This window comes from Nelumbo nucifera, chromosome 3 (genome assembly GCF_055504915.1).
Source record: "Nelumbo nucifera cultivar China Antique chromosome 3, China Antique-T2T, whole genome shotgun sequence".
NCBI lineage: Eukaryota > Viridiplantae > Streptophyta > Magnoliopsida > Proteales > Nelumbonaceae > Nelumbo > Nelumbo nucifera.
In genome coordinates this window covers 86,789,093-86,861,181 of record NC_142651.1, presented here as the reverse complement: position 1 = coordinate 86,861,181, position 72,089 = coordinate 86,789,093, and the positions used below count along the sequence as shown (strand labels likewise).

At 42.5% G+C, this 72,089-nt stretch overlaps 2 protein-coding genes and 1 pseudogene across 2 annotated transcripts; 2 read left to right on the top strand and 1 right to left on the bottom strand.

The window, feature by feature from the left end:
• The first annotated feature begins 18,810 nt into the window (after positions 1-18,810).
• On the top strand, positions 18,811-20,223 carry LOC104613498 (uncharacterized). Its single transcript, XM_010281332.2, has 2 exons — positions 18,811-19,189; positions 19,839-20,223. The coding sequence occupies exons 1-2, from the start codon at positions 18,866-18,868 to the stop codon at positions 20,016-20,018; spliced, it is 504 nt and encodes a 167-aa protein (XP_010279634.1). The 5' UTR covers positions 18,811-18,865; the 3' UTR covers positions 20,019-20,223.
• Positions 20,224-40,954: 20,731 nt separating this feature from the next.
• LOC104591121 (T-complex protein 1 subunit beta-like) lies at positions 40,955-60,662 on the bottom strand (annotated as a pseudogene).
• A 1,958-nt stretch (positions 60,663-62,620) lies between these two features.
• Positions 62,621-63,082, top strand: LOC104613500 (uncharacterized). The gene has a single exon (XM_010281333.3). The coding sequence runs from the start codon at positions 62,621-62,623 to the stop codon at positions 63,080-63,082; it is 462 nt and encodes a 153-aa protein (XP_010279635.1).
• The last annotated feature ends 9,007 nt before the right edge of the window (positions 63,083-72,089 follow it).

Genomic DNA, 72,089 nt, shown 5'->3' with positions numbered 1-72,089 from the left:
CCCAAGAACCAAACCCCTGACCAATTTACTGTCTAGTTCAGTTTTAAAAACCTTGATAGTGACCAATGACCTCATAGGGACACGTGTTAGGAAATGGATACCTTGAATACCACGACTCCCTTGAGTACACATGGTGGATACCCCACTCCACATAATTGGCAGTAAATCTCCTCAGCATACATAAGAGGTAGTGAATCTACAAGGATTAATATCCTTCTAAAGATAGGAGATGCCATATCCACTGCAATGCATCTACAAGGATAAATATCTAACCATGAAAAACGAGACATATCTACCTAACCAAAAGAGTGAGAGTGCCATTCCTCTGTCCTTCAGACTTAATTTACTCAATGCCATAACCCTCCCACCTACATTACCACATTTCTTTCTGTAGGCTTTGCAACGAAAGTTACCTCATATGTTGCTATTGTAGTCCACGGGGAATTATGTAGTTAAGATGGACCACCTCCAACTTTTGTAATTTGATTTTATGTTTCCGACATTAAGGATTCTTGTGGGTAAATTACAAAGACTCCCCTCTAATATGGGGTCAGTGACAAAGACCCCAAGGACCTCTAAACTTTAGCCGCTAGACAATTAAAGATCCCTCTTCATTAGTGTTCTGTCAGTTAATTTCGAAAAAGATTCTCATCTGATTATTTAAAGTTTTCTATGGTTACGTTAAAGACAATGATTTTGGAACATTAAGGGTTAGTTTGGATGCGATGTAAATACAAAATTACACCGATGTATTTGAAAAATGGCCCATCACGTAAATGCAAAAGATGAACCAGTCATGTAAAAAGTTTTACACTGATTTTTGTTTGGAAGATCAGTGTAAATTATGAGCCAATCAAATAATTCTCCAATTACTGAAGCTAACAAATCGTTGGATATAACGTCCAAAGGCTGTTTGCTTAGGCCCTTCGCCACCATGGCTTCGAGGTGCGCTGCCCAATTCACGCACGCCAGCTTCACTCGTTGCCCATCTTCATCAACGATCCACTACGAATTGGTGTAGAGAGGCAGAGCAACCATCGGAGAAATGATCAGAAAAGCAAGAACAACAAACGATCATAAGAGCAGACACAAAGTCCTGAGGATGGCGGAGCCCTTCTTTAGTAAATCCTCTCTCCTCCACCGTCAGATGATGGATGACACCCCAAACATTGGTGTCTCCTGGTTCTCAACAGACGGTTGGAATTTCCAATGATGGAAGGATTTGGAAGCGGTCCGGCTAATAATCTGGGCTCGAGCTCCGGAGGAGGTTTCGAAAGCGGTGCCGGTGGAGATCCAGGGAGAGGTGTTTATGGTAAGTGATGGTGCGCAATCTGGCCGGTCTTAGCTGTCAACGATCTTGCCTTTGAACTGAATCGTAGGGAACCTGAAACGGAGAAGATGAGGAAGCTCCGGGGGAACCCGGTGTAAGGGCTCCGAAGCTCAAGTTAGAATCCTTCAAAGGCAAGATAAAACCAGATAGCGCAATGTTTGCATACCATGTGCTTGGGAGGTAGAGAGCCTTTTATAACCACCTCGCGCACTCACTCCTAGGCTTCTGTCAGGTCGGCTATGATTACTTCCGTGCTTTTGCCAGTTCGGGTGTCATCACCTCTGCTGGGGCAGAACCGCCACTGCTCTTTTTGTCGGAGCCGTCTCTGTAACTGGAGATGGCGGTGGCAGGTGACGGTGGCAGATGGCCATTGAAGTGCGGCTGTCAAGCATCAGATCCCAAGTCAGTCAGGCGCGCCGCCCCTGGTTACGGACTCCTTCGGTGTCAGGTACGGTGTGGTTTGTCTAGTTCGTCATTCTGGAGGCGAAGTGCTGGAGCGGTGTGCGAGGCGAAGTCTTGAGTTCTGATAGGGGAGTGTCCCGAACTGCCATGAGGCGGGCCAGTTCGGGTTACTGCTTTGTGTGGCTCGGGGCCTAAGGGAGAGTTCGGGCTCCTCGTAGGGAGTTCGAGCTCTTAGTAGGGAGTTCGAGCTCTTAATAGGGAGGTCGGGCTCCTTGTAGGGAGTTCGGGCTCCTCGAAGGGAGTTCGGTCTCCTCGAGGGGAGTTCGGACTGCTGGTTTCTTCCCTTTGGTGTTTGCACCCTGGGTACGCTGCTTTAGCGCCGAGCTATTTATTTTTTGCCATGTGGCGTGATTGCGAGGTTGGGCCAAATCTTCCTTCATCAATTTCCCCCCACTCCTTGTGCTAAGGGTCTTGCCCTGGCGCGGGGAGTTCGCAAGGTGTCAGGTAGATTTGCCCTGTACTTTGAATCTTGGTTCTGATGGCACGAGGTGCGTTGTTAGGGTTCCTTGGGTTTCTTCGAGCGTCCAAAAGGTGGGAAGCGTGCCGGCCTGCCTAAACGCTGATAGATGTGACGGCGCACGCTTTTATTTCAAAATTTCAAAAAAGCGTGCCACTTGGGAGGCGCGATAGCAAGCGTCTTTTCAAATTTGAAAAAACGTGCCGCTGCCGCTTTTATTGAGGAGACGTGCGCTGGCGTTCTGTCAGTTTCGAAAAGACGTGCGCCAGCGCTCTGTCAGCTTCAGAAAGACGTGCGCCAATCACGTCTCGGTCTCAGGGGACGTGCGATCAGTGCGGCTGTGGCTGTCAGATTGGCTTTGATCTAAGCCGTCGCTTTTCGATCACTGTGAGTATAAATAGCGGGAGGGGGGACCCCAGTCGCTGTCACTTCTGTATTTCTCCCGAGCTCGCGTCCGAGTTTCAGCTCGCATCCAGTTCGCGTCCAGGTTTTTTCAGTTCACGTTCAAGGTCTTCTGTTCGTCCGAGCTCCTGTGGTCTACAGCCTTTTTCTGGGTGAGTACTTTCCTGGATCCCATCTCACTCCCCGATGTCTAGCTTGGATAGCTCAGATAGTCCTTCCAACGGGTCTGATGCAGGTTCTACGAACTGAGTTGCATCCCCTGATAGCCCTAGCGAGCCAGAGGTAGAGCTCGAGAAAGAGTTCGAACTCGTAGGCCGAGGCGCTTCGGGTAATTTGGCATCCACCTCTCATCGGGGTCGGATGTTAGACAAGTTTGGTCCTTCGACCATGATGCCCGAGGGGCTCCAATCCCTCATTACCTACTATAACATGCCCGGGGAGTACGCTTATTTCATACCTTCGGGTAGCTTTCCTTGGGAACACGGTCCCAATGAGATCGTGATATTTCGGGAGTAGCTCGCCGTAGGGCTGCGATTGCCTTTCCATCCCCTCCTTGTCGACGTCTTGAACCACTTCGGCGTGACAGTCGGCCAGCTTCACCCGAACTCCATTCGAAATTTGGTGGGGACAATCTCCTTATTTTGCGAAGAGAGCTTTCCTTTGGACTATGAGATTTTTTCTTCAATCTTGATGCTTAAGATGCAAGCGGGTCCCCTCCCCAGGCGTAGGCGGGCATACTACCTGTCTCCTCGCCCGGGCTTTAAGCTTTTACATGAACTCCCCAACAAGGTCCCAACATGGAAGCGGGACTATTTCGGGGTGCAAAGTGTGCTGGGGTGGCCGTTTCAGACCGGGTGGGGGATGGCCGCTCCTGACTCCGGGGTCACGCTTGACAAAGAGACGGCGAAGGGCCTCCGGCAATGGGCGCGGCATGGGCTGAAGTGTCAACAGTATCTGACGGAGGCCAAGCTCATTGCGGCCGGCCTGAGCTCGGGTAGGTTCTTCACTTAGAGATTCTGTCTTGTTGTCTTTCTTGCTTTTTACTGATGGCGAACTTCTTTTCGCAGGTGTGATGGACTCTCGAGGGACCCACGGTGGGCACTTGTTCCAAGGCATGAAGAGGAGAAAGCGGGTTGCCAAGCGAACTCGCGCCGAGATGCCCCGGGATGCGGAGCCCGAGGTGCCAGACTATCCGTCAGAAGATCTGCCCAGGGTGTCCGAGATGGTTCCTCCAATGCAGGAGCCGGCAGGGGTCCCTTATGCTGAGACTACTTACACAGGGGCTCCTACATACTCCGGTGCTCCTACTTACTCTGGGTCTGCTCATACGCGAGCTGGGCCCTCAGGCTCGGGGGCCCCGGGGGATTTCAGGAGTGTGCTGTCGCCGACCCATGCTCTTCAAAAGAGTAAGGAGGCCATTTTCCCCAAGGAGGTCACGGCATGGACTGATCTCCCTCTGCATCAAGTGGTCTGTCGTGCCGTTACCCATGCCATGGTGGTAAGTATTCTCCCTTTTTTAGAGCTCTTTGGCTTTCGTGTTGTTGGTTCTTTTGATCACTCGGTTCTTTTTGGTAGGTGAATTCTTCTATTCATGCCTTGGTGGCTCAGGTGGAGAGGAGCTCGAGGCAGGCGCGAGCTGCCAAAGAGGCTCGTCGTGCTGCCAAGGAGGCTGCTCGTTTCTCACGGATCAGGCAGGCGAGGTCTCAGAGAGATGCCGAGGCCATGGGAGTGGTGGTGAAGCACATGGTGGACTTGAGGCTGGATCTGCAACATCAGGTTGAGTACCTTCAGGAGGACATCAGGGAGATGACACAGATCTTTTCTCAAGTTATCGAAGATGCCAAGAAGAAGGCTGTCGATGAGTACATTGCTTCGCCGGGCTTTGATGATCTGATGGTGGATTCATACAAGAGGGGTTTTAAACTAAGCCGGTGGATGATCCGGAATACGGACCCCGAGCTCGATATTAGCGCCATATCCACTTCGTGCATAACTCAGGAGATGGCCAATGCTGCTGACGGTGAGCCAGACTCCGAGGGCGAGGCGGGGCCTTCGGGTATTGTTGAAGTGCCTTCTGATAATGAAGAAATAGCTCCGGGATTGTAAAATTTTTTTTTTTTAAAATGTACTACCTTACTTTTGAAATGGAATGACTCTTTTGGTTAAGTGTTGGTTGTTCTTTCTCCCGAACTGAGCATATTTTCCGAACTAATCATACGTCTGATCTGTTTCCTGTCCGGGCTGCCACACTCGCACGACCTGTTTTGGTGGTGATTTTATCCACTTGGCTTGGCGGTCTATAGGTAGTATCGCCTTAGGTTGACGATGTTCCATGCTCGGGGTACTTGCTTACCCTCTAAGGTTTCGAGCTCGTATGCCCCCCCGAGTGCTTTCTTTACTCTATAGGGTCCTTCCCAATTTGGTCCGAGTTTGCCCATGCCGGGTTCGGGTACTATGATCTTACGGAGAACCAGGTCGCCGACGCGGAAGCTCCTCTTCTTTACTCTGGCGTTATAGTACCGAGCTACCTTTAGATGGTAGGCCGCAGTTCGGATGTGCGCGAGGAATCTTACCTCATCCAGTAGGTTGAGGTTGGTGCGTAACTCATCTCTGTTTGTCTGCTCGTCATATGCTTCTAGTCGCAATGTTGGTACTTCGATTTCCACCGGGATTACCACTTCGGTGCCGTAGGTGAGGTTAAAGGGGGTCTCTCCCGTAGCAGTTTTTTCCGTGGTTCGGTGAGCCCACAGGACACTTGGTAGCTCATCCGCCCACAACCCTTTAGCTCGATCTAGTTGTGCTTTCAGTCCGCGGAAGATGGCTCTGTTCATTACTTCTGTCTGACCGTTTGCCAGCGGGTGTGCGACCGACGTGAAGTTCTGACGAATTCCCATATTTTGGCACCATTCTTAGAACTTGATATCCTCGAACTGTTTTCCGTTGTCGGAGATCAGTACCTGAGGTAGCCCGAAGCGACATACTATGTTCTTCCAAAAGAAGTTCTGTATGTTTCGGGCTGTAACTATTGCCAGAGGTTCAGCTTCTATCCACTTTGTGAAGTAATCTACTTCCACCACTAGGAACTTTCTCCCACCTGTTGCTGGCGGGAATGGCCCCAGAAGGTCGATGCCCCATTGTGCAAAGGGCCATGGACTGGTGAGGTACTTGAGGTCGGCAGCAGGCTGATGGTGGATATTGGCATGCTTCTGACACTTGTCACATTTTCTGACGCGCTCGACGGCTTCTGCCTTCATCGTTGGCCAATAGTATCCTTGTCGAAGTGCCTTTTGAGCGAGGGCTCTGCCCCCCAGGTGTCCGCTGCACAGACCTTCATGAGTATCACGGAGTATGAGCTCGGCTTCGGCAGGTTGCAAGCAACGCAGGTAGGGGAGCGTGTAGGATCGTTGGTACAACCGTTCGTCTATTATGACGTATTTGGCTACCTGGCGCTGCACCCTCTTGGCTGCATTGCGGTCCGCAGGGAGGGTTCCATCTAGCAGGAAGCTCGCGAGTGGGTCGATCCAGCTTGGCTCTGCTTCAAGGACAGGAGCGACCTCTTCTGCCCCATCGAGAATGTTGTGTCGAGGTAAGTCCTCTATGTACACAGTTCTCATGGCGTTGTGACTCGTGCTGGCTAACCGTGACAGGGCGTCGGCCTCAGTGTTCTCTGACCTTGGGATTTGCCTAATGAAGTGTGACTGGAAGTTGAGGAGAGCCTCCTTTACTTTTGCCAAGTATGCAATCATCATGAGCTCGCGTGCTTCGTACTCGCCTATAACTTGGTTGACCCCAAGCTGGGAATCACTGCAGATAACTATGTGCTTTGCTCCGACCTTGTGCGCTAGGTTCAGCCCGACTATCAGTGCCTCGTACTCCACCTCGTTGTTGGATGCCGCGAACTCAAAGCGTAGTGCATATTCCAATTTTGTTCCGCCCGGGCCGCGTAGCACTATTCCAGCCTCGCTGCCCTACTGGTTCGAGGAGCCATCTACGTGAAGGATCCAGGGCTCCTCATCCCAGTTCGCATTTGGCTTAACCAGGAGAGATGCTACACTGGCTGCTACTTCACAGGGTTCAGACTCTATTGGCTTGGGAGCTCTGAGCTCACCCGAACTGGGGATCTCGGGCTCGACTAGCTCAGGGGCTTCGAGGCTAAATGTGCACTCGGCGATAAAATCTGCCAAGGCTTGGGCCTTAATAGCAGTTCTTGGCTTGTACTGGAGGTCATACTCGCTGAGTTTGATGGCCCATTTCGTCAATCGACCGAAAACCTCGGGTTTGAGTAAAACTTGCCTAAGAGGTTTGTCAGTCAGGATGATGACGGTGTGAGTCTGGAAGTACGGGCGGAGTTTCCAAGCTGCTATCACCAGTGCATATGCTAGCTTTTCTATCTGCGGGTACCTTGTCTCTCCTCCCTGCAAAATTTTATTAACATAATAGATGGGTCGCTGGACCCGGTCTGCTTCTTTTATTAGTACCGAACTGACCACCTTGTCGCTTGCCAAGAGGTACAGTTCTAAGACCTCGCCCTCCTCGGGCCGGGCTAAGGTTGGCACACTAGCGAGGTAACTTTTTAGCTCGTCAAACGTGAGCTGGCAGTCTTGGGTCCATTCGAACCCTTTGCCTATGATTGTTTTGAAGAAAGGTAGGCAGCGATCTGCTGATTTGGACATGAAGTGGCTTAGAGCGGCTATGCGGCCGTTTAGCCTCTGAACTTCTTTTACTTTCCGGGGTGGTCTCATATCTAGAATGGCTTTTATCTTGTCCGGGTTGGCCTCAATACCGCGTCGGTTGACAATGTACCCTAGGAACTTACCCGAGGTGACACCGAAGACACATTTGTTAGGGTTCAGCTTCATGCTAAATTGACGCAGGATTTGGAAGACAGAATCTAAGTCTTGTATTAATTCCTGTGAAAACTGTGTCTTGACGACCATATCGTCTACATAACATTCTATCTTCCTGCCAATCAAGGGCCGAAACAGCCTATTTACAAGTCTTTGGAAGGTTGCCCCGGCATTTTTTAATCCGAAGGGCATGACCTTGTAGCAGTACAGGCCGAACTCAGTTATGAAGCTGGTTTTTTCCTCATCGGACTGGTCCATCCTGATTTGGTTGTATCCCGAGTAGGCGTCCAGGAAGCTTAGCAACTCATGTCCCGAGGTCGCGTCCACTAGGTGGTCAATTCTGGGGAGGGGGAAGCAATCTTTCGGGCAAGCTCGGTTCTGGTCGGTGTAGTCGACGCACATGCGCCACTTGCTGTTTGCCTTTTTCACCAGCACTGGGTTGGCCACCCAGCTCGGGTAATGGACTTCCCTTATGAAGTCTGCTACGAGGAGCTTCTCGACCTCCTCGTCGACCGCCCTCCAGCGCTCTGGGGCTATGTTGCATTTCCTCTGTCTAACAGGTCTGACTACAGGGTCAGTATTAAGTTTGTGAGTTATCAGGCCGGGGCTAATACTGGGCATGTCGGCTGCAGACCAGGCAAAAACATCTAAATTTTGAAGAAAAAAACTTACCAGTTCGGTTCGTAGGGGATCCTCGACGGAAGCACCGATCTGTAATGTGCGAGCTGGGTCTGTAGCCGAAGTTGGGACTACGACCGTTTCCTCTGTGGGCGAAGCTCGTTCCTCGCCTTGCTCTGCAGGCCGTTCCTGTTCAAAGTCGTCGGCCACCTTGGTTTTTCCCTTCAGGGTGGCAACATAACACTTGCGGGACTCGAGCTGGTCGCCCCGCGCTACCCCCACACCGAAGTCTGTAGGGAACTTCATAGCCAAATAGTAGGTGGAGACCACTGCCCGCAGGATATGCGTGATTGGCTGCCCTATTATGGCATTGTATGGGGAGGGGGTCGCAACCACCAGGAAATCATGGTTGAGTCTGACCGCACAAGGCCATGTGCCAACTTCCACAGGTACTGTTATTTTTCCCAGGGGCCTGACTTCCTCTCCGCTAAAACCCACTAGAGGAGTGTTCGCGGGCTTCAGCTCACTCCTCTGTAACTGTAGCTGGTCAAATGCTGATTTGAAGAGGATGTCCGCTGAGCTACCCGAATCTACGAGTACGCGTCTGACCTCGAAGTCGCTGATCCTTAGTTTAATGACAAGCGCATCATCGTGGGGGTAGTGGACCCCTCACGCGTCGTCTTCCGTGAAGAAGATTGGTTCTTCGGTCTTCGGTCTTTTTGGGGGGTTCCATTCCTCAAGGGTCGCTTCGCGAACTGAAGTTCGAGCTGCTGCCGAGGTACACCTTGCTACCACCGAACCTCCCACAATTACATGGATGGTTCCCCGAACTGACCTCTCTTCCGGAGGCTGTCGCTGCAACGGTTTGGCTAGTCTGCTGCTAGATTCGGGGGCATCCTTTTCGTGCTCCCCTTGCCGACTTGCCTTATTGTTATTATTGTTATGCTGTACAAAATTTCTTAAGTATCCGCGACGGATGAGTCCCTCTATCTCATCCCGGAGATTATTACACTGTTCGGTACTATGACCGTGGTCTCTATGGAAACTACAATACAAATTCTTATTTCTCTCGTTCGGATTTCCCTTCAGGCGAGGTGGCCACTTTACGTATGGGGCATCCTTGATCGTCATTAAGATCTCGGTCCGCCTCGTGTTTAACGGCGTGTAATCCGTCCGAACTGCTAGGGGAGCTCAGAATGATTGGTTCGGCTTCGGCTCTCGGGCCGGGTTTTTTCTGTCGGCTGGGTTGGAGGGCTCGCCTTCCCTCTTTCTTCTCTCATTCCCGCTTTTGGTCCGTTGGTTGATTTCTTCCTCTGTTCTCATGAACTTATCCGCGAGCTTGAGGAATTCGGCCACGGTTGCGGGCTGGTTAGCTACCATGTGCCATTTAAACTCTTTGTGCGTTACTCCTCTCTTGGCCGCTGTGAGCTGCACCGCGGGGTCTAACCGTGGTATCTGTAAGCATGCTTCATTGAACCGCTTGATGTAGCCCCGGATGGATTCTCCTTCCCTCTAGACTACTTCGAAGATGCTTTCCTCTGTTCTGGGGCACCGCTTGCTGGTGACAAAGTGTGCGGTGAAGACCTGCACGAACTAGGCCCAGCATTTTGTCGACCCGGGGGCCAGGTTCCTGTACCAAGTGCGGGCTACCCCCCTGAAGGTGGTGGTGAAGGCCATGCACATGCACGATTCACTGGCCCTGGCAAGGTACATTTGGGACTAAAAAGCGTCAATGTGGTCGTTGGGGTCGAAGGACCCATCATACTTGTCCAAAGGTGGGAGCTTGAAATCTCTGAGCAAGGGGACCGCCAGGAGTTCGGATGCGAGGGGGGAAGGAACTGAGAGAATCGGGGCAGCTCCTACCTCGTCTAAGCTCGTCTCTTCCTTGCCTCTGAGCTCTGATAGGACACGGGTGACAGTTCAGCGACTTCGCCGGCACCTTCGTTGTTGAGTGGGCCTAGTACTAGCGCTGCTGGCCTCTGTGTTGCCGAGCTCGATGGGCCCGGAATGCTGATAGTCTGCTACCAAGATGCCGAATTGGTTTTCTGTGAGCGGGAACTCGGGCTTGGAGCGCCGAGGTGCCGACCTTGCAGGCGAAGTTCCTGACCCGCCTGCGAGCTGTGAGGCGGGGATGATTTTTCTCTCTCTTCGGCCTGGGGACGAGGCCTGGCTGTTAGGGGGGTTCTAAGGCTGGGAGGCCTTTCCTTGGTGGGGGCGTCCATCCTGTGGGGAGGCCTTAATCGGCCTCGGAGCAGGGTGCCGAGGTGGAAGTAGTGGTTGGTTCAGTGGCAGTTGGGGGAACTGCTGTTGATAGTGATACTGGGAGATGTTGTGCAGTATTTGGTGCTGCTGGAACTGTTGCATTTGGGCTTGCATTGCCCGCATGCACTGCATCAGGTCGTCCAACCGGTTTTGGCTGGCTGCCAGGGGGACGGCAGTTGGTTCAGTATAGGTTGTCTCCATAGGGGGAGGAAAGGGGATGCTCATGGCAGGAAGGTTTACGGGCGCCACTACTTGTGGCGCATTCAAGCTGGGGATTCCATCCACCGAAAGGGGGATGGTGAACTATCCAACGCACACCACGGGGACTTGAAGTTGTTCCCCGGTGGTGTTTGTCTCCGTGCCACGTCCGGCGTTGCTGGAAGAAGCCATTAGTGTTGGGTTTTTTTTTTGAAGAAAAGAGGTTATGAGAATTTGGAGGGAGGCTTTTTGAAGCGTTCTCACAAACGGCGCCAATTGATAGTGCGCAATCCGGCCGGTCTTAGCTGTCAACGACCTTGCCTCTGAACTGAATCGCAGGGAACCTGAAACGGAGAAGATGAGGAAGCTCCGGGGGAACCCAGTGTAAGGGCTCTGAAGCTCAAGTTAGAATCCTTCAAAGGCAAGATAAAACCCGATAGCGCAATGTTTGCATACCATGTGCTTGGGAGGTAGAGAGCCTTTTATAACCACCTCGCGCACTCACTCCTAGGCTTCTGTCAGGTCGGCTATGATTACTTCCGTGCTTTTGCCAGTTTGGGTGTCATCACCTCTGCTGGGGCAGAACCGCCACTGCTCTTTTTGTCGGAGCCGTCTCTGTAACTGGAGATGGCGGTGGCAGGTGACGGTGGCAGATGGCCATTGAAGTGCGGCTGTCAAGCATCAGATCCCAAGTCAGTCAGGCGCGCCGCCCCTGGTTACGGACTCCTTCGGTGTCAGGTACGGTGTGGTTTGTCTAGTTCGTCATTCTGGAGGCGAAGTGCTGGAGCGGTGTGCGAGGTGAAGTCTTGAGTTCTGATAGGGGAGTGTCCCGAACTGCCATGAGGCGGGCCAGTTCGGGTTACCGCTTTGTGTGGCTCGGGGCCTAAGGGAGAGTTTGGGCTCCTCGTAGGGAGTTCGAGCTCTTAGTAGGGAGTTCGAGCTCTTAATAGGGAGGTCGGGCTCCTTGTAGGGAGTTCGGGCTCCTCGAAGGGAGTTCGGTCTCCTCGAGGGGAGTTTGGACTGCTGGTTTCTTCCCTTTGGTGTTTGCGCCCTGGATACGCTGCTTTAAGCGCCGAGCTATTTGTTTTTTGCCACGTGGCGTGATTGCGACATCGGGCCAAATCTTCCTTCATCAGTAAGAACAACGGTAGAGGGTCCGGAGAAAAGGACTTTAGTCGTACAAATTGGTGGCCATGGATCCGAAATGGTTGGATTCAGAGAAGGTAACGAGAACAGTAATGGAGGAAGATGACAGGGAAATAGAGAATCAGGGTGAAGATGTGGGAGGCTTGAAAAAAGGGGGCTTTAGGTTTTTACTGTCCCGACGACGGGTGGTGAAAAGGGGGCTTCAGGTTTTTACTGCATCCAAACGCAGTCTAAGTAGAAAAATACCTAAGACTGCATTTGGCAATGATGCACATGGAGTGTAAATCCCGGTTCAAGGTAAATTTGTATTCTGTTTCACTTTTGCTTATATTTTGCAATATTAATTTATGTATTGACAAATGGCAACAAACACATTTTTCAATGTATATTTACATTGATAATAAGATATAAAAGTACATCAATAAAAAAGAAGTAAATTTGCATTCAAGTGGGCTTGTGATAAAAAAGGTTTATGTTTTATTGGAATTCGTATTTGCATCCATTACATCTAAAGGTCTGTTTCGTAAGAAGATAAATTTGGCAGTGCAAAACTAACCCAACTTCACAATTTATATGAACCATTTTACACTCTACATATTTACATTCACACTTATTTGCATCGTTTCCAAACGCAACCTAAGGTGCAAAACATAGAAGAAGAGAGCAGTTTCCTGATGAGAAGCAATGAATGTATTTTTGGGTTAATTAGGTTTTAAGAGAAAAAGGACAAAAAAAATGAAAATAGAAAAAGTTTAGTGGGATATTTTAATAATTGAACGTCCTCTGTCATCTGACTCAACAATTGAAAGGGTGTTTGTCACAACGTAAAAATTCAGGGGGGGTTCTTTGTCGCAAGTATAGGAAGGTTTTGTCAACGACCTCATAGTACAGGGGTCTTTATAATTTACCATTTTTTTAGTTTTATAAAATTCATTTATCAATGACTTGATCAGCCAACTAGAATATCTAACATCTTATTCTTTTCCCTTTCTTGATAAGCAATTGGAACAAACCATTTTTTTAGTTTTATAAAATTCATTTATCAATGACTTGATCAGCCAACTAGAATATCTAACATCTTATTCTTTTCCCTTTCTTGATAAGCAATTGGAACAATTGTTAGCAAAGGTTTACTAGGTAGAAGTAGAACATCCCAGTTGAGCTAGACGGCTACTGTTCCAGTGAAATTGTGTATATTCTTCTTGCTAATTATCTCAATTTTCTTTCTTGTTTTCCACACTTCAACCGGACCGGTTCTATAGGATAGAGACCACAAGAGCGGTTGAAGAAGTATATAAAGGAGTAATAGTGTGGAGGTGGAGGTTCATTTGCTATAATTGTTTGTAATGATGAAGTAATTGTGAGTTGTCACAACATGGTTTTGAAGCACACATACCCAACTGCACATGTTCAATTGTAATTATTATCACGCAACTTGTAAACCTTAATATAAACTTCATTATATAAAAACATTGATCATTAAATTTGATGATAAGAAATATCTTTGTTTAGATCTGATTTAGGCGCATATGGCAAGGCCAGGATGGTGCCACATGGCATCGGCAAGATGAATCCTGGCCATCCGCTGGTAACAACCTCAACAACCTCCCAGGGGAGCTCAAGTATAAATAGGTGTGCCAATCCCTATGTAATCTATCTTGTTTTTTCTATTCTCAAGCTCTCTAGCACTCGGGTGACCTCGTCTAAGCTTTTCCTCGTCTCTGCCATTGGGATAACACCCAGGGCCTTTGATGTGCTTTTTGATCGTCAGGCCGGACACTGAAGCCCTCAGATTCATTAGCCCTCGGCTAAGCAAGTGAAATTATCTTAATGCCCTTGGCCCATCCTTGGAAGCAACAATTGGCGCCGTCTGTGTGAAATGTTTCTAAGACTTTCTCTTAAGTAAACACTTGCATAAAAAATCTACTAAGCTTCCGAACAATGGCTAATGATCAAGACAACATCCCAAATGTTCAAAACTTGATCATCATGGACCAATTTAGGATGGTCCTTAACAGGCTCAACAACATCACACAAAGACTGGACGAGGTGGGGTGCCCGATAGGAGGCCGCCCATAGGGTAGTTGCCCCACTGAGAGCTAGGGGCATTACAGTGGATGCCTCTACCCATGCTCCACTGGTCCAGCACCCCTTCGGACCTAAGAAAACTGACCCCTCAGTGTCCAATAGCAACAATCGACGTGCCAGCAAGCCGTCAAAGACCTCCTACCTCCCCAGCTAACGGGGGGTGATCCAATTGGGTCCCATGACAACCGCTGGGACCATGAACACTACTATCGAGTAAAGAACCCTTGGGACGAAGGTGAGGACTAGAGGTTGACACCACACCTCTCCCTCACATGTGTCAGGCCTCCGCGACCTCCTAAATGACTAATGGGCCCGAAGGAACTAGGACGTGCCCATGTTAGAGGACTCTGGGAACAAGTCCGATCCGTTTTGCATCTGAGAGGACTAGGATGAGGCCCAGGCTCCTATCGGCAGAAGGATTGAAGACCTATAGGCATAGATTGGTGCCATACAAGATGAACTTCAATAAGTGAAGGAGGGCCGAGGTGATGCCTATCCCACCTCACTTTAAGGCTCCCAAATTGGAGATGTACAATGGAAGAAGTAACCTGGACGACCACCTGGAAAGCTTCCGAGCACTCATGCTCCTATATGGGTACTTCGATGCCTTGATGTGCCAAGAATTTTAGGCGACATTCAAGGGGGCAAGCTGACTGAGTGAGATGTTGTAGCACCTCAACAACTCAGAGATGAGGGGAGGAAGGGGGAACCTAAGGCCAAAATGGAGGTAGTGCTTGTGCACACACACCTCGCCCTCATCTGGATGCCACAGCCAATCACCGGTGTCGGCCTATCGGGGACTCCAAGCCTATATCCCCTTAGAATATGGTACATCTTAAAAAGAACCCTTACATGCTCTATGCTAAGTATGCTATCCGTGTCGGAGCATGGATAGCATGTTATTTCTACACCCTGGGCCGCGGCCTCGGCTACAAACTCAGTGCTTGGCTCCTTGCCTTCACCGCCCTCCACCATCTTGGGCAAAGCCAAGGCATCGACTGCGATGTCACCCCTTGGCCTCATAGACCCAACACTTTCACTAGGAGAGTCATCGCCCCACCGACTACACTCGGCACCTCCAAGAGTAGTCCTCTCCCTTAGTACTCGGATCTCGCACCTTTGAGGCGAGCCCTTGGACTCATCATAGTAGCTCTCCTACTGATGGAAGTGGTGGGACGAGGTGAGCTTGCACCCAACTAGTTAAGGAGATCATAGCATTCAGGACCGAAATCCGAGTAAGACATGGCTAAGGTTGCAGTCTTTACCTAGTGGATGAGGTACCTGAGGGTTAAAGGATTGGCTAAGATGATGGTTGACGTCTCTGAAAGAGCAAGATGAAGAAGGAAAATGGTGACAACTGCCTTGACCAGTGCCCTATTTAAAGAAAAATGGATGGTTCAAATTGACTCTAATCTAGTGGTCGTGGATGAGGGGATGAGGGATCCATTGTATGGACGCCCAAATCTTGCAAAATAATGGGGCGAATTTCAAAAATTTTTCTCTCCCTTCAACTGGGAATCGCATTCCCTATTTAGAAAATCACATTTCCAATGATCAATCTTGAACCATAAACTGAACCAGATCTGAACCAAAAGGAGTAGGAGAGGATTATACCTGATACGGAGAAATAATATCTCCCAACGAAGGTGTTCACGCCCAAGGAAGGATCCAAAGACTACTCCCACTGAATATGGCACAGTGTAGGATGGAGCAGAATCAGTAGTGTTCTTCTCCAAGAACTCTGTCCTTCGCAAGAAACAACTGGATGGCACGTGAGCACAACTTCCAATCAATTCTTTCACAAAGAACTGATGTCAAGATCGAATCTTGACTTCTCCCACAGAGTTGGAGATCGAACTAGATGTCTGGCGACTGCAGGAAGGAGGCGGCAAGAAAGATTTTCACAGGGATTGCAGAAATCTTTCTTCTGGGATTTCAGCTCTGAAGAGAATGTGAGTATCTGTCTCTAAAGGCTGTCGCCCCCTCCTTCTTTTGTAATCCTAAAAGATCAGCTCCTAATCTAATTAGGAGCTGCTAATCCAAATCATATTTGGATCAGACATCCTTTTAGATGATAAGGATAAACCCTTATCTTATCTGTAGATTAGATCAGCCCTCTCCTAATCTCATTAGGAGATTTCTAGATCTGAATCATATTCAGATCTGGACTCTCTGAGTGGATAGGGTTAAGACCCTATCCTATCTGCTGATCCATCTCAGAATTCGCCCATATTTAACTTATTAAATAAGTCCAGTTCGAAATGGGCTTTAGGCCCATTAAGCTTATGTGCTTATTTAACCTTCCTAACTGCTGTCCAATTGGGCTTCCTTGTATGGCGTGGGACCCAAGCATTGATCTACACATCAGCCACATGGGTTCGGCCCAGCCTTTGTTACAAGGCCTGGCCGAATACACTGTTATGGACAGTGCACCCCCTGAAACCCGTCAAATGGGCTCTATGGGCCCAACACTTACCCTAAGTGGTCCCTGGGCCAAGCCACTTTGTAACACCCAGGGACTGTGGGCAGATGCAAGATTAGTCCATCAGGTATTATCTTCAATGGTCTTACACTTAACATCTCAGCCCTTAATGATCAAACACTGCCCGACAAGAGAGGACCTCTCCCTCGGCTGCAAGGAATAGTGTTGCACTCTCTACTTATATGGATCCCGGGAATTAAATCCTTTTTGCAAACTTTTTAGAAACCATAATATATATACTTTTATATCTCATATAAAATATACTTTGCAAAACAATCTCAACGATTCAAATCGGCTGCCGGCAGTCTTGGTTTCCATCAGTGAGAGTGCATCCCCGATCATTACCTTTGTCCCACAAAGGGGCTGATCCTGTCACTATGATCACCACTCAGATGAATTCTCAGATTGTCCCAACATACCCAGGTTTTGACCCCCGCTAAGGATCTCACTGATTGGTACATCAAAGACAACCCAATCCGACACCTAGTGCAGTATCATAATCGAGTCTAGGGGTCGGGTGTAACTTTCCAGTTTTGCCCATTAATCTCCAAGGTCCAGGGCAATACTGGAAATCTGGTCCAGTTCAAAGATTCAATTAATCCTACACTATATGTGCCTAGGGTCTCACCCTGGCAGTTGAAACAGGCCACCCCAACCGACTTGGTGGCACAACAGTGTCAGCCTTATCAGGATAGGTCTCCCCAAACCGACCCACTGGCTGTGAACATTTTAAACTGACACGAGTCTCATTAAGTGTCCAGTTTAAGGGTATTACACAGAAACATACCAAGGGAACATGAATCAAATATGCACTTTTATTCATTTACAATAAACTCATAAAGTACATCATTCTGATTGAAGCTAAGGGCATACAAAACTGTCCAACAGTGGAGCAGCCAAGTATAAATAGGTGCATCACTCCCTATGTAACCTAGCCGTCTGGTGGTAAAAACCTCAACCACCTCCCTGGTGAGCTCAAGTATAAATAGGTGCATCACTCCCTATGTAACCTATCTTGGCTTTTCCTACTCTCAAGCTCTCTAGCACTCGGGTGACCTCATCTGGGCTCCTCCTCTCAGGCCTCGTCCGACCCCTTGTTACGCACTTGGCTAACTTGATCGTCGGAGTCTCCGCTCTTGGGATAACACCCAAGGCCTTTGACGTGCTCTTTGATCCTCAGGTCGGACACTGAAGCCCTCAGATTCATCAACCCTCGGACGTACTAGCCCTCAATTAAGGAAGTGAAATTACCTTGTTTCTGTTAGCCCATCCTTGGCAGCAACAAGATCAATTACAAATAAATGACATATAGGTGATCGACCACACATCTATCTTCATGTCCATGCTTAACATGGGCCCATTCCGCTAGGGGTGAGCAAGGGTCTGTTCGGCTCGATTCCATGACAAAACCTAGACCTACCCTCTAAGGATCAATTCCAAAGTTTTGGAGCCGGAACCTACCTTGTGAAGGTTGGTTCTGGCCTTGGTGGTTCTAGGATTGGTTATAGGGTCTACCCATGGAACTTGTACCTTCTTTACTCTCTCCCTTCAAAAAAAAAGGCATGTTTTTTAATAAATATAATAATAGTTTGAAACTTAAATTATATTTATTGATTAAATTGGATAACTTAATATGTAGATTATCATTATATGGTTCAAAACTTATAAATTTAAATTTAAATTTTGTAAATATTACCTCTTTCACTACTTATTGTACACATTCAAATAATAAAATGAAAACAAATGATAAAATCACCAAGTGAGACCATCGCCTTTATAACCATGAGTGCTTGAGCTCAAATCTTCACATTTTCAAAAGTATTTTGGGGTTTATTTCAAGGCTAGTTCAGTTCCAAGGAAGGTTCCACCTAGGCCAACCAAGGTCGGTTCAATTTGGATAGGGTAGACCCCTTGACTATAGAACCGGCATGGGTGAGGATCGGTTCCAAGAATTTGGAATCAGACCCTATCCAATAACAGATTGAGTGGGATTGGTTCAAGACTGATTCGAGGTCAATTCTATTCGATTCCGGGTAGAATCTACCCATTTGCTCACCCCTACCTTCCGCTAGTGCATTGATATATGGTGGATATATCAAAGAGGGAAGCCTGCAAAAAGAGAGACTTGGCTTTAATTCAGATACGGTTTAGACACATCTGAATTCAATCCGATTATTGAAAAAACTTAGATCTGATCATATCTTGCTGGGGTCTCATATCATATTCTGATCCGAATATGTAAACAGATAATCCAAATCTGGAATATTTGAATTGGATATGGATTGGGTTTGGACTTTCACACTCAATTCAGAACCATATTCATGCAGAAGATCGAATTGTTGTATTCATAATCCATCCAACCCAACCCATTTATATCTTCCCAATGAATGAATCAGCCCATTTCAAACCCGCTGAGACATAAGTGGGTGGATTGAATGGACCACATGATGGGTTGGGTTTGCCATCCCTAACTTTGTCTTTCCAAAATCAGTGGTCCTTATAGAAGCGGAAGTGGCACCTTATCTTATTCTAGTCCCCAAGTCGAGAAATTTTCTCATAAGCTACTTCTATCTATGTTGAAGCAAGTAGGACTAACAGCAAACCTTTCTTCATGGCCTTGCCTGCCTTTTTTCTCAAACAAGGCTTCATCTCTACATAGAGGCATTAATATTAATCCAATTGAAGCTTTCAAGCTGCAAAGCCAGAGATTGCAGAGCATTCGTTGCAATTCAAGGCGAAGAGTAAGATACGAAGATGAAGATGAAGTCGTTGATGAAGAATATGGTCACAATTCAGAGATTGCCATGTTAGAATCTTACAGCGAGTCAGCCAGGAATGAGGCTCTTCTAGTACGAGCAGTAGTGGATAACCAAGAAGAGGAAGTGCTGATCTTCAAGGTGAGTTTGCTTATGAAGGTTTGTCAACATATAGAATTCAACGTATCCTGTTTGGGAGGGCTAAGCTGAAGATTCGGCTAATCTGATTCAGCTGCTTTGAAGCCCTCCAGATTATAAGTTATTTATTTCCCATATGGAAGATTTGGTTTTCTAAGGTGGACCCCACTTAAACAGCCTATAAGCTGCGTTTGGTCACATGGCTAAAAATTTAGAATGCCCAAATTGGCTGTCAATTAGGGATGGCAATTTTTCCTTTTTCTCTGATCCCCGTGGGGCGGGAATGGGGGTGATTCCCTCTGCCCCCGCAGGGACGGGGAGAGCACTTCCCGCACCATGGGATCCCTACTAGCTTATCCTATGCACTTCTAAGCAGCTGAACCAGAATAGCTGACTCCTCAGTTCAGCCTTCCCAAACGAGTCCTTAAAGAGGCTGAAGTAGACGACCCTTCAAATGAATGCCTAACAGCTGATTTGGGCTCTAGGGATTTTTTCATCAAACATAGTTTGTAGGCTGTTCATGTGGGACTCACCTTGAAAGGGTAGAATCTGTGCTCTTCAGCCCTCTCAAATGGACATCACTAAGGACATTGTTCAAATTATAATCTGAACTTGTTTGATGAATATGGTTTAATTCCATGTAACATTGCAGGGGTTCTCATCTTGCTTGAGCTACAGGACTTCACCAAACCCATCAAGAAGTGTTCTTCCAGCAAGGGCAGTTATCAAGTCCATAGACAGAATAAAAGGGCCCTTCAACCCTGCCAATATTGAGTACATTGAGAAAGATTTGACATGGGAAGCTTTTAAGAGCCGTCTCCAGCTCAATTAATACTAGTTCTTAGCTTTTCAGCTTTTACCACATTATAGATACAAGGAAGGAAAGATAAATTCCTATTTTCCCTTTGATTTTATTTTACTTGCATAACCAATATGGGTTTTGTTTGCATGACAAAGGACATAGAATTAACGATTCTTGATTGGCATTGAGAAAGGCAACGTTGTCTGCTGCAATGGGTAATTTAGTTTATTCTCAATTTTTCTTCTCTCCATAATTTGTTTTCTTTTTTTTTGGCAAATTAAAACAAGAAAATTGCTACACAAGACGGGGTAGCACGGCCTCATGAATCTTAAAAAGCAAATTACAGCAAGCTCTCTGGGCAAACCTAAATGACTCGACCAAGAACCAAAGAAATCTGCATATGTCAACTAGTCAGCTGCTACATTGGCCCCACGGAAGACATGCTGGTAGTAGATACCACAATCCAAAAGAACACTAAGGCTATGTTTGGTTGTAATGCAAATAAAACCATGGCAGAGCAAATTATTTGAGTGTAAATTCTGACCTATTTTTGTTTCAAATTTTAGCTTATTTTGTTTGATTGCAATACAAACTAAATGAATTAAGACATGAAGCAGAATAAAGTAAAGCCCCAAACAAAATTAAACGAGAATTTGCATTTTATTTAAATTTGCACTTTCATGTATTTGTACTAGTGCAAATAAAATTACATTACAACCAAACACAGCCTAAGCAACATGCACTCATTGATCAAAGTCTTCACTCTCCACGATGGATTCACCTTCTTTCTTAAAAAGTCAATGACTAGCTCTGAATCTCCCTCGATGATGATAGGCTGGTTCCTAAAGTTGAGCACAAGGTTATGGACTTCCCACGCAGTCCATGCTTCAAAAAGATTGATTGTAGTACTCCCCAAAGCATATGGTTTCGAGTCAAGGACCTCATCATGATGATATCTACCAATACAAGAAATACCCCAAAACCCATTAGAATCATAAAATGCATCAAAATTAATTTTAATAACTCCCTCCCAAAGACACTTCATTGGATTTTTTTTTTTTTGAAAAGAGAAAGAAGTGTACTACACACAATGGGATTTACCACTTGGAGAAATTTCATCACACTGAAAATTAATTCAAGTAGGGGTGAGCAAATAGTTTATCCGGTTAAAAATTGAACTTCATGAAGGGCATTTTGGTCAACCCACTTGATGATGGACACATGGACACTATTAGTGACACAACGTCCCACTCAGCAAGATAGTTCACTGGCTCGACATACAACAGTCAATATCAGGTACGAAGTCGAGCTAGAGCGAGCTCGGCCCACAATGTCCGACACAATAGAACAGCTTGCTGGAGTAACATGTGGTAGTCAACATCAGATATGTGGCCGAGCTAGGGCGAGCTCGACCCTCTGTCAGCCACCAGCTCACCAACGCCCGTGCAAGCGCTATAACTACAACACAGGAAAACGGTCCACGGAGTTGACTGACGGGTTGTCGAAACCCTCAAATTTAGTACTAGTCCCACAATAAAATATTTGTAGTAAAAGTGGTACTAGGTCGAATCCCACAGGGAGCTAATAGTAATCTCTCAGCCGAATGAATATTATCACTGAGTGGGAAAATTAAATAACTGAAATTAAAAGAGAGTAATAGCAAACTAAACAAACAAGAGAAATCAGTCTTACCCAATTCTGGTTCAAGGGTTCGGGTTAGTTAATTGGCCATCGATCAAAGGTAGACTCTGGTAGTCTTGCAATTCAAGCATTTAACCTTAGATTTATTAGGATAGCCAAAATAAACCTTGCATTTTCCTAAATCAGCTGACCAAACCCAACATTCGATCAACACTTATCACTAATCAACTGGGTACGATAGTGTTCCATATCAACTAATGATAGCATTAAGCTTTGTGAAAACAGTTAAACCAAAATATCAATAATTGAGATAGCTGCAATTATCAAATTCTGTTCCATCGATTCCTTTTAGGTTAAAATATGTCAATACATTGGTCAAAGGTTGTCACGAACAATTGACCCAGAAAGATATTAACCTAATTGCTACTTGTACCACTATTCGTGACAATTACGGATTACCGAACTATGGATAGCAGTAGGAAAATCAACATTAATTCAGTTTGTCTGACTAATTAACATTAACATCCAATGAAAATATGCACAAGAATCAATGAATACTTGAATTAGAAAGCAAGATCTTAAATTAAATACAGAACCTCACAACGACTCAATCAAACCTCCCCCTTTGAACCAGAAAAGAAAAGCTTAGTTGCTCATGATCTTCGAATTCTCCATACTCTGCTTCTCAATGGTCGAACTGCTCTCTTGATAGCTTGAGTTGCTTGATGATCTCTTGGATCCTTGGATTGAATGATGCTGGAGCTCACCTGACCGAAGACACAGTAGCAATACAAGTCTCCAAAACTGATCCAGAGAAAGTGCTATAGATAGGAGCTCACCTAAAAGATCCCCAGTGATCCGAATTGGTAAGTTTTTTATTAAAAAAAATAGATGTTTTCACTTGGTCGGCAACTGAAATGCCTGGAATTGACCCTAAGCTAATAACTCATAAACTTAATGTGGACTCTGCAGTTAAACCAGTCCGGAAAAGGAAATGAAACCTTGCCCCGAAAAGGTGGGATGTAGTAAATGAAGAAGTAGGGAAGCTGTTAGCTGCAAACTTCATAGAAGAGGTACAATACTCGAGCTAGGTAGCGAACCCAATCTTAGTAAAAAAAGCAAACGGCAAGTGGCGAATGTGTATAGATTTTACGGACCTAAACTATACATACCCAAAAGACAGCTTCCCCTTACCCAGCATAGACCGCTTGGTAGACGTGACCTCAGGATTCGAACTGCTCAGCTTCATGGATGCCTATTTGGGATACAAGCAGATCCTGATGGACCCTGAAGATTGGGAGAAGACCGCATTTACTACTGAGACAAGCCTATACTATTACAAGGTCATGCCATTCAGTTTAAAGAATGCTAGAGCGACCTACCAATGATTAGTGAATTGTGTTTTTTCCAAGTTAATTGGTAATAAAGTAGAGTTCTATGTGGATGATATGGTTATAAAGACTTTGTTTTCAAAAGAATTGGTTTCTGATTTAAAACTTATGTTTGATATTTTGCGAAAGCACAACCTAAAATTAAACCCAAACAAGTGTGCTTTTGGTGTGACCTCAGGAAAATTCCTGGGCTACATTGTCAGCTAGCGAGGCATAGAGGCCAACCTGGAAAAAATCCAAATGATCTTAGATATGAGACCACCCAAGATGGTTAAGTAAACCCAAAGACTAATAGGGCGAATAGCCGCCTTGAACCGGTTTATGTCCAAATCAGTTGGGAGGTGTCTCCCCTTCTTTAAGGCCATAAAAAAGAACCAAGACTTCGAGTGGACAGAGGAATGTCAGCTCGCCTTTGATGAACAGAAGTAATACCTCAACTCACCCCCTCTGCTAATTAGGCCAGAGATGGAAGACAAGTTCAAACTCTACCTCTCTGCAAGTAATGAAGTAGTAAGCTCAGTCCTTGTTAGAGAGGTAGACAGGACACAACTACCTGTATATTATGTTAGCAAAGTACTCCAGGCCGCCGAAACGAGGTATCCAAACATTGAGAATCTCACATTTGCCTTAGTATTAACCGCCCGGAAGTTGAGACCCTATTTCCAAGCACACTCCATAGTGGTGCTAACTGACCAACCATTGAAGCAAATTCTCCTAAAGCCTGAGATCTCGGGAAGACTCACCAAATGGGCAATCGAGCACAGTGAATATGATATCCATTTTGAGCCACTCACAGCGATAAAAGCATAGGTCTTGGTAGATTTTATTGTCAAGTGTACCTTCAGCTCACCATTACCTCGGCAGATGGTGCTAACAACAGAAGCCTTATTCAGCACGACACCCCTACCTCGTGAGAAAGCGAGCTGGGACAAGGAGCCTTGGATACTTCACGTGGACGGCTCATCTCATCGGGGTGGAAGCGGAGTTGGGTCAATACTATACAGACCCTACGGAACAAAGATGGAAAATGTGCTCTAGTTTCTATTCCAAGCATCAAATAACGAAGTGGAATACAAAGTCCTATTAGTAGGATTAGCATTGGCAAAAGAAGTAGCAACCAAACATGTGCTGATATGCAGCGACTCACAGCTCATTGTAAACCAAGTAAATGGGAATTATGAGGCTCGAAACTCCTCCATGGTCGCATACCTTGCCAAAGTCAGAGAACTCCTACCAGTTTTCAAGTCATGGCATGTCCAACAAATCCTGAGATCGAAGAATACAGAGGCTAATGCCCTCTCCAAATTAGTGAGCATGTTGGATTTGACAAAACGAACCATCTACATCAAAGAACTACCGCAACCATCGATAGAAAAAGCGAGTGAGGAGGTCGTCAATATCACTACCGTTGGGCCAAGTTGGATTGACCCACTCTACAATTACCTAAAACATGACACACTACCAGCAGAAAGAAATGCAGCTCGCTTGGTAGAGTGACAAGCAGCTCGCTACGTGATAGTAAGTGAGCTGCTCTACAGAAGATCCTTCACGATACCCTACTTACGATGCCTAAGGCAAGATGAGGCAAATCAAGTTTTACAAAAAAACCACAAGGACCTCTGTGGAGGACACCTAGGGGGCAGGGGCCTTTCCCAAAAATCCCTATGACAAGGATACTACTGGCCCACCATGAAAGCAGACGCAGCCGAGCTGGTCCAACACTGTGATCAATGCCATCGGCATACGAACATCCTACACCAACCCGCTGCCGACCTGAGATACTTGACCAGCCCATGGCCATTTGCATAGCGGGGCATAGATCTATTGGGACCCTTCCCATCGGCCAAGGGACCAAAAAAGTTTTGGGTAGTAGCTGTGGATTATTTCACTCAGTGGGTGGAAGTCGAACCCCTAGTGACAATAACAGCTCGCAACGTCCAAAATTTTTTCTAGCGAAACATAGTGTGCAAGTTCGGCCTACCAAGAGTGCTAATATTCGACAATGGAAAATAGTTTGAAGACATTAATTCCAAGACTGGTGCGAACAAATGGGAATAGAGCAAAGATTCACATTAGTGGCACACCCCCAAGCTAATGGGCAAGCCAAAGTTACCAACAGAGCAATATTATGAGGACTCAAATCTCAGTTATCTCAAGCCAAAGGACTATGGGTAGACGAGCTACCCAACGTGCTATGGGCCTATAGGACCACTGTCAAAATGGCAACCAGTGAAACACCCTTTAACCTGACTTATGGGACCGAAGTCATAATACCAACAGAATTAGAAATTCTAACCCTGCGATCTGAAGCATATACCGAAGGAACAAATGGGGAAGAACTACAAGCTAACCTTGACCTACTAGAAGAAACAAGAGAACTCACCTACATTCGGACTGTAGCGTACCAACAACGTGTTGTGCAATACTATAATGCTAGAGTCAGGAAGCGAAATTTCAGGATCGGCGACCTAGTACTCAGGAAAATCATGGTACCTGAGCCTGGAGTAGGGAAGCTCAGTCCAAACAGGGAAGGACCTATTGGGTTTCAAAAGTTTTTGGTGATAACGCATATGAGCTTGAGACACTCGAAGGGAAAAAAGTTCCTTGGGCCTGGAACATAGACAATTTATGACGATACTTCGCATGAACAAGGATTTAGGTAGGTCACCCATACCAAAAAACAGCTTGGTAGGCAGCATAAGAACTCGGAACAATACGACGTAATTGAATGGCGCAAAATAGGCATGCACGAAATATCAGAAAAAACAAGATTTCTTTACTACAATAAAAAAGAGAGTTCTTTAGTTCGGACAAATAAGGAGCACGTAGGCCCCCAAAATCATAACAAGAGCTTGAAAAGCCCTTGGAAACAACAAAGGAAATCCACCAGACATCACAACAGATCCCTCGGCCGAGTTGAGAAGCAGGCTACTCGTCACTATTAGCACCATCATAAGCCTCCTCGCCCTCTCCCCCATCGATCTTTTCTTCGTCGTCTTCCTCCTCCTTCTCCGTGGTTAGCAGCTCTTCATCCACTTGGGTGACAAGTTCAGGCAAAACTCTCTGAGAAGTGATGGAGCTGACATCAATATCAGATTATCAAGCCAGAGAGACTTGAGATAGGGGTGGCACAACTTGAAGCCCTTCTCCATTGAAGGAACACCATCCAACACCCACTGGTTTTCATACTCAGGAGACTTCAAGAAAGAAGCCACTGCCTCCGCTCTAGCTTCCTCAGCTCCTGGACACTCCTTCTGAGAACACCTTGACCTTGCCTCAGATAGCTCACGCTACAAATGTTAACGCTCTACACGCTCCCCCTCTAAGTCCAACTTGAGATTCTGCACCTCAATGTTGAGCAAAACAACATTGACCTGCAGGCAAGCTCGCTCCTTTTGACAGGAATAGGTGCGATCTAGCAAGGCCTAGCTGTAAGAGTTCACCTACAGGAGAAAAAGAACCAGGGTAAAAAAAAAAAAAAAAAGAAGAAAGAGAATGGGGGGAGAGTGCACCTGCAAAATACATTGGGTCATCTAGGCTCCAGCCTTTGTGAGGTCCATCTCGACAATCCGCTACATATCCACCAGAAGTAGTATCCCCTACCAATCTGGAGCACCATCCGAGCATCACTCAATTGGTCAATCACTTTGACATTTGGAACACAAGGAGTAAAAGGAGGAATGTCGGAAAGATATGGGCCCGCCTTCCATGCAGGTTCAAGGACAATAGAATCCGGTTCAGCAAGCATCGGGTCCCCCTCACCTTCCAGGTCAACAATGGGGGAGGGGGTCTCGAAAGAGGAAGAACCCCACGATAGCCTACGCTTAGCTCAACGCTTCTTGCGAGCAGATCTCCGCTCAGTAGACATCATGGAGGCCAAGCTCACCATACCTGGAAAAGTGAAAAAACACCTATTATCAAAACAAGGGGAAAGTCTAAACAGATGAGCAAACTGAACTAAATGTGCAATAAGTGGCCAGGCATCCGACCCACCTATTCGGTTTAGGCCCGCTTGCACAAGCATTGGCTCGGCCAGAAAATCCTTAATTTTAACGCGTTCTTGTATGAGCCGCTAAACAACAGCCCACAACTTGTCATCCTTGCACTATTGTACCAAGCTTACTACACCCCCAACTACATGCCTTCTCAAGAAAAAAAGAAACGATTCATCCAATTCCTAACTTTATTTGGGAAGTTAAACATTTTCTTCCCACTACAGAAAGGGAGACAAAAATAGAAGGGACCCGAAACTCGCTTCATATGCACCAAAGCTGAGAAGGCCTCAATGCTCAGGGGGAAACCACGATGATGGAACAAACTGATTAACCCAACCAGCATCCTAACCCCGTTGGAGGCAAGCTGGCCCAGGGACACCCAATAGCGCATCAGGACAACAATGATGAAGAGATGAAGGGGAAAATGAAGGTCATCTGCCAAAGACTCTTCATAGACACATAAACCCTCCGTACCATGCTCCCAAGGATAACAACTAGGACCAAGCGTAACCCATTGTTACTCATTTGGGATCTCGTATCTATGACACAGCTCTACCACCTCATCCCCTGACAACTTGGTTCCCCCAAAGGAAGTTGTCGCAGCCTCGACCTCCTCCCGCCTACCCACCATCACCTCATCATAGAAAACCTCAAAGGAATTTTCATTGGAGGATCTAGACTCCTCCCCTGACCTGCTACAATGAACCCTACCCTCTGCAGAACTATGCGACATGTTGGAAGTGAAATACTCACTGGAGGAGATGCTGGAAAGGACTTGGAAACAACCACCTCCAGACCAAAAGAAGGAAAACACAGCTCGCCCATAAGAAGTAGAGCTTGCCTCAGTAGGAAACTCCAAATCCTTACCTCACTCGGAAAAGTCCAAAGACAAAGTGGGGACCTTGAGGGCCCCCCTTATTTAAAAGCTCACCTAGAAGAATTAACTACCCAAATTCGAAAGAGATAGAAGCACGTCTCCCACATTTCATCGGCGTTTGCGACTAGTAGGCTACTGACAACTGATACACACGCCAAATCCTACGACCCACCAAGTGCAAAATTTCTAAAAGGCGAGCATTTTTGTGCCAATCGTGGAAATCGAAGGAGGTGCGCACTATTCAAAATTCAAAAGCCCACCAAAGTGAGACTCACTATAAGCGCCATATCAAATAAAACAGAACTGGACTGATTGAACTTGTAGATAGAAAAGAGGTAAACCTAAACAGCCAAGAAAAAAACAACAAACCCCTACTCTCTTCGTCTGCTAAATAACAAATTCGAGAGTGGGAGGCTATTGATGAGGGGCATTTTGGTCAAACCACTTGATGATGGACACGTGGATACTGTGAGTGACACAGCGTCCCACTTAGCAAGACAGTTCACTAGCTCGACATATAGCGGACAATATCAGGTACGAAGTCGAGCTAGAGCGAGCTCGGCCCACAATGTCTGACACAACAGAACAGCTCGTTGGAGTAACACGTGGCAGTCAACATCAGATACACGGCCTTGCTAGGGTGAGCTCGACCCTCCATCAGCCACCAGCTTGCCCGAAACATCCCCCCAAACAACACCCGTGCAAGCGCTATAACCGCAACATAGAAGAACGGTCCATTGAGTTGACCGCCCCTAGACCAGTAGGCAACCTGTAACCACCGTATGGATCTAGAAAATAACTGACCAGTACACCCCAAGATTTAGGAAACAGCTCCATACAAGGCTCAGAGATATTACCAGACAGCATCTAAACCTTAGGTAGATATAAAAAGACCTCAGGACCACTCCAAAAGATATGCGCACATAAACTCTCAGTCTCTCATGTTCTCTCACACAAAGGATCATTCATTAACTTAAGCATCGGAGTGTCCCTTGGGTAAAAAGATACCTAGGCACTCTAACCTCTCTTCCTTTTCAACTCTTAGCTCGGACCCCCAGCTTGGCATCATAGCTCAACACTGTAGTTGTACTCGCACCACAGGTTGAACCTGATCCGAGCCACCTCATCAGATCAGAGGGAGTGAACAAATTCTGTGCTTCATCTATTGGTGGGACCATTTTTGGCCTCATCAGAACTGAATAGAACGAATTTTTAAAACCAATATAATTTAATATATATTATAGATATTATATACGCATTATATATAGATAATAAAATTTGGTTAATTTGATTTTTTTGGTTAATTGGATTTCCAAACCTGAAAACCAAAATTTAAATTTTCAGTTAAGTTTTTTAGTTTTAATCAAACAATGCTCACCCTTGGTTTTAAGGTCCACAAAAAATTTAGCACTCTCTGAATAAGAATGGGAGGAGGAGAGAGATTATTGTTAAACACTTTATCATTTCTATTCTTCCATAAAAAACACAGAACTATCACACTATTTTTTATGAAGTAATGCACATCAATGCCATCTACTCCATCTTTATAATTCCATAATTTGCACATCAATGTTGGAGTCAAGAATACTCCACAATTGTCTGGCATAGGAGCAATCTTTAAAAATGTCTTCCTCAACCCCACAAAGAGCACAAGCACCATCAATGTTGATGTCCCTACTGATTAAATTTATATTCGAAGGGAGCTTATTTGTGAGAAGAAAGAACATAAACATTTTTAGTTTTGGGGAGCACCGATTCTTGCAAAAAAAAAAAAATCAGCAGTTAATTAGGAGTGAGATTATAACAATTAGTCAAGAAGATTTTATCATATGCAACTTTCATAGTAAAATTGACATTAGATTTTGGGCCTCCAAACAATCCTGTCATAATCAAACAGCACTTTGATTTGGGCCTCCAAGAGGTAGAAGGCACCAAATATCAAATAGCACTTTTTTTCCACATTTTCCTATCAGAATCAATGACACTCGCTCACCATAAGATCCTTATCTTCAATTTGATCATTTTCACATCCTTATCATCATGGAGATGGATGTAATAACCTGCAAGTATTGCTACCTAGAGCCACTACACCTCTCTCTCTCTCTCTCTAAGTCAACTAAAATGGTTGTTTATGTTAGACAGTTTTGTATGCCCTTAGCTTCAATCTGATTTGATGTACTTTTGATATTTAGTGTAAATAAATAAAGTGCATGTTTGATTCATGATTGTTTGGTATAATTCTGTGTAAGACTCTAAAACTGGACACTTATTAAGACTTGCGTTAGTTTTAAATGTTCACAGCCATTGGATAAGTCTAGGGAGATTTATCCTGCCAAGGCTGATACTGGTGTGCCGCCAAGTGTTGGGATGGCCTGTCTCGGCCACCAGGGTAAGATCCAAGGCACATGCAGTATGAGATTACTCGAATCCTTGAACCGGACCAGATTTCCAGTATTGCCCTCGACCTTGGAGACAGATGGGCAAAACTGGAAAGTTACACCTGACCCCTAGACTCGATTATGATACTTCACTAGGTGTCGGATCGGGCTGTCTTTGATATGTCAATTAGTGAGATCCTTAGCGGGGGTCAAAACCTGGGCATGTTGGGGCAGTTTGAGAATTCATCTGAGTGGGTGATCATAGTGACAAGATCAGCCCCTTTGTCGGACAAAGGTAATGATCGAGAATGCACTCTCTCTGATGGAAACCAAACTGCCGGCAGTTGATTTCATTCGTTGGAATTTTGTTTTTGCAAAATTTATATATATGATATATATTTAAGTATGGTTTCAAAATGTTTGCAAATGGTTTTAATTCCCGGGATCCATGTGAGTAGAGAGTGCAGCATTGTTCCTTGCAGCCGAGGGAGAGGTCCTCTCTTGTCGAGCAGTGCTTAATCATTATGGGCTGAGAGGTTAAGTGTAAGGCCATTTAGGATAATACCTGATGGGCTAATCTTGCACCTGCCCACTTAATGTAAGTGTTGAGCCCATAAGGTCCATGTGATGGGCTCAGGGGTTCACTGGGCTTCTCAGTGAATTCGGCTAGGCCTTGTAATGAAGGTTGGGCCAAACCTATGTGGCTGGTGTGTAGATCAATGCTTGGGTCCCACACCATACAAAGAAGCCCAACTAGGTAGCAGATTGGAAACTAGTTAAGCACTGAACACTTAATGGGCCAAAAGCCCATTTCGAACTGGGTAGATATGATCACCCACTTATGGGGCGGATCTGGGATTAAAGTTAGCAAAAGGATTGGGCATTTAACCTATTCCACTCTGGGAGACCAAATTCAAATCAGATTTGAATCTGGTAACCTCTTGATAAGATCAGGAGTAAGCTAACCTAATTTGCAGATAGGATTAAGATCATCCCCTATCCAAATATTGATTTGGATTGGGATAACTCCTCATTAGGAGGTTTCTTAATCAAGAAGAAAAGAGGAGAAACCCTAAGCGAATATCAACAAAATTTGAACCTAGGGTTTTTGGGTGCAAGAAAACTTGCAGCGAATTGAGATAGGATCTCATACATTCTCCAGAGAGAAGAGAAGCAATTTTCGCCATCTTCATCTCAGGAATTCTCCTCCAGCCGCTGCCATTCTCTGAAAAGATTGGATCTTTGAAGGAAAGAAATCAAGAAATCAGTTCTTGATATCAGTTTTGCAGAAAGAACTGAAAAGATTTGGTGCTCAGATTTTCCAGAGGATTCTTGCGAAGGATTCAGTGTGTAGGACGCACTCTACTGGTTTCGTTCCACATATTGCTGTGTCATCTTCAGTAGGAGCAAATCTTGGTGTCCTCTTTGGGCGTGAGCACTAACTTTGGGAGATACTACTTCTCTGGATCAGGTATAATTCCCCCTTTTCCTTTTGGTTCGGATCTAGTTCGATTATGGTTCAAGTAGGATCTTTGAATATTGTATTCTAAATTTAGGGAATATGATTCCCAGTTGGAAGAAGGTAGGAAAATTTTTGAAATTCGCCCACCCATTCCGCAACCTTTTTGGCGTCCATACGATAGATCCTACCATTCTTTCAGTTTAGCATTTGAGCCATTATTTTAAGAAAAGCTACCATGTTAGCGTTATGTATGCATTTTAACTTGCCTCTTATTTGATGGACCAATTCAAGTAAAATGTAGTTGCAACTTTTTTTCCTTAGGCCCTATTTAGTTTGTGTGGGATGGGAAGGGAAAATATGGAATATTCTAAAATATTATTCCCTTTCCATATTTGGTTTCTTGGATGTCATGAGATGGGATGGGAAAAATGTGGGATTATAAATCCCAATTCTTGGGATGTGGTCCTGTGGAATCCCACCATTTTGGTGGGAAACAAGTGGGAATGGAGATAAAAAAATAACCTTCCTTAAAGTATTTTTAAGAGTTAATGTAGATCCATGACCCATTAATAAATTATTAATCATCTAATAACATATTAATAAAATAATTTAATAATTAATTAATATTTTATAATAAAATAGTGAAACTATTAATTAAGTCATAAGTATTAATAAAATAAAATTTTATTAAAAAGTATAAACTAATAAATTAACAACACAATATTTAATAATTAATTACTAATTAATGAATAATTAAATAATTATTTATTATTAATAATTTAACTAAAATAAATTAAAATAATTAATCAATGAAAAGTAATTTACTAATATATTAATAATTAATGTTAAAATATTAAAATCTATACTACATATATATAGCAAAGCAATCCACGTGTCACCCTTGCTCTTTTTCAAAATTTGCTCCAAAATCCTCATTCTAAATTTCTCCTTTTATGAATTTTCTCATTTTTTAAAGCCACCTAATTGGGCATTGAACCAATCATTCTTTTCCCCTTCCCCTTTCTTGCTTCCTCCTTAACTCTCTCTCTTTTCTCCATTACTCATTAAGCCAAGTCAACACTCCTCTTTCCCCATTCCAATTACTTAAAATTACTCCAAAATCTCTCTCTCTCTCTCCCAAAATATCTTCCCTCTTAAAACTACCTTGATTATAAATCTAGGCATCTCTCCCCTCATTTCATTTTTTAGCAAGATATGAGATAATGTACGTCTCATGAGACATGTATAAATGTGAGAGATGTTTCCACCTCAATGACACATTTGGGAAACCAAATGTTTCAAGCCAAACGTCTTTCTCAGACTCTCAAAACCAACTCTCCCACTCTCTCAAACTCTTTTAGGAGGTTCTTTTCTTTTAAATGCTACTAAGCGATTATTTTTATTTTTCAAATATGTATGTACTTTAGCCATATTGTATATACAAATTTTAAAATTGTATCTCTTGTTTTATACCTCTCCCCAAGTCAAAATCCTCCATGTACCATATCATATCTTACACTTCTTTATACCACATGCCCATTTAGGCTGCATCCTATAAAAATCTCATTTCTATTTGGAATTTCTTTTATTAATCTTTCCAAGTTTTTCCAAGATTGTTTTTATGTTTTTATTTAAACCCACTCGGGGTGCACAAACACTAATTATGTTAATGAATTCACCTAAAACAAGTTTAATTAAAATTATTTAAACCCACTCTGGGTGCACAAACACTAATTATTAATATTTCTATTTTTTTTATTTCTCCTATGTACCATAATTTGTTGCCATCAATTTTTTTATTTTTCCCTTTCTCTTCGTTTCTTGTAAGCATTCAATATTAATTGTTTTCCTCTTCATTGTGTCCACTAATTCCACAGTTTTTCCCATTAACACTACAAGAAAAATGATCTAAGCTGGCGGTTTAGACCCGATGCTCTTAATGATCGCCACTGTAGTAATATCCAAAGAGACATTGGGTTCGGGAACAGATGCGGCGGTTTTAAAATTAAACCGGTCGAAAACAATCACGCAGCCGTGGGAGTCCAAATTTATTTTTCTGCACGAATACAAAATTTCTTCGATCCAAGGTTTTTGATAAAGAATCTTATAGGGGAGAAACATTATTCGAACCGGGAATGGGAAGGAGCACCGAGCAATGGAGGAGGGTTTTTTCTCCGATTGCTTTCATTCTAGTGAAACCCCAGTTCGAGTGTTTCCAATCAGAGAGAGAGGGTTTTTTCATAGAGCAGTTTCTCATTTGCTCGAGAGACAAGAGTTTCAAGTAGAGAGAGAGAGAGCAACGGAGATGGAGGGTTTTTTCTCCGATTGCTTTCATTCTAGGGAAAACCCAGTTAGAGTCATCTTCGAGTGTTTCCAATCAACTCAACTGAATCGGTCACTCAAGGGACCGTGGCAACATCATTTTTTTTCTTCCGCAATCTACAAAACACCACCAACCGGTGACCTTTGTTTCCTGCGACTAATCGCGAATCTTAGCTATTAGTAGTACAAGTAATAAATCCAAAAGAGATTTGTGTCATCCAAGTGCCTAAACTGATCCATATGACTTGAGCAAGGGTTTATCACAGACCTGAGACCAAATCATTTCAAAAAAAAAAAGATTTTCGAGCCGTAAAAGATTGGTGTGGTTTGCAACTTACTTAGCGGTTCAGGAAATATTTTCTAAAAATTAATACTCGAAGTGATCAATCGTCCACCACCACACACCGTTTAGAGTTCTACTCTGAAAAGCCCCAAATAAATTTGGGAGTTCTAACCGAAACAACCTCTAGAAGCGAGGTTCATTTAAGCACGAGGGATTGAAGCGAGAAATCCAATCATTGATCTAACCAGGTAATAGATATCCAATCTCTTTTTTTTTGTTTTGTCCTCCACTTATAATTTATCATAATAGTTTTTTCCGCATTCTTTCATTTAATCTGATACACATCATTTTCAAAATCATTGATCAATTTTTATTCAAGTTAATTATTTACTATTGTTTCTTTTATGAGGTGATGTTCAATCATTTGCAAGGATATGCATTGTTGGGAGATATCCGAACCAGGTGTCATGTGTAAACTGCTGCTGCTATCTACAGGCTCTAACCTTTGCAGTTCTAAGAAGATAGGAACCTAAATTTGATGCTGTACAGGATAAACCAAAGAATTTGAGAACAGATTTATTATGAGTGCAAATAGATAAGTTTCCCCCCTTTTACATTTATTTCTACTACTTTTACTCACATGCATGAGCAACTCAGAATTATTAACTTCAATTACATTTTGGTATGACCAGAATTTTTAGTTGACTGTCTTGTGTTTTGCATTTGTCGTAAATAAGAAGCTAGTTTTTCAAGTGTTCAAGGCTTTAAGGTTGTTTTAGATACAATATTCTAGGATTTGTTTCCCTGTATCTTCAAGCCTTAATTTGAGGAATCAAAAGATGATTTACCCTTCTTTTATATTGTATCAAAGCTCTCTTGAACTAAGTATTTGTTCCCCAAATTTTTAACCACTTTCAAGTGAATTTAATAGTATTTAAAATTAAAATAAATCACTTGATATCAATGGTTGAATCATACTAACTGCTAATGCTTTAAACCTGAAAATTGATGAATATATATTTGTTAAAGCATTCTGTAATAGCAATGACATGGCTGTCTTTTTGGAATTATTGAAATTTGCAAATATCAATCTTGGGAAGAATTTTTAAATCATTTTGTCTTGTTTCCATGCCCAGCTAGTTGTTTTGTTGAGTTTTTACTATTATTATTTATTTTTTGTATTTCTTTTTGATGCAGCCTGGTCATTTTCAAGGCCATACTTATAATATAGTATCTGCCTTTCAGGTAAGTTTCCTCTAATGTTTTTTTTTTTGATAGATGTAAGTTTCCTCTAATGTTAATCTAATTTCTGAATGTTATCATGGAGTTTACAAGTCTTTTCTTATAATTTGGTGTTTGTGGTATGATATTATGATTCGAATCCATATCAAATTACCTTTACTTAAGGCCATCCTCTGTGATTGTGGAAGAGAATGCTCTTATGATCGTCAATCTTCTGTCAGGAGCTCCTTTGAAGCCTCCTTGGCGAGTTGCCTTGCTAATTACCTTACTAATTACCAATAGTACATGGATTTTGCAGCAAGCCATCATATTTCAGTTCTACACACCCCTCCATGGCCTTTTCAGTTGTACCACACTGTATTTCTCAGTTCATATTAGATGATGTAGTGTAAACAGATATTCTGATGAACAAATGCAACTGACCTTTGGGTCTTTCCAATGTGTATGTTTGCTACTTTAATCATCCATATCATCCATCTACATTTCATCAAAGTTAAAGCTACATTTTCTAGCTATGCTTTTCATTTTTTGTGTGGTCTGAAATTCATGCCCTGGAGCAGGTGCCTGTGGCGTGGCATGTATATAGCAAATACCATGGCTTCTGTGCTGGAATAGACAGCAGTATCATAAGTACTTTGCTTATAGCATGTAAGTCTCTAACCATTTCTAGCTGCAATCGTTGTCATTCTTCCTCCTGCCCAAGCTATCTTTTTTTTTAGGCTTAACACAATTATTACTTAATTTCCCTTACAAATTTATTGTCCTTTCACATATATCAAACAAGCAAAATCTGTGTTTCTCTATTTTAAACCCAATTGCGTCCTTAATCCCTCCATTCTAGCCCTTGAAACCCAAAAAACACCATAGGTATGAACCTACAACCATCATTCTGAAAATCTTACATAATGGGCACTAGCCTCCCACTTAGTTGGTAGCCCTACTGAAATCTAAATATCTACCCAGGTCCTTTTGCTCCCCTCAACTTAGCCTTGTCAGCTACATCAATCCTGTTCTACCATTCAGCTATGTTCAGTGCCATGTCAACTAAGACCCTCCACTAATAATTGAAATAGCTACTCATCTAATGAGCTTATACTCGGTAGTTTTTGTTCTCATTCTATTTGCCATCCTGAATTCATGGAAAAAAGATCCAAACACATACTCCCACCTCAATTTACAACCACTTTTTTAAATCTTCAGAAGGTTTAAGGAAAAAGAAAGGCGTCATATCATAGTTTCTCTGCAATTTTGCAAATTGAAGTAAAATCAACAAACCAAAGTCATAATTTTCTATGCATGTAAGTATAATGCCAAAAATAAATTTTTGGAGTCATGAACTGTGCATTGACTTAAATTTCATGAAATATGATATTCAGTCTTAATCTATGTGTTTTGTGGAGATTAGGAATTGATCAAGGGGAATAAATCTAATTTACCAAATATCCATGATTCTAGCTATGAAATTAGCAATTTTGTTAATAAATGATAAAGGAGATAATGTTAATCCCTTTGAAATGAACAATAGCTCAAAGAAAGAATAGTGAGAGGATATGAATCCACAATTTTCATCCCCCCAGTGTTCTTGGATGGAAAACAAGAAGAAATTAAAAAAGACCATGGAGAAAACAAGGGAATTTGGTTCAGATGGGTGAGGATGAGATTGACTCTTTAGATAGTAGCTGCCACAATACTATAAGCATTAAGTGGTGGCAATGTAGGTGATGAGATTGGAAGGTAAGAACTCAATGAAAAACTGAAATTACTTTTCATTACCTTTGTTAGAGATGAATATCATGATCCATTGATCTTATGAAAATTTCAAAATTCTCAATTACCCCTGCCATTAACTTACTGGAATTTTAAAATTATTATAGCATCTATTTTAGTTTTTTTTGAAAACTTTTTAGTTTTGTCCTTGAAAGTTGAAACTGGCAACCTGTCATTTGGATCTGTTTTATAACTATACATCAATAAGATGTGTACTGCTAACTCTATCAAGGGATGTGTGGGTGGATGACTTCATAGCTTCTCCATATGCCAAATTTATTCAGGAAAAAGAAAAAGAGAGCTGGGAAACTACCATCCAAGAGAGTATGTATTGACTTGGCGATTGTGGGAAGGGAAAGACAAGACCTTCTACAGTTTTATGAAGGTAAGCATCATTGAAATTCATTGACCCCGAAACTACTTGTGTTTAGATTTATTTCATTTTATTTGTGCCATTACTATGCACCAATAGGGGCCAATGGGCCATTACATAGTCTAATGGTTAGATCTTGGGCTGCCAAGCATGAGAACATGGATTCAAGTCAGAGAGGCCACCTTGTGCCAAAAAATGCCAAAGTTGATGGTGATGGTGATGGTGATGTTGGTGTTGATGGTGATCATGTTGATTTCAAAATATAGTGGTTATATTTTCTGCAACTTTACAGTTATCAATATCATTGTATTAATGTTTCTACTTGTGCCTTCCAAATAAGTAATGCTCCTTTAACTCATCTTTGATGGCCATGATTAGGAATGCTAGCATGCTTTGGCACCACTTCAGAAGAAGTGTGCTCATGTTGTCTTCTTCAGATGTGGGTGGAGAATCAAGGCAACCATGTAGGAAAGAAAATTGTTTAATGTTTGAGGATCTACAACACCTTGGTCCAATTTCCATGAATAAATTTTTATCTAAATTCCTAAACTTCCTACTTTAGAGATATTAGTTTTATTGCGGTATATATATAAAAGCCGAAAAGAGATTGGAGCTAAATCTTGAAAGGTAAGAAGGAACTGTAGAGAACACTGATGTGGGCCCCACTGCAGTGGTCCCCACTGTGTTTGTAGGACAGCATGTGTAGTTATTTGTTTCAGTTATAGTAGTGTCAGTTTGAGTCAGTTTGTTAATTCAGTTGTTATTTATTTCAGCTTTATTTACTTTATTTATTATGTAAGTACTAAGGGCAGATGTGTCCTTTCCATTGTGTACTAAACATAACCTATAAATAATAAGAAAGTGGCGGTGGTAGATCTGTTAGAATCTGTTCCTCTTTTCAACCACTTGTGTTCTCTTGTTCCTCTTCTATTCTCTCTTCTTTCTCTCACTTTTCTTCTATTTTGTAAACCTAAAACCTATTAGGATTCAAGACTGATTACAGTCTTGATCTTCTACTTGGTATCAGAGCCTATCTAGGGCTTCTCATGTGTGTCTAGTCCAGCCGACCACATGAGAACTAGCTAGGGCTGGAAGTTTTGAAGAAGTATTCGGTGGCTGAATCTTGGAGATTACCAGAAGAGGTTCGCAGCAGTTGAAGACTTGTCGTGGCTTGCAAAGAGTTGGTAATCAGGAAGAAGCAGCGAAGGTTAGGGTTCAGGTAACCCTAGAAGATAGTAAACCGAAAGTACATAAGTAAGTTTTTTTTTATTGAGTTTTAGAGACTGCAATCAGTTGAGATAGGTTAAACCTGTCTAGAAGGAGGGGCCGAACTGTGTTCCAGTTTGTTTCTAGGTTTTGACTTGTCGAACTGTGTTTAAGTTCGTTTCTAGGGTTTCACTGTTGGGCCTAACCCCCCCTCTCAGAGGTGATTAGTTTTTAGGGTTTCATATTGCCCTACGATAAGTCCCACTTGTGCGGACTGTTTGGAGAGTGCAATTGCGCACTTATTTCAGACCTACAGTTGAAACCCTAATTTTGCTCTCGCAGCAGTGGGCCCCACAGTAGTGATTTCAGAAAATAGCATCTCAGATTGATAGGCTGTTTGGTACTGTGCATGCCGATTGATTTTAGATCAGATTTGAGTTGATTTCTTGCATATACTATGATAGGCGATTGTTTTCAGATTAGATTTCGGATAAGATCATATCAGATCAGATCAGTTTTGTGTTGGTTTCAGATCAGATTTCAGACCTGCTTGTTTTACTCTGTTTCCTGGTACAACAGTAGTGGCTCTAACAGTTTGTAGCCACTGATTTTTGATCAAAGATGGAGTTTAAGGGTCAGGGAGAAAGTAGTTTTGGAAACAACGGTTTTGGTGGTGTATCTGAAACCAGGTTTCAGATTACAACTATGAGATTTGATGGGTCAAATTACTTGGAGTGGGCTCAATCAGCTATGATGGCTATTGGAGGAAGGGGAAAACTGGGTTACCTCTTGGGAGATGTGAAAGAACCTTCCAAGGAGGACCCAACATACACCAAGTGGGTTCAAGAGAATTATTTGGTTATGGCATGGCTGTGTAATTCTATGCAACCACATATCAGTCGAAATTTCTTGTGGGCAAAGACAACCAAAGAGATATGGGATGTTGTGAAAGAAACCTATTCCCAACCCCTTAATGTTGCCAGAGCCTATGAACTGAAGTGTGAGGTGAACAATCTTAAACAAGGAGAGAAGCCAGTTTCTGTCTACTTCTCTACCTTGAAATCCTTGTGGCATGAGATTGACCATCTAGAGACCCTTGAGTGGGAGAGTTTCAAAGATGCACAGACTCACAGAAAGCAAGTCGAGACGAATAGGGTATTTGAGTTTCTAGCTGGTTTGAATTCAGATTATGACATTGTGCGACAACAGATATTGACAAGAGATAGTGTGACCCTTTCTCAAGCATACTCCCTGGTGGTGCATAGTGAAGAGACCAGGAGGAAAGTCATGATGCAGCCTCAACCCTCTTTCCCAGCCTTGACAACTATTAAACCTAAGCCAGGGGGTGACTTAGAAAGGGACCGGAAGAAGGAAGATAAACGGGATCTGGTATGTGAACATTGCAAGAAACCCAAGCACACAAAAGATACTTGTTGGAAGCTATATCCTCACTTGGTCCCAGCAAAACTAAGAAATAAGAAGGATAATGCTCATGTGGCCGTGAACACTGATTCAACATCCTCATCAGGTACATACCTAGAGACTTTAGCTGCTGTTCGGGCTACCCTCATACAGTTGGAAAAGGAAGTTGGGAGTTCAGCTCAGCCATCTCAGTCACCATCAGCTCCTGCCACATCTGCATTTGCACATTCAGGTACTCGAGCCTCAGCTTACTATGCTTCAGCTCCAGGTAATACTGACCACTGCTGGGTAATAGATTTAGGTGCATCTGACCATATGACTAGCTTGCCATCTTTGTTCACTTCTTATCACTTGTCCTCTGGCCGAGATAGAGTGTCCATTGCTGATGGCTCTCTTGTTCCCATTTCGGGCAAGGGGGACATCAAGTTGTCGGATACTATCTTTTTATCTTCTGTCTTGCATGTTCCTAAACTTGATACTAACCTGCTTTCAGTTAGTAGTATTACCAAACACATGAACTGTTCAGTAACCTTTTCCCTAACCGATGTGTTTTTCAGGATTTGGAGACGAGGAAGGTGATTGAGACTGGCCGTGAGACGAACGGGATCTATTTGCTTGGAGAGAATATTAGCATACTTGAAGAGATGCCCGAGTAGAAGTATACTGCTCAATAACAATAATCACATGAGGGTGGAAGTCTATACAGATGCCGATTGGGCTGGGAGTGTTGATGACAGAAGGTCTACCTCTAGATATTGTGCCCTTGTGGGAGGTAACCTTGTCTCTTGGAGGAGTAAGAAGTAGAGTGTTGTTTCCCGCTCCAGTGCTGAAGCGGAATACAGGTCAATGGCTAATGGAGTGGCTGAAATCTTATGGCTGAGGTCACTACTTGAAGAGTTGGGTATTGACTATGAAAAGCCCTTAATGCTCTATTGTGATAATCAGGCAGCTATTAATGTAGCCCACAACCCAGTGTAGCATGACAGAACTAAACACATCGAAGTTGATCGACATTTTGTGCGAGAAAGGGTCACATCACAAGAAGTGTGTCTTCCGTACATCATATCTAATATGCAGCTCGCGGATATCCTCACCAAGGCTGTACCAAGGAAGAAATTAGAGACAGACCTATCCAAGTTGGGAATGATAGATATCTACTCCCAACTTGAGGGGGAGTGTAGAGAACATTGATGTGGGCTCCACTGTAGTGGTTCCCACTGTGTTCGTAGGACAGCATGTGTAGTTATTTGTTTCAGTTATAGTAGTGTCAGTTTGTTAATTCAGTTATTTATTTCAGCTTTATTTACTTTATTTATTATGTAAGTACTAAGGGCAGATGTGTCCTTTCCATTGTGTACTAAATATAACCTATAAATAATAAGAAAGTGGCGGTGGTAGATTTGTTAGAATCTGTTCCTTTTTTCAACCACTTGTGTTCTCTTGTTCCTCTTCTATTCTCTCTTCTTTCTCTCACTTTTCTTCTATTTTGTAAACCTAAAACCTATTAGGGTTCAAGACTGATTACAGTCTTGATCTTCTACTAGAACTAACAAAACATTTCAAAGGTTTCAACTGATGGTGCCAACTAGCTTAGGGACTATTTGATAGTTGCTGAATTGGTTGTACTGAATTACTTTTTTTTTTCCATTTTTTGAACTGAATTATTTATTGTTTTGTACTTTAGATGGTGAATGCTTGTTTCAAAGTAAAAGGGGTGGTGAACACTATGAAAGGGCCCAACATATAACCAAAACTGTTGGATAGTGTACTTTTATAAACTTCCACTAAACTGTTGGATTATCTACCTGAAACATTTTGGGTTGATCAATACAAATTGTTGTTTCTACTTGAAATGTCAATTTTGATGTTTCAACAATGTCAATGATCAATCTGACACATGCATTTTTCTATTTGAAGTGATTTTTCATATGTGATGTGACGACATACATATTTCTCACCAATTTATATTAATCAACCTAAACGTTTCAGGTAAAAATAGCAATGGTAGCAAACACAACCTGAAATGATCTAGAGGATGCTTTTTCTAACATGCTTAATGGTGATGTCAATTTTTAGGGAAGTGTTTCTCATATGTTTGCTCCTTACCTCGTGATGCCTTGTATATATTCTGAGGACAGAGGACCGGCCCATAGATAGGTTTGAGCCCCCATAATCTGCCACCTATCCCTTCTTTTGAGTAGAGGGACCAGCATTCCATGTTTATTCTCTAAATTCTAATAGATCTTATTACTGGAAGGGTAGATTTGAAAAAGGACTTATACTTAGCTAGGATTGGATGGTAATAGGAAGCAACTTCTTCATAATTCAATACTTGAGTTCTTAGGATTTTATATAACATATTCTTATCTTACTAGGATAATTTCTCTTTGCAGGGTTTGCATCTGGACAACATTCTTGTTGTTTTCTCTGCATTGCCATCACTAAATTTGGAAGGATTGCATGGGGCGTTTTGACATGTTAATATTATAGTTGTTCTTTTAATCCAAGAGGCCATCAAGGATCGCATTATATTTTGCATAGGTAAATATTTATTTTTTATACATATTTTTATCGATATCTCATTTATTTTACATTTCCTAACAATTTATATGTTATAATTTGCAGGTTTAACATTATGTCAAGTGGATTTGCATTGGAAGATGTGCTACATTATATGACATTGAATGTTTTTGAAGCCCTTGTGTTTTTCTATATGTCAATTGGATATTGTATTTATTCATCAAAAAAATTTGGATATTGTATTTGGACATTATAGTAATTAATTTTGTAAATTAATAAATTTTGCTTTAAATTACATTTTTTATTTAAGTTGTTTATAATATATCAATTGGCATGAGTTTTGTATTAAACATGTATTAAAGTGATTAATGTTGGAATTACAGTGTAGATGAAATTAACCTAGTATAAAAATAAAAAAAGAAATATCAAAGCCGACGGTCATCCAACCATTTGTTTAGCCATAAAAAAAAGACCTAAGGCAGCGGTCATATTGGGATCTAAGCTGGCGGTTTAGACCGCCACCAAAAGATTTAAGGTGGCAGTGGCTTAGGGGGCCGACTTCTGACCGCCGTCTTAAATCAAGGGTGGCGGTCTAAAGGCTTAAGCCGGCGGGCTTTTGACCATTTTTCTTGTGACAATTAGATTCATGTTTCTTGGCCTAAATTCTTTACCCACCTTTGTCCAAAAGGATGTGGCAATCCTTGCTCATTTTTCAGCATAACTAGGCATAACTATGATGTGTCTCTTATGGGGAATGCCCTAACATACTTTTGTCCATTTGATGACACCAAACTCAGGTTAAGGTCCTTCTAGGAAACGCCCTAGCATGAAGCATGAAAAGACAATTTAGGATCCACGACCATAAGGGTTTAGCAAAAGTTTTAATACTAATGCAACCCTCTTTAGGTTATCAAAAATATTTTCCCATTCCACTCATTTCACACAACCCAACAAATTAAAAGGGGAACATGGGCCATAAGATAGTATCCCCACTTGCTACCAAATTTTATAGGAAAAAAAGAATCAAATCTCACATTGATAGAGAGAATAATTAGGAGAACTAAAACCATGAATGGTAAAACTCCCAAAGAAAAGAGATGACAAGATAAATTGGAAGAAATGGTGAATTGACTTCCTCCCCACAATCTTATGCATAGTGGAGAGTGTAATAATTGTGGAGTTGCATCCCCCTCATTATAAAGGTGATCCATATGCACTTTATCAAGGAATATGAGAACATGAAAGCCACTAAAGGTGATCCATATGCATTTTATCAAGGAATATGAGAACATGAAAGCCACTAAAGGTGATCCATATGCACTTTATAAAGGTGGAGGGTAATAATGTTGAATGGTCGGCCCGTTCTGACAAAAAAAAATGGTCAAAACTGTTCGAATGGTTTGAAGGGTTAACCACCCGGGTCAGCAGATTCTTGACCAAAATCAATGGTATTTGTACTTAATAGATTCTTTACATTGAATATTGAGATCCATTTGGTATTTGTACTTAATAGAGCACTAGTAACTAAGCATGTGTATTGTATACAAGAAAATTTTCTTCATAGTAATTATTCGAATTTTAGATATATCATAGTTATGATAGAAATTGAAAATTTACAAAAGTAATAATTAATATTATTAAAAATAAATTTAAATGCTTGTAGTAAATATGCATCTGCATTGCACGTGAAAATCTTAAATTATAGGGTAAATTACAAAGACCCCACTGTATTATGGGGTTTGTGACAAAAACCCCCATGTACTTTGTTTTGCGACAAAGACCCCCTTGTAGTTTGATCGTGAGACAAAGACCCCCTTTGACCGTTAACTCAGATAACGGAATGCGTTAAATTGCCAAAATACCCCACTAAACTTCTATTTTCTTTTTTTGCCCTTTTTCTCTTAAAACCTATTTAACCTATTGTTTTCCCTTTCTTCTCTTCTTTTCCCCTCCGTCACCATCCTCTCTCATTCTTTCTCTATCCCAACTCTCCGAAATTCTGTCTTCTCTTTTCCATGGGACACAAGTGATGATTTCATCAACTTTGAGTATCATCTATGCAGCTTCAGTTGCAGAAAGTAGCACAACCTATTTGACTTTGAATGACTCTGAGATTCCAAGTTTCCCCATGTCTTCTACTGCCCCTGAGAGGATGTCGATTCCAGCAGTACACCCCTCCTTGTGATGCTCTACACGAAGCTGAGAAATCAATTCCGCACTGTCCAAACTTGCATTATCTGCAATAGTTGTAGGGATGGCCTGTAAGGCCCGTGAGAATGCCTCAATTGCATGAGACTTCTTTCCTGGAGTCCTGCGGGCCAATTCATCAACTTCCTTTGCCATCACCATCTCAGGTGCCACCCTCCTCCAAGTAAAACTCTGTTGTCGACAATAGTTTGAGAGAGTACACACAGGGCATCATGTAGAGACCTTTCAGCCTCATCAAGCACATGAAAACTAGCACCTCTTAATACTATGGTGCAAGCTTGACCCATTTCAACCCCAGAGAAGTGAGTTAATTTGTCTTCATCAATCATGATTTCCTAAATGAACTTACAGTACCCAAGCTTAACCGACTCTGGATTATCAAAGGTCGATGCAATCTCACCACCAGTTACCAAAGCAAGACACTCAATTCCATCAAAATCAGCATGCTCAATCGACAAAATTCCCACATCTGCAAATAGTTCTTTAGGGAAATTGTAAATCAATTGTCTATTCACAAAGCAATTGATCCCATGCGCTATAATCTTCTGCACCTTCCCTTTCATTTTCTCTTTCTCTGCCCCTTCAATCTGTGCAACCTGTGGCATAGAATCAACATGAACACATGCCCCATAGATCTTTACTTTGTTAGTGCCCTGTTATGGTCCCGCGCATAGGATCTCGTCACGGGTTGGTCCACGGTGAGAAAGCCCTGCTTTCCCTTGAGTCCTTCCTTGCGTGCAGACCCTATTGCGAAAACTGAATGGGTGATTTGTTCAAGAGACCACCCGAACTCTCCGAATGGGTGATTTGTCCAAGAGACCACCCGAACTCTCCTTACTCTTTTCTTGACTGGAAAACTGAATGCTTTATTTCAACTCGTAGCTCCTTAAATAGGAGATTACAGAAGGGAATTCCTTGTTGGATTCGGCTAGGCTAGGGTAATCCAATTCAAGCTAAAACTCCTAATTACCTACTCAAACTAAAACTCCTAATGGTAACACAACTCTTACTTAAGAAGATAAAATAAGATAAGGATAACATAAGATAAGGGATAAGGATAAGGGATGAGGAATGGTGTAGCTGGCGGCGAGTTGGCGGGCAGAGCTGATGTGGTAAGATAAGTGTGGGCCCACCCTGATGAGCTGTCATGTGGGCCCCGCCCTATTGCTGCTGCCGGGCGGTGCGCGCGTCTCGCAGTGCTGCTTCCGTGAGGAGCGTGCTGCTGCCTAGTGCTGCTGTCATGCAGTGCGTGCTGCGCACTGCCGGGCGGTGCGTGTTGCTATGCGCGCTACCGGGCGGTGCATTTTGCTGTGCGCGCTGCTGGGCGGTGCGTGCTGCTGGGCGGCCCGCTGTGCGTGCTGCTGGGCGGCCCGCTGTGCGTGCTGCTGCCTATGACTGCACCGCAGTGCGCTGCCGGTCGGTGTGTCCATAACATCACACCCCTCCTGGACTACGAGCTTGTCCTCAAGCTCGAATTCCGGATATGTGGCTTGGAACTCTACGAATGGATCAAACGGCTGCACACTATTTCTCAGTCCACCAACAGTATGAACAACAGGGGCTGTCCCATAGCTCAGTGCATAAGGCTGGTTCCATTCTTTTGCATCAATCCCATTCACGATGCCCTTCAGCTTCCAATCACACTCATTTATTATTTGATGCAGACCCCAGCCTCCTTCTTTAGTTTTCAGCCCCCAAGCGTAACCATGGCTTACAGTGACTACACGATCTGCTGCTTTCAGGCCAGCTGCAAGGACCTTGAAGTGTTCCCCACCACCTGGGTCATGTAGTTTGAAGTAGTTTTGTGGAAGATCCACATAACGAAAATCGCATACTGGACCACAACCCTGGTGTGCTATGTTGTGGATCACAGGAACGCACCGGGTATACTTACAAAAGAGAACCTCAAGAGCAGCCTTACAAAAGAGAACCATGCGTTTTAAAATATCTCCTCGGCCTCCCCCACATATATTTTTCTCAATATTGTGGAACATGGGGCTGTCCATGAACACAAAATCCATGCCATCACTATAAGCTTGAAAAGTTACCTCCATATCCTGCCCATCCACCTTATATCTCTTGCGCACTCCTGCTTCTTGGACTTCTGCATAGTTACCATACAATGGTGCCACAATCCTAACTCTATGTCCACGCCGAGCCAAGGCCTTCAGTAAAGCTCCAGCAACATCGCCAAGCCCACCTGTCTTTGACAAAGGAGCGCATTCTACAGGTACCAATATAATGTTCGTGACATTGTCCCCGACCAAAGGAGGAGACTTTACAGTTTCATCCTCCGTGCCCTGATCCTTGGGAATAACTGTGGCTGTAGGGGCAGCGATCTGCTATTCATTGGATGCCTCTGCCCAGTCCGGACGATGACTGTTTGTGTTGGCGATTCCCTCAGAACTCATTTCCTTGTTGGAGAGGAATGCTTCCAGGTGGCGTCGCAGCTCCTGGGCGTCTTCCTTGACTTCACGAACCTCCATGCTGGTTTCTGCTAGCCTATGTTCCAACTCGTTGACCTTGGATGATAGCTACTCCATATCGCCCGTGATGTTTGGCTTTGATACCAAATGTTATGGTCCTGCGCGTAGAATCTCGTCACGGGTTGGTCCATGGTGAGAAAGCCCTGCTTTCCCTTGCGGCCTCCCTTGCGTGCAGACCCTATTGCGAAAACTGAATGGGTGATTTGTCCAAGAGACCACCCGAACTCTCTGAATGGGTGATTTGTCCAAGAGACCACCCGAACTCTCTGAATGGGTGATTTGTCCAAGAGACCACCTGAACTCTCCTTACTCTTTTCTTGACTAGAAAACTGAATGCTTTATTTCAACTCGTAGCTCCTTAAATAGGAGGTTACAGAAGGGAATTCCTTGTTGGATTCGGCTAGGCTAGGGTAATCCAACTCAAGCTAAAACTCCTAATTACCTACTCAAACTAAAACTCCTAATGGTAACACAACTCTTACTTAAGAAGATAAAATAAGATAAGGATAAGATAAGATAAGGGATGAGGAATGGTGTAGCTAGCGGTGAGTTGGCCGGTAGAGCTGATGTGGTAAGATAAGTGTGGGTCCATCCTGATGAGCTGTCATGTGGGCCCCGCCCTACTGCTGCTGTCGGGTGGTGTGCGCGTCTCGTAGTGCTGCTTCCGTGAGGAGCGTGCTGCTACCTAGTGCTGCTGCCGTGCAGTGCGTGCTGCGTGCTGCCGGGCGGTGCGTGCTACTGTGCGCGTTGCCGGGCTGCTGTGCATGCTGCTGCCTATGACTGCGCCGCAGTGCGCTGCCGGTCGGTGTGTCCATAGCATGCCCATTGTAGTGTTTGCTACCAAAATCTTAGCAATTTTTATGCATTTTGGTTGAAGGCATTATTTATGACTACAATTTTAACAGGTTAGAAATGAAAAGTTATTGGGCAGCTCCAATTTATGGCGAGAAGGGAGAGTGTACGGGTTGAATGGGGTTGGGGGTAAATAGGGGTCAAAAGATTGGCGAATTCATGCCGAGTGGCAAGGAATGGACCCTAGAGGCCCTAAAATGCGCCACGTGCGACTGTCACAGGAACTTCCACCGGAAAGAGATGAATGGGGAGCCCCAATCAGGGGGGAATTGTTATTACTACCATAATAAGAACCACAACGGCAGCAGAAGTAGGATCTCACCTCCCCAACCCCAACTACCTCCTCCACCTCTTCAACAACACCAAAAATTTCAACTAGGGTTACCTACCAGTCCGTCATCGGGATCAATTCCTCCCATGATGATGGCCTTCGGAGGTGGTGGTGGAATTGGTGGCGGAGCAACTAAGTCGTCAAGCGAGGACCTCAATGCGTACCAGTCCAATGCACCTGGGGGAGCAACACAGCTTCCACAACCATTGTCTCTATCAAAGAAGAAAGACAAGGTGTTGGAGAGGAACGGAAAATAGTTACTCTCTCTCCATCTACAAGGAATAGAAAATAGAGGAAATTGGGAAGAAGGAGAGGAGAGAAAGGGGAAGGGGAAGAAGAGAGACCGGGAGAGAGAGAGAGAAAGAGGACTTCGGAAGTCCGCCGCCGCTGCAACAACTACCATTGCTACTATTTGTATATCCTGAGGTCAGGGAAGATGAATAGTGTTTTTTTCCGAATAGGTATTACAAGAGTAGTATGGGGATTAAAGAATATTGTAATGGTGGATTTTAACGGAAGGCTAACGGAAGGGGGTCTTTGTCTTACGATCAAAGTACAAGGGAGGTCTTTGTTGTAAAACAAAGTACATGGGGCCTTTGTAATTTACCCTAAATTATAATAACAATTATTATTATTATTATTAAATTTTTTATTCCATTTCTGTCATAAATAAACATAATTTTATTTTAATAATTATTTTTATTTAATATGATGAATATATAACATTAGAAATTCTCCCAAATGTTTTTGACAAAATTCTATACTTTTTCATGTTTTGTGTTCTATATTTTTTAAATATTTATTAGTCAATTATGGCATCATGAATTTCTTTGAAAAGTTGGACCATTAATACACCATCCAAATAAAAAAATAGCTTTGATTTTGGATTACTTTTAAATTATATATTTCATCTACATTATATAAATAATTTTGACTTATCGCACTTAATTTTTGTTTCACATAATTAATATATATTTTTTATATATTTTCTTTTGATTACTTGTACTTTTTAATTTTTTAAAGATTTATTATTTAACAATCATGTCATTGATTAATCTGTTTGACCCAAACAATTAACCCACCACCCAAAAAGGCAAATATTTTCATTTTTAGGTTGACATTAAATTTTGTATTACATTTCCATCATTAATAAAATTATTTTCTATGTATAATACTTATTTTGTTCAATATAATGAATGTATATTATTAAATATGTACCCGATCTTTTATTTTTTATAAATATATAACATTAGATATGTATTCAAAATTTTCTCTATTTTTTTTATTTTTGTGATTCTTTGAATTTTCTATTTTTTTAAAAAAAAATATTATTTGACTATGACATCATTTCATTTCTAAGTTGATTTTAAATTTGGAATTTCATTTTCATCATTAATAAAACTCTTCTTACATTTCGTACTTATTTTTGTTTAGTATAATGAATATACAATAATATTAGAGATATGCCCAATTTCATTTTTTATATTATATATTTTATTTATTTTAATTTTTTATTATTTAATTATGGCATTATTTATTAACTGATTTGACCCCAAATGGTTGAATTGCTTACCACCACCAAGACGGAACAAAATAGTATTGTTTTCGAATTAATTGCCAAAATATTTAATTTATTTTTGTACCATTAAAATTAATGTTGTAGATTTAATTAGTAAAATTTAATGACGAGAAAATATATATCTTAAATATAGGATTTAAAAAGGGAATATACCTTAAATATGAGATTTAATGAGAGAGTATAGGAAAGTAGTTTTATTTCCAATTGGTTTTAAATTTTGTATTCCATTTTCATCATTAATAAAAACATTTTTTATTAATCATACTTATTATTGTTCTAAATAGACTTGTTCATGGGCCGAGCCGACCCGACCCGACCCCCAGACGGGCTTGCATAGGCTTTTCGGCCCGCGGGCTTAACCTCGCGCCAAAAAGCCCGACCCGCATAAAATTCGAGCCGGGCTCGGGCTTTGCCAAAATAGCCCGACCCGAGCCCAGCCCGGCCCGACTTATAGTTAAATCTAAGTAAACCCGGCCCGACCTATAGAAACCTAATGTGATGTCCATTTGAATAATTTTTTTGATTTGAGAAGGTTGTTGATTCACTTGTAGGCCCATTGTTCATTTAAATTGGGGAAAAAAACATATGAATTAAAATAGATAATGTCTATTTGAATAGGGAAAATTTTGAATTTCTTTTATTAGGTCGGGCTTTGGGCTTTTTATCAGGGCCGGGCTCGGGCCCAAGTTGTAGGCTCGTTGGTCGGGCCGGGCTCGGGCTCGGGCCTAACATTTTTTTGTTAATAAAGAGTCAAAGCCCGGCCCAAGCCCGGCCCGGTCCGGCCCATGAACAAGTCTAGTTCTAAATGAAGGACATATGATGTTAAAAATTTTTTCAATTTTTTTTTAATTCCTAAATTTTTACATTTTATCTATATTTAAATTTTATTATTTAATTGTGACAACATAAATTTTTATTTTAACAATTAATTTTATTTAATATGATTAATATAGAACATTAGAAATGTTCTCAGGTGTTTTTAACAAAATTCTACACTTTTTTCATTTTTTGTGTTCTATCTTTTTTAAATATTTATTATTCAATTATGACATCATGAGTTTCTTTGAAAAGTTGAACCATTGATCGACCAACTATCTAAATATGAAAATAGCTTTGCTTTCGGATCAATTTTAAATTATATATTTCATCTACATTATATAAATAATTTTTACTTATACCACTTAAATTTTTGTTTGACATAATTAATATATTCTTTTGATTACTTGTATTTTTTTATTTTTTTTTAATTATTATTTAACTATCATGTCATCGATTAATCCATTTGACCTAAACCACAAACCCACCACCCAAAAGGAAAAATAGTTTGATTTCTAGGTTGATATTAAATTTTGTTTTGCATTTCCATCATTGATAAAATTATTTGTTATGTATTATACTTATTTTTGTTCAATATAATGAATGTACAATATTCAATATGTACCCAATATTTTATTTTTTAGAAATATATAACATTAGATATATGTCCAATTTTTTCTCTATTTTTTATATTTGTGATTCTTTGCATTTTCTATTTTTAAAAATTTTATTATTTGACTATAACATCATTTCATTTCTAGGTTGATTTTATATTTGGAATTTCATTTTCATCATTAATAAAAATACTTCTTACATTTTTATAATTAGTTTTGTTTAGTATAATGAATATACAATATTAGAGATATGCCTAATTTTTTTTGTATTATATATTTTATTTATTTTAACTTATTATTATTTAATTATGGCATTATTTATTAACCCATTTGACCCCAAATGGTTGAATTGCTTACCCACCACCGGGAGGGAAGAAAATAGTTTTGTTTTCAAATTAATTTATAAAATATTTATTTTTATACTATTAAAATTAATGTTGTCTTTAATCAGTAGAATTTAATGATAAAAAATATATCTTAAATATAGGGTTTAATGAGAAAATATATATCCAATTAATTTTAAATTTTACATTAAATTTCCATCATTAATAAAAACATTTCTTATTCATCATACTTATTATTGTTTAACATGTCAAATATATGATGCTAAAATGTTCCTAACTATTTTTAATTTTTATATCTTTTGCATTTTATCTATTTTGAATTTTATTATTTAATTGTGGCAATATGCATTGGCCCATTTGACCCAAAATGGTTTAATTTCTTACCACCACTTAGATGAAAACACTATTTTTTCTAGGTAGATTTTAAAAGTATAAGTTTTTATGTTATTGGAATTATTAATTTATTATGTATGGATTTAATTAATAGAACTTAATGATGAGAAGAAACAAAAATGTTTTAAATAGGGGATTTATGAAGGTGAATGTAAGTTAATTCCTTGAATGTTGGATTTAATGAGAGGTAATTGAATGCATTGAATATCTTAAAATTACCTATTTACAACTCATTTAATATCAATAACCAATTACTCTATTTGCCCTCAGTTTTTATCAATAAATTTAAATATAAAGGGATAACTTTTGTCCTTAAAAAATTCCAGAAATAGCCTTGAGGCTATTTGTACTTTTTAAAGTAGTATATATTAATATTGCTAGTTGCTAACTTTCTTTTTAGGCATCAAGATATATGGAGATATCTATCTTAAGAAACCCGAATTCAAGGACCCTCTTTTCTATTAATTTGAAAAGGGAAAGTTTCTTAAAGCATCCCTATGGTTTAGGAAATTGACTAACTATACCTTTACTATTTACATATTATCTTAAAGTACCATTAAGTTTTTTGACAATTGATTAAAACCTCCCTTGCTAGCTGTTAACTTTCTGTCACACTCCATTCACATTTGACATCACGTGACTGATATATTTTTAAAAATTCCTAAATTTATGGTTATGATGTCAAACTGTAAATAGCAAGGAAAACCCACTTTTAAGTCTACTCCATATTCATCTTCGTCTCCATCTCCATCTCATCAATGCATACATCCATGCTGTTCTTCCCACACAGTCATGGCTGATGACTCATGTAGGTAGAAATAACCTAAACTTGTACTCTTGAGTGAGGGATAAACAGTAGACATACAGTCTTGCTGAATGCATTAGTTTTCTTGAATTTCTTTTCGGTTCTTCAAGATGGATTTTCTTGGATTGACGGGGTGGAGGTGATCAGGTGACAAAATATCAGAAATTCAGAATATAGAACTACTGGGCGTTTGTGTGATCAGGTGACAAAATTTCCTAAATCTTAAAGAATACATTAAAAAATTTTCCCACTTGAAAATCCGGTCCCATTGAAACACCCTGTGATGTCAGCACAACCCTCAATCCAGGTTAGCTAACGCCTCAGCTGGTCCCAGTCATGGCTGCAATATACACCCTTCTTCTTATTGAAGGACTGACACATGGAAATTGTGGTCCTCTAGTTGTATCTGGTTGTTCTTGTATGTGGAATAAGGAAAAACCGGGAGAAAACAGGTAGTTTGAAAGAGGGAAGGATCAAGAATTGGTACTCTTTTGGCTTTATAATTAACCCATTAGCTACAATTCTGATGATCAATTCATTGAATTAAGGCTTAGTTCGCTTTTTGGTAAGTTATTTATCTTGGTAAATGCACTTATCCAAGTGCTTTATAGGAAAGAGTTATCCAGGTAAGTGCATTTATCCACATTCTTTTATTTCCTATGTAAATAAGGCAATGATTATTTTAGTCATAAAAATTCATTATTATAAGGGGCATTTTTGTCCCATTCAAGTATTGGCAACTTTCTCCCAAGGTGGGAAAGTTATTTACCCACATAAGAAATAAACTTTCTCTGATCCCCACATAAATCTGAAAAAAAAAACATGGAATTCTTGGTCAATGGGAATCAAAATCCCATTGACCAACTTTCCCCCTTTCAAAATCCAGAAAAAGAATGCCCCCTAAATAAACATAACCATGATTTGATAAAATTGGATCAGTCGATTGAATTAAATACCCGTACGGTACCCAACCCCACTTTGTATTTTGTAGGTACATTAACCCAAATAAATTTTACATTGGAACAGGGATCAAGTCCCACTCGGATCCAGTAAAATGAAAGTCCAATGCTTATGCCATTTCTCTTGTGGTTCCATTATAGAAACATGACCTAGGTTGGATTTGTAAAATGATCCATCAGTAAGCATGGAGCAGATCGAATCAACAGCCTGATTGATCAATTCTCATGGTCTTGATTTATATAAAGCTTCCCCTTTTTACTTCACATATGTTGGATCAAATTGGGTTTCCTGCCCACTACTATGGAAGTTTGGCTTCAGTCAGGGTAAAGCTTGATCGAGCAGCTTTTACTGTCTTGTATTGAGAATATTTTCGTACTTGTGTGCTTTATTTTATGGAGAGATAATTCTAATAGAAGATTGGAAAAGACTGTTAGAATGGTGTGAGCATAGATTTGCCCTGATAAAAGCCGATCTGGAGCCACACATTGCCATCTTGTCCCATAAAATGTGCAGGTACAGTGTACTGAAGATGGTGCAGGTAGAGAAAGTGAATAGGAAATCTAAACCTGTGTTGAGTGTGCTATAACAAAAAGAAGACAACCTCCTTTTGTTAATTCCATTTATAAAAAGGTACGTTGAGAGAGAGAATGGTTCATTTGGGCATAGATAAGCAAAGTCACCATTAAATGGAAGATGGGTAATTGAGCATTTAACGTTTGTTCCCATGCAATCTACCAAACACTAACAAATTTGTATAATCTTTTGCGTCCATTGAATATATATATATATATATATATATATATATATATACATATATTGTACAAAACCGGGTCAGGTCTGAATTAGTTTGATACTGGGTAAAACCAGTTTCGAACCAATAATATAATTGGGACAATAGATTAGGAACCGGAATCAACCCATCAATATTGATCGTGGAACCAAAACTAGTTCAATCCGTTCAGTTTCATTGGGTCAGACCCTATCCAATGACGGCCCTAGTATTTATGTATTGTGCATATTTGCATTTGTATCACAAACAAATGCAGCCAAAAGAATAATCATACATATTGATGAACTCCTTATTCAAACATTTTACATTACAATGCAAAGTAGTTTTTCTAATAAACAACTATTTCCTTTTTGAGGTACATGTGTTTGAGATCAAGGAGGGAGTATGCGGAAACCAGCTCCTTTCTACTTGTTGCCATTCCTAGTTACGGACACTCAAATTTTCTCATTTTGAACAAGGTATCAACCGGTTGATTGGTAATGTTTCCTGTTGGTGTAGAGGAGATTTGGGATCGAATCCTACCTGTGCCTCCGTCCCCCAGTTGTTTAGCTTCTTTAGCAAGAAAAAGGGTAAAATATAAAAACCTCCCCTAAAATCTCCAACATCATAAAAATCTCCCTTGAGGTTTCACTTTCATAAAAACCTCCCCTTACAGTTTCTAGTAATCAAGACTTAAAAGTTATGAAATTACCCTTACAAGTTTCAACCTATTAGGGAATCTTTCAATATAATTTAAAATGCTAGATTTGCCTTCTAAATTTCACTAGACCTAATATTTTTATAGAGTGAAATTATTTTATTCTTTTCAATCTAACCGAGAGATCTTTTCTAGTTAAAAATAAAAAAAAAAATTGGGGGTATTTTAGTAAACTTTCATGTAAATTGATAAATGTAAGGGTAAAATGGGTATTGAAAAAATAATTGATGAAGGCAAATTTGGCCCTCTAGTGAAAAGCGCACCATGTGGCGATACCAAAATTGTCGCATGACACCACAGCATCACGTAGGTGATGACTTGTCTCAGCCAAAATGACAAATACCTACTTAGAACCACGTCGAATGTGCTTCTCATGCCCTAAGGGCGCTTCGTCACCACCTCACCATGGCCAACCTATAGACACCTCGTCAAGATTAGGACGACCACCCTAGGACCGAACTTGAGACCTTGGCACGAATGGAGACCTCCTGCCGAGGTCTCACCAACCCGACTGAGGTCCAAGTAGCAACTTGCATGACATGGTGGTCAACCTGCTTACACCTCTGCCGACTTGACAGTGACCTAGTTGGCTATCTACCTTCAATGACCTGATAGAAACCCAGCTGGCAACCAACCTTCGTCGACCTAACAGAGACTCAGGTGGTGACCTACCTCCGTCAACCTGACAGAGTCCCAGGTGGCGACCTACCTCCGTCGACCTGACAGAGACCTAGTTAGCGACCTACCTCCATTGAGCTGACGGAGACTCAGTTGGCAACCTACCTCCGTTGACCTAACAGATACTCAATTGGTGACCTACCTCCGTTGACCTGACGGCGTAAGATCTCGATAGGACTAGGTCAATAGAAGAGGCAACCTACCTCTACAGACCTAACGAAGACACAAGTGGCGACCTCATCACGATTGAGCTAGGGACATTGGCATTAGGGGCAACCTCCCATGAGACCCTTCTGACCTAACTGGAACCCAGTTGGTGACCTGCTTGACATGCCGGGAAAACTCCTCTTTAAGCATGCTATTGTCTCTGACTTCCTCGGGATCACGACACCACGTCAGAAGAGCCGGTTATTACCCCGCCCGCTTCAGGCGCGATTGGATAAGCACTACCCACTTATGCGAAGTCCACCTCTAGGTGTGAAAGCACCTCCGAACTAGACGGATCGGAGATCCCGGACGCGCTTCGTGAGCCTCATGACAGCTTGCCTATATGAAGGCATCCCCTTCCTCAGTTAGAAGACTTACTCAGTTCGGCACCCAAGCTGTCCACCAACAGGGATCACTAGACTACACATTATCAATTGGCACCGTCTGTGGGGACACAATACACAAAAGCTAAGTTCTCATCCATTCTTTGAGCTTCAAGTAGTGTAATCCTCAAGCAACAACAACAATGTTTGGATTGAAGGAACCCCCACAGGGGGCAGAATTAGAATGATCGGCCCAGACAGAATCTCCCAGCCCTGACTGTGAAGCCACCCCCGTGGGTCGATCCCTCCATGCTCCCTGCAAGAGTTGATGGCAGCAAATTGTGGAGCCGCCCCACAGGTTGGGCCCTTCATGGTTCCCATGGATGTTGACGGCCAACAAACTGTAGAGCTACCCCGTAGGTAAGCCCTGTATGGTTCCCGTAAGAATTAACGACCAATATACCATGGAGCCACCCTTGCAGGTTGAATCCTCCATGGTTCCCGTGGGTGTTAACGGCCAACAGACTATGGAGCCGCCCCCACAGGTTGAGCCCTCCATGGTTCCTGTGGGTGTTGAAGGGTTAGCCCTGTATGGTTCCCGTAAGAGTTGACAACCAACAGACTGTGGGGCCGCCTCAGTACGTTGAGCCCTCCATGGTTCCCATGGGTGCTTACGGGTTATCCCTATATGGTTCTGTGAGAGTTGACGACTAACAGACTATGGAGCTGCCCTCACAGGTTGAGCCCTCCATGGTTCCCGTTGGTGTTGACGTTCAACAGACTGTGGAGTAACCCCATAGGTTAGCCCTGTATGGTTCCCGTGGGAGCTGACGACCAACAGACTGTGAAGCCACTCCCATAGGTTAACCCTATACAGTTCCCATGGGAGTTGATGACCAACAGACTGTGGAGCCACCCTTACAGGTCAGCCCTGCCGAGGTGATGAGGTGTGTGCAGGCCGAGGTGCTGAGAGCAAATTAGCCTGTTAATATTTCGGCATGGTCAGGTCGGCATAAGGGTCGACCAAATTCTATCGACTTGATTGAGATCCGCTTTGGTGACTTGGATGAGCTGACACGCGATACACGCACTTCAACAAAAATCTACAAATGGGAAGCTAGACTACATTTAGCATTAAGGCTCCCTCAAGCCAATCAATTCGAAACACGATGACAATAGATGACCAACCCGCACTAAGCGCACGTTGGCTCACTCAAACATGCAATGTTGTCCTTGTCCTTGTTGACAGCACCCTCATTGGCATCATTCTTGTTGCCCTCTCCACTATCCTCCACTTTGATTTTGGGTTCTGCATTGACCTTGTCAACTACCTACTCAAGGACTTGCTTGAGGGACACCACATAGAAATTTCTGAGTGGAGCAACCTAAGGAAGCATGGCATAGTTTGAAGCCCTTCTTGAGGGCAGGCATGACAAACTCCACTCTTGAGGTACACAGGCAAATGAGGGAACTCCTCAGTGGCTACATCCCTAGCTCGACGAATGTCCTCGGAGTGCCCGTTGTGCCTCTCCTTGTGTTGATGAGTTCGCTCTTGCACCTAGTGGTCAAGATGGCGATGTTCTGCCTAGTACCGCATTTAGCCCTTAGACTCTTCTAGCTCAAGCTAGAAAAATGGGTTGGCGCAAAAAAAAGGAAAAAAAAAAACAACTGAACTATCACTTTGGGCTAGAGACGTGCAGTGAACTACTCCCTTCATCGATTTGACCTCAACTCAGGAGTGGGGGGGGGGACAACTAATGAGGGCAGATTTGGCCCTCTAGTGACAACGCACCATGTGGCAATCCCAGAATCGTCGCATGACACCCCAACATCACGTAAGCGATGACTTGCCTTAGCCAAAATGACGGAGACCTACTTGGAACCACGTCGGATGCGCCTTGCATGCCCTGAGGGCACTTCGTCACCACCTTGCCATGGCCGACCTATAAACACCTCATCAGGATCAGGATGACCACCTTAGGACCGAGTTTGAGACCTCCGCACGAAGGGAGACCTCCCGTCAAGGTCTCACCGGCTAGACTGAGGTCCAGGTAGCAACTTGCATGACATGGTGGTCAACCTATCTACACTTCCACCAACTTGACAGAGATCCAGTTGGCAACCTACCTCCGCCAACCTAATGGTATAAGATCTCGATAGAAATTGGTCGACAGAAGAGGCAACCTACCTCCACCTACCTAACAGAGACTCAAGTGATGACTACCTTCGTCAACCTAACAGAGACCCAGCAGGGGACCTACCTCCCGCTAACCTGACGGAGACTCAGTTGGTGACCTACCTCCGTCGACCTAAAGGCATAAGATCTTGACGGGACTAGGTCGGTAGAAGAGGCAACCTACCTCTGTTGACCTAACGGAGAGTCAGGTGGCAACCTCACCACGATCGAGCTAAGGACCTCGGCATTAGGGCCGACCTAACTGGGACCCAATTGGTGACCTGCCTGACGTGCCAGGCAACATCCTCCTTAAGCGGGCTATCATCTCTAACTTCCCTGGGATCACAATCAGGGGTGGAGCCAAGGGGACCCAGGGTAGCCATGGCCCCCCCTATGGTCCAGAATTCTTCACTTGGAAATAAAGGTTTCCATGTAAATTTCCCCCCTCCCAAACTCTCCACCCCAATGGTTGCCCCCCCCTATGGGCCCATCCATACTTATTCCCCCTTCCCCCATTTCACTTCTGGTTTTGGTCCCCCTCACAAAAAATTTTTAGCTCCGCCCCTGATCACGACGCCACATCGGAAGAGCCACTTATCACCTTGTCCGCTTCGAGCGTGACTGGATAAGCACTACCCACTTATGCAGAGTCCACCTCCAAGCGTTAAACCACCTCCGAACCATACGGGCCAGAGATCTTGGACGCGCTTCGTGAGCCTCACGACAGCTTGATTGTCCCCTTCCTCAGAAAAGATACACATGATTTATCTCTCATAGTTCACTAGCTCTCTAGCTCTCTCGCCTTTTAGCTCTCTCAAAACTCTTTGCTGACTTAAGCATTGGAATGCCCACCTAGGGTCAAGCAACCTGAACACACTGGCATCCAAGCTATCCGCCAACAGGGATCACCAGATCGTGCATTATCACTAATGCATTAGAATAACATTTTGTGTGCATGACAATAAAGAAAAGGGAGGTAACTATAGGTTTTTTCAATACTATAAGGAAGGTTTTTGTGAAAATGAAACCATAAGGCTCCGTTTGCTTTGTGGAATGGGGATGAAAAAATATTCCCTTTTTTCATATTTGTTTTGAGGGAAAGAGTGGGATGGGGTGAGAAAAAGGTAGGATGCTAGATCCCAAAATCAAGGATTCGGGGTTGCACGGTTTTGGTGCGACCCTAGTGGAAAAATTTGAGAAAATTCGAGTTTTCATCTCCCTCCTCCCTCCCTCCTCTCGTAAATGATGACGTCGAAGGTCCACGCGCATTAACAGCAACACAGTCCTTACTCCAAAACGCATGCTACCTACCGCTAGTGTAAACCAGAGAAATCTGCCAGCGACCACGCCGAATATTCCAAAAAGTTTCTGCAAAATGAATTTAGCAGAAACTAGAGAAGTCAATGCTGAGAGTCCCATATGCATCTTCTCCGGCAAGTTGAAATCCTCAGAAACTATGAAGACACCAATTTTTTCTTTCCAAGTCGGAAATGATACGAACATGTTGAAATCCTCAGAAAATGCCAGAATTATCATAATTTCCCATAAATATCAACAAGTTCAATCTCCAAAATTCAACTGGAGCATGCGTTCTGGAGCAAGAAGGTAAACAAAATGCAACTAGTGGGTCCATATGAACGAGCTTTCTATTTTCCATTGAAACAGACGTTGAAGAAAACCTCTTAAGTGATTAGAAAGGAAGAAAAAATCTTGCGAGCATTGACAAGCTAGAACTAATTATTAGACGAGGATACTCAACCGAGCTAGACGGAACGACAAAGCTAAGAAACAAGGAGAGACACACTCAACCTTTCTTGGTTCTGTTCTGCATGTATCTCAAAAGAGAACAAGTGCATCGTTTAATGGGGCGGTGTACATCATGTCCGAGGCCGGCAACGGGGATGCACAGGTCACACCAGTACCGGCCGTTGACGGTTTGAGGGAAGGCTAGACACCATTGACGAGACTGAATTTAGATGAGGTGGAAGAATTTTTTATCCCTGAGTTTAAGCATGGGTTGTTGATGTATAGGTCGAGGAAACAGAGAGGCGGAAATGAGAAGAAGAAGAAGAAATGAAGAAGAAGACAAAGAGAGGAGAAAGAGAGTGCGAGAGGTGAGAGATGAAGGGGTAGTCATCGCCTCTGTTCGTCTGAAGAGGAAGGTGAACAATACCATTTCCATCCCCTTTAAAACTTTCCCATCCCATTCCAATACAACCAAACAATGGAAACTTCAATTTTTACACTTTCCTATCGCATCCCATCCCATCTTTTCCCATCCCACCCAAATCTTCCTATATAAATCAAATGGAGGCTGAGGCTTTTGTGATTAGGATTTTAAATTTTACCCTAAAAAAACTTCTAATTTTGAAAGAAAATCCTTATACTTATATCTTTATCTCTCCTCGGACTCCGAGGCCCAATCTAGGCACCATGTTTTCAGTCCAATTATATCCCTCTCTTTATGGTCAATTGCACGTGCAACACGCACGTTCCATGTGACTACTATGATAAAAATAGACCCCATGACATTGACCATTTGCCTTTGCCCTACTTGAGGAGATCACCATTCACCCATCTACATGGCCCGAGTAAAGTTGAAGATAAACGTGCAATCCAAAATTTTGTTCCAGTGTCGGCCAATGGCCCTAACCCTATTCTCGCAATGTAATTCACTTACAAAAACAAGGTCAATTAGGTCATTTCATAATAACAACGTAAGTCAACGGCCACGTTTACATGCAACTAAGCAAGGACGATGGGAGTTGGAAGTTGGAACATTCAAATAACTCGTTCCTTCTTTATGGAAATTTGATAAGCACAGAATATCCATGTTGAAAAGACAAATAAACCACTGTTTCCAACCATAAATTAAAACAATGTAAGGGTAGTTCTGTCATACATGGTTCTTTTCCCCTAGTTGTTAGGGCCTTGGTGACGTTAGGTTTTGCAAGGACGATGGAGGTTGGATGTTGGAACATTGAAACTGGTTTTGATAAGCACAGAATATCCACGTTGAAAAGACAAATAAACCCCTGTTTAGTGTTTGTAACGATAAACTAAAACATATAAGGGTAGTCTTGTAATATGTGGTTTTTTCCTCCCCCTATTAGGGACGTTAGGGTTACGTGTGTCTTATCCAAAAAATAGGATGTGCCTTAATCACTTTCTCTTTATCAACTCCAAATCCAACCCAAACAGTCTTATCAAATAACACAAAAGAATTACAACAAATCAACAAGGGCAATTAAATAATTTCAACTAACCCGAAGATCTATAAGAGGCTCCCTCTGCATCCAGCCAGCATCCCACCTCAGGGCTCAGTCTCAGACCCGTATTTCCTTCTTGCTTTCTTCTTCTTCAGTCCATTCTGCATCCCACCTCAGGGCTCAGTCTCAGACCCGTATTTCGTTCTTGCTTTCTTCTTCTTCTTCAGTCCATTCTATTTCTGCCTTATCCTAACTAAGCCTTAGCGACCAGCTCAGACAGCAGCAATGGCGAGTCAAGCGATTGCGAATTACAGAGAGAAGGCGGAGATCTACCATGGAGATTCTCTCTGCAAGGAAAAATCGCTGCAGCTTCTGGAGGAGATATCGCTGCCCAAGGGTCTGTTGCCGCTGGACGGCATGGAGGAAGTGGGCTACAACAGGGAAGCCGGGTTCGTCTGGCTGAAGCAGAGGAAAGGAACGCAGCACACCTTCAAGCGCATCGGGAAACAGGTCTCGTACGCGAATGAGATCACCGCCTTCGTGGAGAACCACCGGATGAAGAAGCTGACCGGGGTCAAGAGTAAGGAACTCCTGATTTGGGTTACCCTGTCGGATATCTACATCGACGACCCCGCTTCCGGTAAGATCTCGTTCAAAACGCCGGCCGGAATCTCTCGTTCGTTCCCCGTCTCTGCTTTCGAGCTTGAAGAAGAAGCAAATAAAAAGGAAGAATCGGCCAAGAATTGAACTCAGTGTTTCTTTTTGAGTGTCTCTTTTTCTTTTTGCTCTTTTTCCTTCTCTTTCGGGGAGGTGGGGGGCCGTGTTTGGGTAGCCCAAAATAATCTGTTTGTTCATTAGAAAGGAAATACATGTAATAGCTTTCTCTACCTAGATTTAGTATTCGAAGTCTCTTACTCTTTTTATATCTCTCACCAAACAGAGACTTGATATGGAAGGTCAAAGGTCATGTGTGAGTGTGGACTTTGATGGTCCTAAGCTGGATCATTAGGGCCCACCAGGCAATGGACCCCAAATCCCAATTAACAGAGTGAATTAATTGATGGGTGCAACCCCTGTTGTGGTCAGCATATCTGGACCTTGTTTGGGAATTCTTATTTTTAAGCATTTATAGAAAAAAGCGCTTAATTTTTAGTTAGGACCACACCAATAACCACTTACATTACATGCATCTAGAAAATGTGGGGAAATTTAGGAACGGTTATTTTTTTAAGAGAGGATGAGAAAATGAAAAAAAAAAAACGAAAAGAGAGGATACTTAACCTAGTTGAATGGTTCGAGTTGTAATTTCGCCACTAGTCTTTGGAGAAGATAATTGAGAAGAAATTATCGAAACTAGGGCTGGCTTGAAGAACAACATGAAAAAAAAAAAAACTTTACCTGGTTGATCATTTAAGTATGAAAAAACGAAAAAAAAAAAAACAAAAAGAGATGATACCCTATTTGGTTGACCGGTCGACTGCAGTTCCACGCACTGTTGGTCTTTGGAGAAGATAATAAAAAAGAAACTAATGAAGAGCCAAACCTTTTTTTTTCGTCAATTGAAGGGCATAATTGGCATTTATTTAATTGGGGAGTATTTTGGAATCAAAATTTCAAATAAGTGCTTATTATATAAGAACTTAAAAAAAAAAGCTAGAATTTTGGGCTTCTTCAATAAGAATTTGTTTTTAAAATAAGCACTTATTTCGAACTTATTTCCTAAATGCCAATAAGTTCTTATTGATGTAGTCCCGGCCAAAATAAGTGTAACCCCAAACTTGGCCTAAGTCCGATTGAACAAGTGTTTTTTTTTAAACAAGTCTATTTTGAATAAACTCAAAATTTTGGCACTTTGAAGTGCTTTTTGGAAAAGAAAGAAAACGCTTATTGTGTTTCTGCCCCTCTTAACCTATCATGTAATTTTCAAAATACCTAATTACTCTGAAAAGCAAATTTTCACCAAGACTCATAATCATTTATTAGGAAAGCACTCCCAAACAGGAGCTAAAGATGAGTTATGATTTATGATGGATAACCGGAAGATGAAACTGAATCTTTATTGGTCCAAAGTAAAGTGCAAATGCTGAACCAACTACTACCTCTCATGAATTCGTGTAGTACAAATCAAATTTGCACTCCAAGCAAAACTAACAAAGACTATAGACGATGGTCAGATTTGTGTTCCTAGATACTCGTTCATGAATTTAATGCTTTGTCCTCGGAAAATATAAAAATAAATAAATGGGACAAATGTGTGACCCAGAAATTGTGGGAAATGCCAAGATTCAAGGGGAAGTGTTTCATTATAAAACCTAACTTATAATCTTTGATTTCTAAATTTTTATTTGATTTAGGTGAATTTTTTACTTATCAAATTTACAATTTGGTCAAGTAAGGGCAGGGTGCAATTTCTCTCCATCTGGCTGAGAAACTAGCTATCCTTGAAGCTGTTAGTTCACAAGCTACATTTAAATCGAATTACTGTCTAGAGATGATACCGGAAAGGCTTTTAACCACTCAATATATCCTATTCAAACCCACTTGATTTGATTGGTGATGGGATTGAGTGCCCATATAGCATGTTCCACGCGCAGCCCACAATCCATCCCATTCGTGCACTGAGAACATCTCCGTATTTGTCATGGGGAAATATTCCCAATGCACGGAAAGGATGGGCCGTGGGGCGTGTTTTGTGGGCAGATGATCCCGTCTCACTTGATTGGCTGTAAGTTTTTCCAGATGGGGAAAATAGTGAACCCTAAAAGTTAGTGTTAGCATATTGTCGCTTGTTTTAAAAACCAAGGCAATGAACGATACTAGACCGGGCAAAAAGTTGACCCAACCCGAAAAAATCGAGTTAGGGTCTCATATTTAGTTACCCGAATTGAGAAAATGGCCTGGCCTGACCCGATCTGAAAAAATTGGGTTGGATTGAATTGGGTCATGGGTTAACCTGTTAACCCGATTGTCAAGTCTAATTGGAATTATTTATGCATTGTTTGAAGTTTCCACTCTTTAATTTTTTCTATTAAGTCTTTACTTTTTATTGTTTACTCTTTAAATTGTTAAATGTTCAAGTTTTTATTTTATATTTGAAATTTTGAAATTAATTTTTTCTAATTTTGACATTTTTCATGTAATTTTTTTTATTTTTTAAATTTTAATTATTTTTTTGGATGACCCAAATTGACCCATGGGTCAACCCTAATCCGAGCATTTAGGATTAAGGTCTAGCATTTGACAACCCAACCCAAAATTCAACCTGACCCAAAATCAACCCGAAGTACCTTGACCCAACCCGAACACGACCCACCCAACCCAAATTGCCAGGTCTAAACGATACTCTTCCCTTCTGTCTTAATTTTTTTCAGTAATTTCAATTTAATTTTAAATATAGTTATATATATTATTTAAAAAAAGAATAGATTCCCAAAAAACATTAATAGATGTATCAAAAATATACAATATGATACATCCAATATAAAGTGTATTGTATCGAAAATTTGAACATTGCTTTGAACCTTGCTTTTGAATATGTCCACAGAGATGAGAATTGTGTTTCCCATGCCATAGCTCATTGAAGCTATGTGGAGGATGGGGAATTAGTCAGTGTTACGCCGAGTTGGTTTGTTGAACTCGTTAACTAATAACTATATTATTGGTGTCTTTAAAGGGTGTAATCCTGTTTTTCTTGATGTTTAAGTAAAGAATAAGTATATAATAAATAAAAATTATTATTACTAATGATAAAAATGACTGAAAATACATAAAATAGAAAAAATGGGATCCCTATTTGGCCAAATCATAAGCTTTTTTCTTTTTTACAGGCAAATGGTTTAATGATGAGACTGACCCAATTAAATTTATGGCCGGGTGACGTGTAAACCAGTCCAACTTGCCTCTTCCTTACCTGATTTTAGACGGCATTTATTCCTCTGAAGAATGGAAATATTTCAGCTTGCAATTTATTTACCCTCCCTTCTAATTTGTTTTGATGTAAATGGAAAAACAAATCTTTTTCTTTTTGATAAAATACAAAGCTGTGTTACATAAGCTGGGGGTAGCACGCCCCCACAGGTCGCTCTTGCAAATAGAAACTAAATCACAAGGGGGAGGTTGTTCAAATTTAGATGAATAGGCACTGGTCACATGGACTTTATTCGGAATCCAATCCGACACTTGATTCACTTTCCTCAAAACATAGATTATAATGAAAAGAGGTGGAAGTATTGTATGTATGTATAGTCCATTTACACCTTTAAAGAACACACAGATACCAAGAGTAACATCATAGAAGCATTTACGAATAGCTTACAATCAATCCCCACGTTGCGATGAACTTACGGTTCATCGCTAAACTTTGCGATGAACCCACAACATGTTGAAGAAAATCGTGATAAAACCGTGACCCATCAAGTCCAGTCAACGCCCAAACCGAAACAAGCCTTAGAAAGACTCGTCCAAAGGATCCAAACACACTTAAGTGTGCAATGAAGTCACACCCGCCATGACATGCGATAAACCCACAGCTTGCAAACCTGCTCCGGATAATAGGTCGGGGAGGATAGTAGGTCGAGCCCATGGCGAGGCCTGCGTGTGCCCAGACACACGCGAACCCACGACAACAAAGCACTCCACAAATCTTCATGAAGCATTGACGAAATACCGCCTCCAAATGGTGGCGTCATCGTCGCCACGTAGGACTCGTCATATTGCGCAAAAATGTAGTAGCACACGTGAGTAATGAGGAATCTTAAGGATAAGGAAAGCCGATCCTTGAGAAGATCTTCATGAGACACGTGGCGATACCCTAGTAGAGCATCCAATGATCGTCAGCGAATAAAATATTCCCTTCCCCGATACGGAGCGAATATCCCCATCTCCTACTTTTTAGGATCTCGAGGCCTTCTTCATAAATAGGGGGTCCTCCTCATGTTAGACATCATTGGATCCCAAGCATTTGCTACTGATACTCTTTAGTTCCCACGACTATTTCGTCTCTTAAATCCTTTTACCGAAAGACCTTCACTCCCCTTGCAGGCTTTTCTTCGTCTTTCAAAGAGACCACTTCTCAACCGAGCCTTACCCCCTTCCCACAAGTATAACTCAAATATTCATACAAAATTTTGTCCACTTTATTTATTTATTCATTCATTCCTTCATTTTGTGAAAGTCACTCTTTATGACTTGTGGACAATGATGGATTGCGATCTGGTGCTCCTAATGGAGGACGGTTCGGACGTCGGGCTAGTGAGGTCGCCTAGTCGAGCTGCAAGACAAGGATGTCAGAGTGTCTGGGGTGTATTACCCGGTGTGGGCACTCCGATGCTTAAGTTAGTGATTTGGAGGTTTTGAGAGAGCTAAAAGCTATTTTGCAAGAGAACTCAGAGAGTTGAGTTGCGCATACCTTGTTAGACTGGAGGCAAGGCCTTTATATATGCAAGCTATCGTGGGCCTCACAATGTGTGTCCAAGATCCTCGACCTGTCTGGTCCGAAGTTGGTTTCGCACCTGAAGATGGACTCTACGTTAGCTGATAAGGCTAATCTAGGTCTATCCAAATCGGGTAGGGAGAAGATGAACTCCGTTGGCATGGTGTCGTTATGTTGAGGAGATTAGAGACAATTGGCTTGCTTTTAGATTGAGGTTGTGTGCCACCTCGACAGGTCGCATATAGTTGAGTTATTCACACCTCGATCTAGTTGGCGGTCATCGAGGTCGTTGAGGTGTCCCCACATCGTTATGTCGTTCCATGTGTTGTCACATCATTTGACGGGCCAAATTATCTCTCATCAATTGCCCCTTACTCCTGAGCCTGACGTGGTCAACTTGGGGCAAGAGTATCATCGAGTTGAAAAGATTTGGCCCGGACTTTGGTTCAGTCATGGTTCAACCAACAGTATAGATCTAGACAACTCAACTAGTTCGACCTTAGGAGTGAGGTCGCGTCTCGGGCATGCACGGACGTCATGTGAGCATTAAGATCCGAGGACGTCAAAAACACGCTCAATTGTTTTCACCTCGAAATATGAACAGTCACACCCTCGGGAAACCATTGGATCTGTTCGATCTGGTCCGTCTGTTTCTCAGCTTAGGCAGTTTATAAATAGGGCCCTTGTGGACCCATTTCTTTCGTCCCAACTAAGCTCTTGTGCATATTGAGGTTGCGGAGCACGGTGTTGTCGGAGTTTTCGATCAGTTGGCGAGGTCGGTCATTTCATTCCTTAGGCGAGTCGTCTCCCCTTGCTTTTTCAATTATGTCTAGTGGCGAGTCTCTAAAAGAGAGAGGGCAGCTTGATCGAGCCGAGGAGGGGTCCTCGGTCCTAGACCGACAAGGTTCCCATAAAGGGGCTTCGTCTTCCCATTGGCCACCTAGGGCCAAGGTACTAGACCACTTCGGTCCTACTGAACTTTTTGTCGATGAGATTCACAGACTTGCGGCTCGGTATAGGATCCTCGACCACTTCGGTTATTCCCTTCCTCTTGGGTGTTCCCTTGGGAGCATGATGAGGACGAGGTCGCTGTCTTTGAGGAGGCTCTGTAGGCATGTCTCTGGTTTCCTCTCCATCCATTTATTCTTGAGGTCCTAAATTATTACAATGTCAGCTTCTACTAGTTGCACCGAACTCCATCCATACTCTGATTGGTACAATCTCCCTTTGCTACTATACCAACCTTCCTCTATATATTAAGACCTTGCAGCCTCTACCAATTGAAATAAAACCCTTCTAGCACCTCTAGTAAGGTTAGTTACTACTCGTCTTACCAACCCGGGTACAAGCTTTTGCACGGTTTCCCTTCCAAAGTGTCGGTCTGGAAGAGTAAGTATTTCTTCCTTGAGCTATGTAGAGGATGGCCATTCTTGACATCCTGGAGAGGGGGGTGAGAGACTCCGGGGACGACACTTTAAGCGAGCAGGTGCATGCTAGAGTGCGAACCCTTGTGGATCGCCAATTGATTATGAGTGACATTTTGGTCGAGGAGAAGCTGATTCAGGACAGGCTAAGTCCTCCGGGTAGGTCATTGTTTCAAGTTCAGGTATTCCCTTTCTTTCCATTATTTTAGTTTGACTAACTCTTAGGCTTCTCATGTAGGAGACATGTCGAGCTTACCAAATGTTAGGCTACTTAAGAACATGAGGAGGAGGAAGAAGAAAAAGGTAGCCGTCGAGGAAGCACCTTGGGCATCAACTCCCGAGCCTACAACGCCGAGTGTTGTCGAGGCGGTCTTGGTGGTCAACCCGGTCGAAGAATAGCAGCCAGAGAGGACCTCACTAGAGATCGGGGCGGCCCAAACATCCGAGGCGCGCTGTCTACCACCCAGGGCCATGGCGACCAGTAGTTCAAACATGGAGGACATTCCCGAGGGGAGGCAAACCATCATGGATTTTTGGACCGCCCTGATTAAGAGCAAGGAGGCCGTCTTCCCCGAGGAAGTCATTGAACTCCGTGAAGCACATCGTGGTGAGTTTAGCAGCAAAATCATGCGCTACCTCATGGTGGTATGTTCCCAATCTCTTCATCGTACTACTCCCGATTTGTTATTCCATACTTAGCTTATGTTTTCTTTTGTAGGCTAACACCTTGACCCACTCCCGGTTGGACAACTTGAGAGGCATCTGCCAAGAGCTGAATTTTTCAAGGTGGTAATGAGCGAGTACCAGTCTCGGGTTGAACGGGCCATTTCACTCATCGACAACCTGAAGAATGAGTTGTTTGCAGAGTGGAACCGGATCACCGAGCTAGAACTTCACATCGAGAAGTTTAGCCAAGAGTTGTAGGAGAAGGAAGCTCTCTTTTCCGAGTTTAAGGCACAGCTCCTTGACGAGGTCCAGGCTTCTTGGGTCTGAGTTGTCAAGGAGTTCAAGACTTCGCCAGACTTCTTATAGGAAAGGGAGGAGTTCAGCACCAACACTTTTCGCTAGGGTTTCAAGCTGTGCCAGATGCTGGTGGGGTCGGTGTACCTTGAGCTCGACCTTTCCAAGATAAAGTCCTCGGCCTGCATGAATGAGATGAAGGATTGGGTCGATCTAGAGCCTAACTCCAAGGATGAGGAGGATGGGGTTGGCGAGGGAGCTGTAGGGGCCGATGTTGATGTTGCCGAGGTGGTCAGTGATGGAGGGGCCGAACTAGAAAAGCCTTTTTTTTATGATGTAACTCTTTTTCATCTTCAGTGAAGTTTTCTTTTTGTACACTTCGCATCTACCTTCTTCAAAAGTAAAACTTCAAAAAATATACTAAATATGGGATTGTAACCCGAAGTGCCTCGGTGCCAATGTGACTAGGCATAGTATGGGATAATGACTCTCCTATGTATCGAACTCATACGTTCCTTCACCGATCACCCTAAGTACATTGTAGGGACTTCCCAGTTCGGTCCTAACTTTCCTGCACTGGGCTCAAGTACCATAACTTTCTGAAGTACCAGGTCACCAATTCAGAATTGGCATCTCTTGACTCGGGCATTATAGTATTGAGCTACCGCTACTGGTAGGTTGTAGTGCAGATATAGACCAAGTCCCAGACTTCTTCCACTAGGTCAAGTTTGGTTTGTAGCTCATCCTTGTCGGTCTCCTCGTCATACACCTCAAACTGTAAAGTTGACACTTCGATCTCGGTGGGGATGAAAGCCTTCGTTCCATACGTTAGATTGAAGGGAGTCCTCCGGTTGCCTTTTTAATTGTAGTCGATAGGCCCAAAGAACATTGGGCAGCTTGTCCATCCACAAACCCTTAGCTTGGGAAAGTTGAGCTTTAAGTTTGCAGAGGATTGCCCTGTTCGTTACCTCAGCCTGCCCGTTTGCTTGGGGATGAGCCATCGAAGTGAAATTTTGCTAGATCCCCATTTCAACACACCAGTTTTGGAATTTGATGTCTTGGAACTACTTCCTGTTGTCCGATATCAACACTTTGGGGAGTCTGAATCTATAAACAATACTCTTCTAGAAGAAATTCTGTACATTATGAGTTGTGTGGATACTAGCGGCTTGGCTTCCACCCACTTGGTAAAATAGTTAACTGCCATGACCAAGAACCTTCTCTGCCCGGTTGCAAGTGGGAAGGGACCAAGGGTGTCTATTCCCCATTGAGCGAATGACCATGGGTTGGTTAGGTACCTTAGGTCGACGGCGGGTTAGTGTGGTACGTTAGCATGCCTCTAGCACTTATCACACCTCCGAACGAGCTCGAGTACGTTCGCCTTCATCGTAGGCTAATAATATCCTTGCCTTAGAGCCTTCTAGGCAAGCGCCTTCCCCCCAAGTGTCCTCCGCAGAGACCTTCGTGGATGTCGCATAGCACTTGGCTTGCCTTAGTTGGACGCAAGCAACATAGGTAGGGGAGCATAAACGACATGCGGTACAACTATTTGTCGATGATGACGTAGAGAGCTGACTGCCACTCTACCCTCTGTGCTACGTTGTTGTTTGTTGGTAGGGTCTTGTGGTGCAAATAGTCGAAAAGCAGATCCATCCAACTCAGCTCCACAACCAAAATAGGAGAGACCTTTTCTACCACCCTCTCTATGCTAGGTCATGGCAGGTCTTCAACATAGACCGTTCTCCTTGTAATTTTTGTTTTACTAACCCGCCTCGAAAGCACGTTGGCCTCGGTGTTCTTGGACCTCGGTATTTGTTGGATGTACCAAGACTGGAAGTTGAGCAAGAGCTCTCTCACCTTGTCCAAATAGGTCAACATGGCAGGCTTCCGAGTCTCATACTACCATTCACCTAGTTCACTACTAGTTGAGAGTCACTGC

What these genes read in the sequence shown, in the direction of transcription:
- LOC104613498 (XM_010281332.2), top strand. Translation starts at nt 18,866, where the DNA reads ATGTTGAAGCAAGTAGGACTAACAGCAAACCTTTCTTCATGGCCTTGC. An exon ending in AGGAAGTGCTGATCTTCAAG is followed by an intron (nt 19,190 to 19,838) that starts GTGAGTTTGCTT and finishes GTAACATTGCAG; the next exon opens with GGGTTCTCATCTTGCTTGAG.
- LOC104613500 (XM_010281333.3), top strand. Translation starts at nt 62,621, where the DNA reads ATGGCGAGTCAAGCGATTGCGAATTACAGAGAGAAGGCGGAGATCTAC.